At 33.3% G+C, this 72,089-nt stretch overlaps 2 protein-coding genes and 2 long non-coding RNA genes across 4 annotated transcripts in view; 1 reads left to right on the plus strand and 3 right to left on the minus strand.

Annotated features, from left to right (window-relative positions):
* Positions 1 to 1,957: 1,957 nt before the first annotated feature.
* On the minus strand, positions 1,958 to 6,079 carry LOC127721655 (uncharacterized). Its single transcript, XR_007991378.1, has 4 exons — positions 5,909 to 6,079; positions 4,765 to 4,844; positions 2,927 to 3,038; positions 1,958 to 2,073 (listed from the first exon to the last, which is right to left on the minus strand). It is a non-coding gene; the product is annotated as an uncharacterized LOC127721655 (long non-coding RNA).
* Positions 6,080 to 15,986: 9,907 nt separating this feature from the next.
* Positions 15,987 to 29,875, plus strand: LOC127722382 (uncharacterized). Its single transcript, XM_052229260.1, has 7 exons — positions 15,987 to 16,554; positions 17,532 to 17,598; positions 21,682 to 22,222; positions 24,952 to 25,122; positions 26,916 to 27,000; positions 27,430 to 27,724; positions 29,865 to 29,875. The coding sequence occupies exons 1-7, from the start codon at positions 16,348 to 16,350 to the stop codon at positions 29,873 to 29,875; spliced, it is 1,377 nt and encodes a 458-aa protein (XP_052085220.1). The 5' UTR covers positions 15,987 to 16,347.
* Positions 29,876 to 37,165: 7,290 nt separating this feature from the next.
* On the minus strand, positions 37,166 to 38,097 carry LOC127722383 (uncharacterized). The gene has a single exon (XM_052229261.1). It carries the CDS (start codon positions 38,095 to 38,097, stop codon positions 37,333 to 37,335), a length of 765 nt encoding a protein of 254 aa, XP_052085221.1. The 3' UTR covers positions 37,166 to 37,332.
* A 31,538-nt stretch (positions 38,098 to 69,635) lies between these two features.
* LOC127721661 (uncharacterized) overlaps positions 69,636 to 72,089 on the minus strand; it is a 2,741-nt gene continuing 287 nt past the window's right edge. The window contains exons 2-3 of the long non-coding RNA XR_007991384.1: positions 71,173 to 71,220; positions 69,636 to 69,795 (exon numbers count right to left, since the gene is read on the minus strand). This is a non-coding gene — a long non-coding RNA (uncharacterized LOC127721661). The remainder of the gene's footprint in view (positions 69,796 to 71,172; positions 71,221 to 72,089) is intronic.

Consider the following 72,089-nt stretch of genomic DNA (forward strand, 5'->3'; position numbering starts at 1 on the left):
CTGTAGCACAAACTGTTTCTCTACTACACTTTATTGGAGGTTTGCCACACTGATTTTGACTTTGTTTGCTGTTTGTTATTTTGAATTTGTAAGGTATCTACAAAATAATAATAAAATAACAATGACATGTTTGTTCGTTAATATGTATTTCGAAAAGCTTTGGACATAAAGAAAAACAATATTTCCTACTAAATTCTTTCAAAGTCAATAGTTTGTTTAGGTAAGGGGAAGGTTGAGCGCTCACATACATGTTTAACCCTGCCAAATTCGTGTGTGCCTGTCCACAGTCAGGAGCCTATAGTTCAGTGGTTGTCGTTGTATAATGCTGTCATATATGCTTTTCGTTAATTGTTAAGTTATAAACTAGGCCGTTAGTTTTTTCAATTGTTTTATATTTTTTCATGGCGGGGCCTTTTTTAGCCCACTTTACGGTTGTGGGCCGTACGGTTCACTATAATTGCTTACATCCACTTCTTTTAAACTTTGGTGGATTGTTGTCTCACTAGCAATCATACTATATCACCGTATTTTTATATAAAAAAATGAATTCATTTTGTCGATAGTCATCTTCTATTCAAATGGTTATAGGACAGCTTGGATTTGCAGGCTATATATATTATTATATAAACAGAAATGTTGAGAGCAAACATTGACATGACAATTTATCAAACTATGTATCAATTCTTTCTAAATAATGTTAATAAATCATAAAAGGAATATCGACGATACATTTCAGCGAGGAAGTAGCCTTTCATATGTCATGATTAATATAGCTGATAACAAAAGTGATATTTTTTTTTCAAATTGTTTTGACTAAACATAATGTAACCAAGAGCTAAACTATAAGTACATACATGTATAATGCAAAAATGCCAAATTTGAGGGCCTATTGTATTATCATTTATATGGGTTTGAGAAATGTCTTGTGTATTTTAAGTGATGGTATTTAATAGATTTTAAATACTAGTGATAAGAGATTTCTGAGTGCAAAAATTACAGTTTACGATTGATTTCAAAGAAACTTGTGACTCGGAATAAATATTTACCAACATCTTACGTTCAAATGAGTGTTTATGGTTTCTTCGTTATAATAACAATTCCCACACTGACATAATTGATATGAGGATGTATATATTTGTCAATTGTAAATATATGTCGATGATTAAAACCGCAAATATAAGCAACAGTAGATTACCGGAGAAATCCCTTGAAAAGACAAATATAGGTAAGAAACAAAACCTGAATAAATCGCATGAACTCCAAAAGGAAGAAAACCGTGTGCGTCGACAGGGCAAGCGTCATCAGCTTTGAATGCTTCGTTATGTCGCATGAACTCTGAAAAAGAACAAAACCGTGTGCGTCGACAGGGCAAGCGTCATCGGCATTAAATGCTTCGTTATGTTGCATGAACTCCAAAAGGTACAAAACCGTGTGCGTCGACAGGGCAAGCGTCATCGGCTTTGAATGCTTCGTTATGCAAATCAAAACTTTCATGGAATTTGTCAATCTAAAACTTCGAATACATGTCGCTAGTAATTTTAGACACAGACATATCGTATAGGTCAACAAATTCGTGATGATGACTGATAAACCTTCATCATAACTTTGTTGGAAATGTTTTAGTGCTAATAAAACAGTATAATATGAACATGCACGAGTGTAACGCATCAATCGAGATATATTATATACAGAGATTATGTTACTGAAACAATATTGGAAGCTATCATTGGAAAGTTGAAGCCGTCCATCTGTGTCAGTAAAATAACATACAGTGACCGGATGAATGCAGAAAAAACCTGACGTCTGTAAATTTCGACTTAAGTCATCAAACTTCAAAAATCGATTTAATAAACTTATTGGAGTATTAATTTAATTTACCCTTCCTCTTAATTTTTGTTATTTTACTTTTTACACCTCCTTCAAATACACTGTATAATCAAATTGTACTTGCCTTACAGTGACAGTTTTTCTTGTATTCACCAGATAAACCGCCTAACAATGCCTTACTTGCATGGCTGAATTTGATCTGGAGTCCACAAAGGTTATGGCTCATTATTCCATCATACACACTAACTAAGAGAAAAATTATCGGACGTTAATGTGTTTTCACAATTACAATTTGTTGCCTATCATAAGTTGAAAATGTTAGTATAAGTAGTATTTAATCTATTACTTAAAAAAAGATTTATATAAACATACAATTAGAAAAACTTCTCATCATTATATGTTTTAACATGTATGTAATTGATTACATATGCATCGATTTACTCCCACATCCAAACGGGAATATGCAAAGACATTTTTTTAGCGTTCCTGATGAAGGAATCTGGAAAAACGCTTCGAACGCACGAATTTTTTAAATACATGTAGTTATTTTTATTTAAAATTCCTATTAACCAAATGTGAAAACCACCTTGATTCGAGATAAAGCATTTAGAAATCATGTGTTAAACATGTCTTCGAATGGCATTGAATCTTTTAAGTTGACATTTTTGCTCGTTGATCAAAGAAAACATAAGTACTTTTACACATTTTCGAGACAATTTCAATTTCATGTATTTTTGTTATATTTCTTCTGAACTTTCCAATATTTAATAGTATGTTATAAAGTTGAGTAGTGCTTTGGATTTAAAGAGTTCTATATTTGTATACTATGGACTCGTTGTTATTTGTGGGGTATCATTTTCGTGGATTTCATGTGTACAGTTAAACCACGTGTTTAAATGTACATCAAATATAAATTTTCTATTGGTTGAAAGCAAAATTTTACAAAACCTTGAAATTAAAATTCTTTGAAAACATAAATTTTCCTCAATCGACTAAAATAAATGAACCTAATTGGCCAGAAATTATCCTCCACCTTTCAAAGCAAAATATATGAACGTATCCTTTTTTCTCAAAATGTTATTCATTTGTTACTGTATACCTGTAAGAATATATTCGGATCCAGTTTTGAATACTACTGGACCACATGCCGCACTGTCCTTTGGTGTCCATAGCGTAGATTTGTTGGACAGTCTATTGTATTCATCTTCACCCTTAACATTTTAAAATAAAAATGTTGAAAAGATCATTAAATTTCGAGAACATACTTAAATTCAATTAGGAATCACAAGTCAATGAAAAATAGAAAAAGACGAATTTATGATATACGTTGTGTCAGTTCATGCATAAAGGTGGAGGTTTGCACGTCAATCAAATGTACGTCGGTGTGGATGCAAAATATACAAATCAGATATGCTAAAGCTGGGAAATATAAAAATGGACATACAACATAACCAACATTTTTTAGGTCCCTTTTGCAAAGAGCGTATTCTTTTTGTTCTTTTTTGGTCCTCTATCCTCTCCAACTTCGTACTTTATTTGGCTTTTTTTTTAACTTTTTTGATCGAGCGTCACTAGTGGTGAGACGAAACTCTTGTCTGGCGTACATAACTTGAATCCTTGCATATTTCATGAGTTTATTTAAGAGCAATTTACAATGCTAATTTATTAAATTGTAAGTTAAACGATATGGAAATTAATACTTGGTAAATGTAAAGAGTCAAAAGAGTTGATATTTATTGAATGATTATGGTATTACTATTTAAGATTAAAGTCATCCATAACATCACAATGTGAAAAAGTGTAAAAACACTACTTCATGTATATAATATTGTTCATTAATTGAGTTGATATTTGCTATGTAATATTGTTATCAGTTGCTGTCTATCATATTTGTTTTCGGGTACTGCTTTCATTTATATCATGCCATTTGTTATTTTTTTTTCTTTTAAGGTGGTACCTAACACTACAGGGAGATAACTCTGTAAAAATCAACTTAACGTTTTAATCACGTTGTATTATTAAGGAAATACTAAGCTTCTCAATGATCAAAATTAGTGTTTGTCAAACTGCTATATAACCAGTGAAATTTTTCTGATAAAGTGGTTGGTTCAAATTATTTGAATGTTTTATATTTCTGTCAAAGGGTCAAAGTAAACATTCTGTCAAAATTTTAGGAATATTAAACGAGCCAAATTAATATTAGTCAAGGTGTTGGGTACCACCTTAAATTTTGATATGGGTTTCATTCATTATTGAAGACCGTACGATGACCTATAGTTGCTTAATTCCACTTATTTAGAGTCTACTTGATCGTTGTTTCATTGGCACGTCTCATTATCTTATATCAATATGCGTCGTACTCTTCAATTCGGTGTTGTGTATCGCATGTGCTACAAACCTGGGTAATTAAATTATTTATTTATGATCGGTATGTACGATGGAACTCTTGAGATGTAATGGAAATTGATTGAGCAACAAAAATTACTTCAAAAATATATGAATAGAAAGTCTAACAATACATTGAGAAAAACAATGATGCAAAGTGTTAAATGACTTCTTATGTATTACATGATGTGGAATGTTAATCAGAGCTTCATATCATTCAAAGCCCTACTTGAATAGTTTCTTTGTTAAAAATAATAAAGTTTAAAAATAGATGAATTCTGAAACATCAAAAATATTTTCCGAGAAACAAATCTGAAGTTTTCTGCAGCCTGCAGAGACAATTTGATATATAAGCAAGTTTTAACGCACATGAATCAGAGCCTCACATATGGTGTTGAATACCGTGTGTTGTCTTTTTGATCTTTGAACTGTTTTTTCTTTTGTTATAAGAATATGATATCTCTTTCATTTATATTCATATATCCCTTTTTTTAATTGGTTTATTACGCTTTCCTTGAAGACAATTATTTTGAAAAAAAAAATCATACTTACATCATAAAATTTTATTATAGATATTTCATAATAAGTATATGTATGGTCTGATGTAGAGGATTCAATTCTAGCTTTCACGACTGAAAAAAACATTGAAATACGGTTTATAAGTAATCAATAAAATTGAGAATGGAAACGGGGAATGTGTCAAAGAAACAATTACCCGACCAAAGAGCACAAAACAACCCTAGGACACCAATGGGCCTTCAACACATCGAGAACATCCCACACTCAGAGGCGGGCTTCAGCTGGCCCTTAAACAAAAATGTTTACTAGTTCAGCGGAAATGGACGTCACACTAAACAATAAATACACACTAAATAATAGTTGACTTTTAAACATTATTTGAGATGCGTCGGATAGAAATCTACCTTATACAAATGAATATCAATACATCTGTTAACTTATGTCGGGTTGAAAACAAAGTCTGTAACTGTTTGAAAATTGGAGCGATATAAGAACCCTACAAAACAGACCAACATTCATCTTTTATTTCGTATTCGAATGTTTAAAATCAATCAAAGTCTTATACGTGTACATGTATACGTGCACTTGCATAAAGTCAATTTCTACCCGATGCAGCTCATTTATAAAAAAAAACGGCAATGGTAATTTTGATTTCAAATTCGAACTATTTAATTTTTCCATTAATATGAAGAAACAAGTGGAATTCTGAAACATAACATGAAACAATTAAGTTTCATTTAAAACAACGTCCCTGTATAACAACCATCATAGATACCAGCTTATACGTTGCTATTCAGACGCGTGAAGAATCTGAGGACTACACATTCCAACGTCATATTTCTTATGATCCCGGGTTAATGTTCAATAGCAATAAGTTAAATACAGCATATTCCAAGATAAATGCGATTTGTTAACCGATATCTGTTAAAATAAATTTGAGAAAACAGACGTAACTATAAAGCATTGTTAATCATTTAACGTGAAGAATTTGCCTTAAATAATAAAACAAAATAAGTTTATAAAAATTAATTCAAACACGAAAAGATAGATCTCCTGTTCACAAAGAAGTTATTCTACAAATTCTGTCATGTCCCACTCAAAATTAGGAGAAATAGTCTTGTTATTTTAGGTAAACATCGCTATAAAAGTTATGTAAATAAATAAATAATTAGCTTACCTAACTGTGAGTTGCAAAAAATCTGCTGTGTAAAATGTGCTGGGCATCCACACTGTTGGGACATAGAACATAAACAAATCAGAAGTACACACGATGCAATGATGACTTGCATCATTTTAAACATTAGACATAAAGTATACTTTGATAAAAAGTTTACATGTGCATGTCAGTTAGTACAGTCTTACATGTAGGTAAACACAATGCCATTAATCAAATACAAGTTAATCTACCGTCAGTCCACTTAGAAATTTAAAAATCCAGTTACACATCGAAAATATATATAGGTGTATAGTATACATAGTATACGCAATTTATAAAAAAAGTATAAAGGACAACAAGCATGCATGTTTTTCGATTATTTTAATTGTGGTTCTAAGAAAATCATCTTGGTGAAGAGTACTTAACCACATTTGGTTGAATTTTAAGTGAATAAAAACATCATGACAAAATAAAACCGCAAAACCACTCCCCTTTTGAAACACCAATGTGAGAGTTATGTCTCATCCCAGCAGAACATGCGTTTATTGGTTTTAACAAAGAAATCGCATGAGTACAAAAATATATGAGAAGAATATTGAAAAGCAACTTTGCACTTATATTAGCTCTCTGAGATTTATATATGACCGCTTATCATTCTCACCTAGATGGCAAACTAACGCTGGCCCATACCTAGAAAAAATATACACTTCATGTTCAAAATTCACTAAAAATACAAAACTTTGCTACTCTCTAAAAAACAATTGTTCATAAAATTTCGGGAACTTATACACTACTTTGTAAGATGAAAATGAACACTAGTGTAATATGGAAATTTGACAAGAAGAACCAGACACCATAGACTAATTATTTGTGAGTCATATGGCCTCCAGTCTCTGATATGTAATAAACAGTTGGTTTTTTAAAATGAAAAATGTTGACATGCCTTTGAATATTTGTCTTGTAGAATGATGAAGCATGTGTTTTCATAGACCCATTCAGTTGTGTATTTCTGATGTGTATCAACTACCTCACAGCCCTATCGTCACGTTTAACCCATTGGCTGATATAACCCTCGACTGAATCCATCAGTATTTTGAAGTTATGTTTCTTATTGATTGGTTTAGGCTCTTAATATGTTGGTCCTATGAGTAACACATTTCGCCGAAAAATGTTATTGACGCCATTTAGTTCACCAGTGATAACGTGGCGAACTGGCTATAACATGAATGACTAAGTAACACAAGTGCAATAAGTAAAACTGTGAGCTACTGCTCACTGATGATACCCCCGCCGTAATATTTCAGTAAACAGGAAGTTGTTGAGTGATGAATCTGAAAACGCATCACACAGTAAAGCTGACTTATATAAACCCTGAAACCAAATTTCAGAAATCCTTGTCAAGTAGTTCCTGAGAAAAATGTGACGAAAATTTTCAACTTGGCTATCATGTGTAAAATAATACAAGTGTTCGGTAAACAGGAAGTTGTTGAGTGATGAATCTGAAAACGCATCACACGGTGTAACGTACTCATATAAACCCTGAAACCAAATTTCAGAAATCCTTGTCAAGTAGTTCTTGGGAAAAATGCGACGAAAATTTTCAACTTGGCTATCATGTGTAAAATAATACAAGTGTTCGGTAAACAGGAAGTTGTTAAGTGATGAATCTGAAAACGCATCACACGGTGTAACTTACTCATTTAAACCCTGAAACCAAATTTCAGAAATCCTTGTCACGTAGTTCCTGAGAAAAATGCGACGAAAATGTTCAACTTGGCTATCATGTGTAAAATAGTACAAGTGTTCGGTAAACAGGAAGTTGTTGAGTGATGAATCTGAAAACGCATCACACGGTGTAACTGACTTATATAAACCCTGAAACCAAATTTCAGAAATCCTTGTCAATTAGTTCTTGAGAAAAATGCGACGAAAATTTTCAACTTGGCTATCATGTGTAAAATAATAGAAGTGTTCGGTAAACAGGCAGTTGTTGAGTGATGAATCTGAAAACGCATCACACGGTGAAAATTACTTATTTAAACCCTGAAACCAAATTTCAGAAATCCTTGTCAAGTAGTTCCTGAGAAAAAAGCGACGAAAATGTTCAACTTGGCTATCATGTTTAAAATAGTACTAGTGTTCGGTAAACAAGAATTTGTTGAGTGATAAATCTGAAAACGCATCACACGGTATAGTTGACTATTATAAACCCTGAAACCAAATTTCAGAAATCCTTGTCAAGTAGTTCCTGACAAAAATGTGACGAAAATTTTCAATTTGGCTATCATGTGTAAAATAATACAAGTGTTCGGTAAACAGGAAGTTGTTGAGTGATGAAACTGAAAACGCATCACACGGTGTAACTGACTTATATAAACCCTGAAACCAAATTTCAGAAATCCTTGTCAAGTAGTTCTTGAGAAAAATGTGACGAATATTTTCAATTTGGCTATCATGTGTAAAATAATACAAGTGTTCGGTAAACAGGAAGTTGTTGAGTGATGAATCTGAAAACGCACCACACGGTGTTACTTACTTATATAACCCTGAAACCAAATTTCAGAAATCCTTGTCAAGTAGTTCCTGAGAAAAACGCGACGAAAATATTCATGGGACGGACGGACTGACGGATGGACTGACCTGACGGAAGGACAGACAGAGGTAAAACAGTATACCCCTCTTTTTTAAAGCGGGGGTATAATCAGAAGGTTTAGAATTGAGGTCCTCAATATTTAGATCATGCATCATGCAAACACGTGTTTGCATTTGAAAATTGGTTCGGTATAGGTATAAGAAATGGGAAGGTTCAGACTGATCTTTCAAATAGGGAAATATATTCGATCGAACGGATTTATGAAAAGGAATTTGCCCAAGTTTATAAAGGAGAGTTTTCAAAATGAAGTTTTCAAAGGGGTAGTGAATACAATATCATGCAAATGCGATGAATACATAAAGGCTTTTGTATAAATGGCAGGAGGTCATTAATAGAAACATTATGTGATAAGGTGATGTATAATGACAATGAACATAACTGTGTCTACGTCGAGGTGCATAGTTACAAATAGTCATCAAATTCAACGAGCTACAGGAAGGACTAGATATAATACCTATACCAACATTTCTGTCATTGAAACCATATGGTGTCGCATTTCCTAATTCTCGAATACAGTAGTCTTCTTTAAGTCTACGGAGAGGTGTTGCAAGATGAGGATTTCAATTATAAGTCCTATGGTTTGTTTTCTAATACTGTGTGACGTCCTTCGGAATTTCATGCATTGTAAGCCACTTGGCGGTGTCCTCCGGGACAAAATGTACATCAACAGTGACATTGACCGACAGGGTGGTTGTAAATTAGGTTTATTTTTAATTGGAATCAAGGACATATCAACATGATTATAAAGAAATGAATGAACAGAACTGAGCCAATAATACATTTTTTTCCGGAAAAAAAATCAAACGTTAATCAGATGATTATTATAATCAGTTCACAATAGATTAGATCAAGGATGTAACAACCTATTTCCAACGTTATATACAGATCTAACGATAAACCAACATAAAATAACCCTACCCTTTTCGTTAACAAGCAGGGAATAGATATTGAAAAATATACTTTTACCACTGTAACACTTTCAATGCGGTACTTGTGTTTTAAAAGAGAGGAAAATACATGACCGGTACTAAATAATAGGTATAAACTGTACCACTTTAACTTTTATTATAATGTATTTTTGTTTACGACCAACAAGAATCAATTTGGAGTTTTAGTTTACATTATGGTAAGGTCCGGGGAAGGAGACTTTTTAAACTGTTGTAATCACTTTATTGTCCAATCAAAACTCTCGGCCCTCTACAACTCATAAATGTTGCAGAGGCGGATTTAGAGGGTTTTTCAGGGCCCCCCCCCCCCCCCTTTATGGAAAAATTTGGTTGATTATATAGGGAATCACTGAGGCATGACTGGAGCGGGCCCCCTCTTAAGCAGTCAGTGGGCCCTCTCTTATGAAAATTTCTGGATCCGCCACTGTGTTGCATGTGTAAATAAGTAAACATGTATGACTATAAGTAATAAAAAAAAGCCAGTCGTACCATAAAATCACAAAACAATGATAACAGGATGTTTTGATTTACTAATTGAAACTACAAATAGTTTGAAAAAGATATTTATTAATCATCGCAATTTAGCAACCTTGCCATTTGCATTGGCCGTATCCATCTCTGTCACACATGCTATCATAGCCACATGATGGTGGTGCACGTCTACACTCGTTTTGAGGTCGTGGCCATGATGGTGGATTTTCATTTTTACAGGGAATCTAAAAATAAACGAAAACAGTTTAAATACATATGCACGTTATTTTTATCTGAAATGTTATTCTTAGTGTTACCATGAATACCACAAAAATTTGATTCTCTACTTTGAATTAATTTGAAGTCAATGCCGAATCTTAATGTGAAATATGTTAAAGCGCATGTTACTCTCCTAGATGTCAGGTAAATTTATGTTGTAGTAATGCTTTGATTGCACCCTTTCTAAATTTATTAAATATAATTTTCTATAAACTAAAAATTATCCATTCATAGTATAAATCATTGGGTCAATGAACAAATCATATCAAAAGTGTCACATTCGTACTGTATAAAGATGTAGACAAAGTGATGATATGCATGTAATCACGTTTTTGGAAGGGACTGATTGTCTTATTTACGTTCCAGATGTGAATTTCTTAAACCAAGTGTGAACAATTTCTATAGACCTCAACAGTCTACGATGAACAATTTTTGTAGAACCCTTTAAGAACGCTTACCAGTTATATAAACTTATCCGTAAATATCTTAACCTATATATTTTCTATATAGGCAAATATGTTTATACCGTATATTTAAAGAACAATGTGTGTCGGTTTTCCGGCTTCATCTCAGTAAATCAAATTTAAATGTATTGCTTTCTGCTCAATGAACATTTACTACTACACAACTATTTTGTAATCGTTATTAGACAATGACGAAAAAGGGTAATAGTAAGACAAAACAATATTCATTCGAAAACATATTACAAAAAACTAATCAGGCACTTATTAACATGAAAGACAATACCATAAGATTAAGCTATACAGGTCTCTATGTTATGGCCTAGGGAAGGTTAAGCAGTGTATGTTCAACTTGTGGAATGTACATACCCTACAACCACAGTTTTCTCTATACTTTCCAGCAATACCTTCTAATAAATCTCGACTTGCACAGCTGGCAATAACCCGGAGGTAACACATGCTATTGCTCATTTTTCCATCAAAATGACTAGCTATTTTATGAAAATAAAAAAACCAAAGTAAGTGTTATGTTAGCTCCATTATCCTACATAGAAATAATTTCGTTATCATAGCTCAAAAATATGCAATAATGTCATTTGGTTGACCATTCCCTTGTCATTGCGCCTGTCAGTTCATGACAGTAAAAACAATATAGTAGGTATTGCTTTTATATATTAAAAATAAAGGTCGAGTATATTAGTAAAGTCGTATATCTAGTAAGTTTTTGATAATCTGAAGTGAAAAACGAACAACCATTTCAGAAAATATCAATTAAAAAAGTAATCTTTACTTATGTGTAGTTGTCCAAAAACATGACCTTATTGCTTTTTATTCAAAGAAAAATAGAATACAAGTACAAGCAAATACAATAAACGAATGGAAGGGTACCACCAAATAATTCATCGCTGTGTCAATACATTGTTTTCCAGAAGTTCCACTGTCCATTGTTTATTGAAAACGATTTATCAGTTTCTTAAACAAAAAAGAAAAGCACATTGTGTCAATGAAAGTTAGCCAATAAAAACTCGGCTATTCGTGTCAAGCAAAAGCGTTTCAAAAAAACAGTGGTCTTCGATATTTGTTAAGAGAAGAAATTGTAACTTATCTATTTAAACACGCACAGTGTACATTCGTAGAAGGGGTGGGTGGACTCAAATCAAAGATATCATATTCTTTAACTTCGGTCCACACCTTAACAAATTGATTGATTGATAGAGTTTAACGCCACTTTCAGCACTCTTGGCTATATCGTTGCGGCTAATTTGCATACGCCCATTTACGGAACGTATGGTGGTATACCGTTGTCCGTCCGTCCGTCTGTCCGTCGTCAACATTTCGGACAATAACTCAACTTTTAATCAACTTTTAATGAAACTTTGGTGAATGGTTTATATCTATTGACGTAATCTCCCTTTCGATTGTTTTATTAATTTAAAATTTTTCCGAGTTATGGGATTTTATTCATAAAAAGGAGGGTTTTTCCAGTTTTCTGAAAATAACTGCTTTGAGCACTTTTCATGGAACTTTTGTGACTGGTTTATATCTATTAAAATAAGTTCCCTTCAGATTTTTTTTTATATATTTTTGATATGACATTGAGTAGTTAAGGAACTTTATTCATTACAAAAGACACGAGCGTATCATGTGCTCAAGGCGCAGCTCTTTTTTGTTGACGTAACCGGAGTGCAACCATCGATCTCCAGAAGGAAAACTGGCAATCTTAGTCAGTTGAGATCAAAGTAGAACTCACATACCACGTGTGGGATTCGAATTCACAACCTAAGCCAATTAAAAGACACCTGTCCATACGTTTGACAACAACACATGGGTGACAACACTACAAGTTGTGTGTAAATTATTGTACATAAATCTACATTAATAATGTTTCCAAACTCTTTAAAGTGTTGTATCAATTCAAATTTGTTAAGTTTGATCCAGCAGTTTCGGTTCCGGTTTTCCAATTGTATTCGTATAAAGAAATATATTTATTCCAAGTTGGAGAATATTTTATGTAGAAAAGCAAAACAAAACACCAAAAAATTTAGAAGCATTAAAAGTATCTATATTTTTTTGGTTAAGCAGCAATGAATTTGGCTAAAAATTTTCATTATACCTGAAAAAAATAAGTCGATCCTATTTCAAAAACTACTGGTCCACACGCTGAGGCATGTTTTGGTGTCTGCTGTAACGTTTTATTTGACAATGTTTCACACCTCTTTACCCTGTTAAATAATTAAAATACATTGTAGTAATAGTTTTAATTATAAAACTGAAATTCATTGTTTATACTAAACTGCATCTTATGCACCTTTAATAAATAACACGTTATCAGTAAATGTGTCAAAAGAAATAATAAAGTCAAAAGTGAAATTGAATAAAGCATTTCACATATTTAAATAGTACAAATAGGTCAAACAAATCATTTTATAAATGGTACAGTTACTACTTTTTTACAGATTATTCAGAAATGGGGCAGTTACGTAGACAAAAAATGTTATAGAAATATCTGATAAAATAAAACTACACATGGCACTTGTTCTTGTATCTTCCTTCGTTTAACAAGTCATTAGAATACCTTTATAGAGATGCCCGGCGTTTGACATTTTCACTTCTTGACACCTAAGATTCGGAATTTATCTGGCAGACATAGTACTTATTTGTTATACGAATTATGACATATCTTTTTAGGGAAATTTTACTTATTCCGGAATACGAGAGATAACCCAATTTTAATCATTTCATCAATACTACAAATGCATTACAAGTTACGATATTAACAGGAAATAAATATTATGTCATTTGAATTCTTCGGAGCGTATATTTATTATTTATCTGCAAGCCGGAAACGAACATGTAAGTGTTCTGAAACTAAGGCTGAAATTTCTAAAACAAAGTTCGACTGAGGCTGTCTAAATTTTTCGGGTAAGTATCATGCAAAAAAATGTTCATTGTATTTGTCTTTCCGTAAAATTATCTGATGAAGGTTATGCGATGTACGTACCAAAATCTGAATAAGGTTTTTTTTTACCCGGATGGTCTTGAATGGTATCAACTTCCAACTTACACATTACAACATTTGATCATGTATTAAACACCATAACAGCATTCCTCATGCAAGCAAGTCCATTTCCCTTTTCCCATTTGAATCATACACGATTCGCAGCATACAAAAAACCAACAATGTAAAATGTTTGAAGCAACCAACTAAACTTTAAAAGCCAAACGACATTCATCATTCCCAGCTATAAAACCAGGTTTAAGCAACTATTTTATACATAAGGAAAGGTATGTTCCAAGTCAGGAATATGACAGTTGTTTTCCATTCGTTTGATGTGTTTGAACGTTTGAATATGCCACTTTCCGTTTTGAATTTTCCTAGGAGTTCGGTATTTTTGTTATTTTACTTTGTTTTCCCATGCACTAGACACCATTCCCAATTGCTCCATACACAATTACAACATTCACATTTACATCAATTTACTCATTTACACCATACACGTTTACATGCGTTTAGGGCTATAATACTTTCTGTCATCAAACTTAAAAATCCTTAACAAAATTTATTATTCTAAAGCCTTAAATATTGGGTACAAGAATTTTGATAAATATGTGCATCATTAAATAAATTCAATATAACTCAACAAAAGCTCACATGCTGTAGTAGATTTTATATAAGATAAGTCTAATATTTCAAACAATCTTTAAAGTTTTTATGTTTGACATTCATGATAGGCGGAAGATACCATAGGAATATTCAAACTTATAAAGCCACAACCCCATACAAAAAATCGAAAACGACAAAAGGACAAACACACGTCGACAAAACATAACAAAGAAAGCGTAAGACAGAGCAGCGAGAGCAGCGAGAGCAGCAGGAACACAACCAAAAACCGGGAGTGATATCAGGTGCTCCAAAATACCAATTATAACTTTTGATTTAATAGCCAATCTGAAAGCAAAGTTTATTAGTTGGCTGTGAAATTGAAAAGGCTAATATCTATGGTGGGTTTTTTTAACATTGTTATGGTTGCTAAATGTAATTTGGAATGTAGATAAAAATATTTACTCCAGCAGATATTTAATATCTTTTCGAAAGTGTACGTAACTGTCAGAACATAACAAATGTATTAGAGTTGTAAAAATGGTTATAACGAATGAAGCTGGTTTTGCCGGTAACAGTTGTCGGAGAAAAGATAACCAATGAACAAAAACAAAGTTACAAAGCAGATACAAAAACAACAGAAAATTTTACACTCAAACAATTTTCGGTAGAATAGTTTTTTGAATCATAAATGTCCGTTTCTTACAGAGATTAAGGTAACTTCCGACACTAAGGGAGAGAACAACGTTTTACTGATATAAGACTGGTTTACGATTTACGTCATTGTATATATCGCGTATATTACGATGTCACGGTAACAGCTTTGTTATCGTCTGGTAACGGATAAACAATACTAGTTAGTCAATATATCCGCTTTTTTCGTCATGGGTCGCATACGTAGGGAAGGAAAGTTCATCAAAAAGGATAAATTAAAGCGCTCTTTGAGAATGAATAATTTAAATAGCCTCAGTCGGGAAGACCACACTTATATTCTCACTAATAATTCGCAAGATGTAAGTTTTTGTGAGTTGGACGTTGGACAATCGGTGTCCGTTCACAGTGACCCTTCTTTTGACGAAACATGGAAAGAAGGTCGTCGGCTAGTCGAATTGCTCCACCTCGCACAGAATCTCTTCTGCAAAATGTGTAACTGTCCCTTGCAGTTAATTGACACTGTCGGCGAACGGAAGTACGGCCTTGGTAGCATTTTGTTCATACCCTGTAGTAGCTGCAGTGCTTGTAACAGTGTGGAAACGGGAAAAAGAAGTGAGACTGGTGCATTTGTAGTGAATTCAAAAGTTGCATTAGGTAAGAATTTACAAGATTCTCTCTAGATTCTGTATACTAATTTCTTTTGGGTGGAGAAGGTGTATGGTTTCATGTCTTGTATAAATGAACCTGCCCCACACCTCTCCTTCTCTTTCTTGAATTCCCCTCTGTTCTGGTCTGGGGTTTATGGGGTTTGGGATGAAAAAGTGTAATTTTCAGGGGAAGTGCTGCCCAAATTTTTTATGAATCTGGACTTAGTCATTTTTATGCATTTTTTTCAAATTTTTACCCCCCTCCCCCTTCTAGTTCAAATTAGAGGAAATAATTCCCATTTGTTGGGTTATGCCTAACCGGTTTTAAAAGGTAGTCTCCTTACGCATGCAGTTTATGGATATAACATATTTATATACTATGTATACTTTTAGTGACCATTTTGGTGAACTTTATCAAATCACACATTTCAAAACTTTTAACTGCACAAGGTGGATGAATAAAGAAAAATGACTTTTAGTATATGTTGGTATATAATTTCCTTTAGGGTATACAGTATTATTAGTGAATCATTAGTCATTTTAAGAAATTTATATGAGTCTTTGATCTATAAGTATAAATGTAGATATGGATTTACAATCATATAGATAAATTATATATAAAAAAAATATTATATTCCAAAGAAGAAAGAACTTGGAATATTTTATTGTAATCTTTAGATTTAGCATTATCTAACTTACCAATGCAGACTGTTGTTTCACATCAAGCACAAAATCAATGGTTTTAGAATGAAAATACTTGATTTTTCAGGAATGATACATGCAGGAATTGGGGCCACACATGTCAACAATTTTCTTGGTGCATTGAATGTACCTCCTGTGAATTCCTCCACCATCAAGAAAAAGGAAAATGAAATTGGGAAAAAAATATTTGAAGTTGCAAGAGAATCATGTCAATCAAATCAAAAGAAGGAACAGTTAATGAGTAATGGAAAGGTAATTTAATATTTAGGCAGATATTTTTTAAGCAATGTTTTGATAATTTTACAAAGTATATATATAAAGAACAATGAGGACTGTATATTTAATTTTGCCCTTGCTGTCAGAGAAAATTAATTAGGTTTATACATGATTCAGATCTTGGTAATAATTTTTGGTTCAGGGTCAATATTTCAAATTAGATAAATTGCTTCGCTGAGCGCAGCTTGATATGACAGCAGAGATCCAAACTTGAACAGTTGGGGCAAAATTGGATACAATATTCACACTTGATACAGGTCTGCATTGGGATGTAATTAAATATTTGACACATAACAAGTTTGTGACACAGTGTAACTGTGGTCAAGGTACTAAGAATTGGTTACAGGATCAGAATTTATATTCAATTGTTTTCTTTTGTGCAATACACTATGCTGTTGGGAATTGACTCCCCACCCCCTCCTAAATTTTTTTTAGCACCCTCTTTTTTGCCTTTTGTGCAAATTACACTATGCTGTTGTGAATTGACCCACCAAAATTTTTAACCCCCCCTTTTTTTTTAATTTCTGAAATCTGAATTGAGAAAAAAATCCCCCCCACCTTTTTTCACCTTCCCTTCCACTGTATTTGAACTTGGCTCTACATAGGATGCAACGCCTCGCTTTATACCTGGGGTTGAAGTCATAAAACTTTGCTCAGTGCTCAGAGCACACAAATCATGCTCGAAAAATGAAATCCAAGATTTTGATTGGTTAATTTTGGAGTATGAGTACAAAAAACTGACTCAAAAGTTTTATGACCGCAAGGCCTGGTTCTTAGCCATTTACAACTAACATTCATATTTCAAAACAATGTATGGTTATTCTATATTTATTATTACAAATAACAATGTTGACAGCCTAATTTTCCATTTAATTTTATATTTACTATGTTTATAGCTACAAAATAATTGAAAACAGCATGTTCTTTCATTAATTCTATTTTTTGTCATTTAGGTTGAAGCCAGTTTTGATGCAGGATGGCAAAAGCGAGGTACTGGTTGGAATTATGATAGTAATACAGGTAAATTTAAACAGTTTAGGCTTTAACTTGATTAATAAAAAAAAATGTTCCCTATACATGTAATACATCACACACACACAAGAATAAAGCAATTATGACAAGAAATGATTGTAACAGGATGCTGTTACGAAGTCTCCCAAACGAAGCCCCATAATTCGTAATTCCCAGGGTCGCCTGACATTGGGCAACGTCCAGTGAAAGTTGGTTTGTACCAGTAAAGTTATATGCATTAGTGATGCCTGGGGACTAACCTTGTATATCATTCAAATCATCTTGGCATGACAAACCAGAATATATATGGTTTAGGGGTGGGGATCTCGACCATTTACAAGATACTAGAACATTGGGGGTGGGGAGGAACCCCTGGGGACTGACCCTATACGTCATTCAAATGTTCATTACATGACGAACAGGAATATATATGGTTTAGGGGTGGGGATCTCAACCATTTACAAGATATTAGAACATTGGGGGTGGGGGGAACCCCTGGGGACTGACCGTATATGTCATTCAAATGTTCGAGACATGACAAATAGGAATATATATGGTTTAGGGGTGGGGATCTCAACCATTTTCAAGATATTAGAACTTTCTCAAATGGCAGGGGGTGGGGGTGACCCCTGGGGACTAACCCTGTATTTCATTTGATGTGCTTTATCATGACAAACCAGAATATATATGGTTTAGGGGTGGGGATCTCAACCATTTACAAGATATTAGAACTTTCTCAAATGGCAGGGGGTCGGGATGACCCCTGGGGACTAACCCTGTATATCATTCAAACCATCTTAGCATGACAAACCAGAATATATATGGTTTAGGGGTGGGGATCTTGACCACTTACAAGATATTAGAACTTTCTTAAATGGCAGGGGGTGGGGGTGACCCCTGGGGACTAACCCTGTATTTCATTTGATGTGCTTTATCATGACAAACCAGAATATATATGGTTTAGGGGTGGGGATCTCAACCATTTACAAGATATTAGAACTTTCTCAAATGGCAGGGGGTCGGGATGACCCCTGGGGACTAGCCCTGTATATCATTCAAACCATCTTAGCATGACAAACCAGAATATATATGGTTTGGGGGTGGGGATCTCGACCATTTACAAGATATTAGAACTTTCTCAAATGGCAGGGGGTCGGATTGACCCCTGGGGACTAACCCTGTATATCATTCAAACCATCTTAGCATAACAAACCAAAATATATATGGTTTAGGGGTGGGGATCTTGACCACTTACAAGGTATTAGAACTTTCTTAAATGGCAGGGGGTGGGGGTGGCCCCTGGGGACTAACCCTGTATTTCATTTAATGGGCTTTATCATTTAGAACATTTTCAATTAAAAAGATTGTGTCTATCACAAACAGTTTGCAATTTATAATCATTTGAAAATTTTAAAAAATAAAATCCCATAGGGTTCTATAGTAAAACCCTCTTTTCTTTTTGCCCCTCAAAATACCCCTTTATAAACCCCATTGCACAAACAAAACCCTGATTGCACCACTAGACATGTTAGTGTAACATATTGTGAAACCCTAAGTTAATCTGACAAGCGGTTTTGGAGAACGGGTGCGGACAAGTTCAAATTTAAAAGCGGCGGAAGAGGAAGAAAAAGAAGGAGAAGAAGAATAATAATAATAAGAAATGATTGTAACAGGATGCTGTTACGAAGTCTCCCAAACGAAGCTCCCATAATTCGTAATTCCCAGGGTCGCCTGACATTGGGCAAAGTCTAGTGAAAATTGGTTTGGTCCAGTAAAGTTATATGCATTAGTGATGCATGGGGACTAACCCTGTATATCATTCAAATCATATTGGCATGACAAACCAGAATATATATGGTTTAGGGGTGGGGATCTCGACCATTTACAAGATATTACAACTTTCTCAAATGGCAGGGGGTCGGGATGATCCCTGGGGACTAACCCTGTATATCATTGAAACCATCTTAGCATGACAAACCAGAATATATATGGTTTAGGGGTGGGGATCTTGACCACTTACAAGATATTAGAACTTTCTTAAATGGCATAGGGTGGGGGTGACCCCTGGGGACTAACCCTGTATTTCATTTGATTTGCTTTATCATGACAAACAAGAATATATATGGTTTAGGGGTGGGGATCTCGACCATTTACAAGATATTACAACTTTCTCAAATGGCAGGGGGTTGGGATGACCCCTGGGGACTAACCCTGTATATCATTCAAACCATCTTAGCATGACAAACCAGAATATATATGGTTTAGGGGTGGGGATCTTGACCACTTTCAAGACATTAGAACTTTCTTAAATGGCATGGGGTGGGGGTGACCCCTGGGGACTAACCCTGTATTTCATTTCATGTGCTTTATCATGACAAACCAGAATATATATGGTTTAGGGGTGGGGATCGCCACCATTTACAAGATATTACAACTTTCTCAAATGGCAGGGGGTCGGGATGACCCCTGGGGACTAACCCTGTATATCATTCAAACCATCTTAGCATGACAAACCAGAATATATATGGTTTAGGGGTGGGGATCTTGACCACTTACAAGATATTAGAACTTTCTTAAATGGCATGGGGTGGGGGTGACCCCTGGGGACTAACCCTGTATTTCATTTCATGTGCTTTATCATGACAAACCAGAATATATATGGTTTAGGGGTGGGGATCTCGACCATTTACAAGATATTACAACTTTCTCAAATGGCAGGGGGTCGGGATGACCCCTGGGGACTAACCCTGTATATCATTCAAACCATCTTAGCATGACAAACCAGAATATATATGGTTTCGGGGTGGGGATCTCGACCATTTACAAGATATTAGAACTTTCTCAAATGGCAGGGGGTCGGGATGACCCCTTAGGACTAACCCTGTATATCATTCAAATCATCTTAGCATGACAAACCAGAATATATCTGGTTTAGGGGTGGGGATCTTGACCACTTACAAGGTATTAGAACTTTCTTAAATGGCAGGGGGTGGGGGTGACCCCTGGGGACTAACCCTGTATTTCATTTAATGGGTTTTATCATTTAGAACATTCTCAATTAAAAAGATTGTGTCTATTACAAACGGTTTTCAATTTATAATCTTTTGAAAATTAAAAAAAATAAAATCCCATAGGGTTCTATAGTAAAACCCTCTTTTCTTTTTGCCCCTCAAAGTACCCCTTTATAAACCCCATTGCACAAACAAAACCCTGATTGCACCACTAGACATGTTAGTCTAACATATTGTGAAACCCTAAGTTAATCTGACAAGCGGTTTTGGAGAACGGGTGCGGACAAGTTCAAATTTAAAAGCGGCGGAAGAGGAAGAGGAAGAGGAAGAAGAATAATAATAATAATAAGAACTGAGCAAAAACAATAAGTCTTCCCAAACTTCGTTTGGGAGACTTAATAATAAGAACTGAGCAAAAACAATAAGTCTTCCCAAACTTCGTTTGGGAGACTTAAATATAAATTGCAATATAAACATATGTATAAAAAAATAGAAGGATATGGAGTAAATGTACATGTACATGCAACAAAATTGCAAACTATACAGAGACAAAATAAAAAAATATTATCAATAAACAGGGCTTTTTTCCTGTTCTTCATCTTGACAGTTCAGTAATGAAATATTAACCTTCAAAACTGTAATGCAACAATATCATACATATGACTATAACAGCTGTCATCACAAAGAATTCTAGAATTTGTCATAGGTTGCCCACTAAAACAATAACATATTCTTTTCCTATAAAACTACTGGGTCAATCTAATTTGTCCACAATTATCATTAGGTAAATAAAAACTAAAGGTCACATTGGAGCTTGTAAATTCTTAACATAATAATTACTTTGTGATAACTTTAGAAGCATTCGCCTATGTTCCTGGGATGCTTCACTTTGCGTTTTTTTTGTTGTAATTTTTATATTATAAGGAATCTGAATTTTATTCAGTTTTATATGAGTTAATTCATCAGAAGAAAATTTAATGGATAGATACATTCAAGTAATTGTTGATATGCAAATCATATTAGAATATTTGTAATATTGCATACATGTATCTCAAAATAATATTTTTATCGTAAATTTTAGGACATGCCAGCATGATCGGTACAATGACGGGTAAAGTCATAGACTTCTCTCATAGAAGCCGGAATTGCAAAGTCTGTGAATACCATATGGGTAGAAAAGAAACAGTCCCTTCACATGACTGCAGCAATAATTGGCAGGGTACAAGTAAAGGCATGGAACCTGATATGGCTTTAGAGATGACCCACAATCTGAAGGATAATGGATGTCCTATTCATGTTCTCCATGCTGATAATGATTCGACCACAACAGCAAGATTAAAGGTTGATTTTAAAGAACTGCAAAAGAAAGATGACCAGAACCATATCAAGAAAGGTTTTTCTAAGAAACTGTATGATTTGTCTAAAACGTTTAAGGAATTGAAACACCCAGAAGTCATACCATACCTTGTACGATGCTTTATGTATGCCATCAAAGAAAATAACAATTCCTCAGAAAACATAAAGAGTGCCTTCAGCAGATTAGTCCAACACATTTTTGGAGACCACACTTTATGTACAGATGCTGAATGGTGTACATATAAGAATGACCCAGAAAATTTTAGGTACATGTAAGACATAATAACACACCTTAAAATTGGTATGCATATGAAAATAAGAAGGCGTGGTAAGATTGCCATGCAAAGAGACAACTCAGTCTTCCTTAGGAAAATTGCAGACATTGTGTCAGCAATAATAGGTTACTGTAAATGTATACACCTTCATTAATGAGAAAAAGACTACATCTCATAAAAAAGGATCTTATGTTTGTTAAGTAATGACTATACATGTAAATACTTGATTAAATCCAATTTATGTAAAAAATGTATATATAAATGCAAATAACATAGAAAACAAAAAAATATTCACATCATTTTTTATACGACCGCAAAAAAAATTTTGTGGTTGTATATTGGTATGACGTTGGCGTCGTCGTCGTCGTCCGGCGTCGGCGTCCGAAGACACATTGGTTTTCGCACTCTAACTTTAGTTTCAGTCAATGGATCTCTATGAAATTTTACCATAAGGTTCAATACCACAAAAGGAAGGTTGGGATTGATTTTGGGGGTTATGGTACCAACAGTTAAGGAATTAGGGGCCAAAAATAAGCATTTTTGTAACTTCCAGACATAACTTGTGTGTTAGTGTATGGATCTCTCTGACATTGTACCACAAGGTTCCATATCACAAAGGGAATGCTGGGATTGATTTTGGGGGTAAATGCCTCAAAATTTTAGGAATTAGGGGCCAAAAAAGGGGCAAAAAACAAGCTTTTTTATAAGGACAAATACTTTAGTATAAAACATAATTTAAAGCAGTGTAAGGGAGATAAATCAAATACATCATTTGTATTACCTCCCTTACACTGCTTTTAAATTATGTATAAAGTAATGGTTAATGAACAATTAAGACAATTTAAAACAGTGTAAGGGAGGTAATCCACATACAACATTTTGATTACTTCCCTGACACTGCTTTTTAATTATGTTTAAAGAAATGCATATTTATAAAGGAAGACCAGTAAAAATATCTGCAAATGTTGCATCTTTTAAAAAAAAAAAATCCATATGAAAGATTTGACACCATATTTTAAATTCTATTATTAAATAGATTAAGTTAGCACTATGGTAAATTTAAATGGGTAATTATGGTTGCAAATTCCATTGGAAATTTGAATTGAGATTATGACCATATCTTGAGGGAAAGAATTTTTTTTTTTGGGGGGGGGGGGGGAGGGGAGGGTAAAAAGAAATTGTGGGGGGTCAATTTTTTCTCATTTAAGATTTCAGAAATTAAAAAGAATTATTCTTCAAATATTTTTTTTTTTTTTTCAAATTTCAAATATTGAAAAATTTCAAGAAGTAATCTTTAATTGCACAGTATGGCGCATTAGATTTGTAAAATCTTTGACCACATTTATGTTTTTGTTATGCCAAATCTGACCGTGAATTTAGATTTTTAATTTTGGGTCCAGTTTTTAAATTGGTCTACATTAAGGTCCAAAGGGTCCAAAATTAAACTTAGTTTGATTTTAACAAAAATTGAATATATGGGGTTCTTTGATATGCTGAATCTAAACATGTATTTAGATTTTTGATTTTGGGCTCAGTTTTCAAGTTGGTCCAAATTGGGGTCCAAAATTAAACTTTTTTGTTTGATTTCAACAAAAATGAATATATGGGGTTCTTTGATATGCTGAATCTAACCATGTATTAAAATTTTTTATTTGTGGGCCCCGCTATCAAATTGGTTCATATTGAGGTCAAAAGGGTCCAAAATTAAACTTTGTTTTATTTCATCAAAAATTGAATTATTGGGGTTCTTTGATATGCCAAATCTAACCGTGTATTTAAATTTTTAATTTTAAGTCCCGTTTTTTAAATTTGTCTACTTTGAGGTCCAAAGGGTCCAAAATTAAACTTAGTTTGATTTTAACAAAAATTGAATTCTTGGGGTTCTTTGATATGCTGAATCTAAACATGTGTTTAGATTTTTGATAATGGGCCCAGTTTTCAAGTTGGTCCAAGTTGGGGTCCAAAATTAAACTTTGTTTGATTTCAACAAAAATTGAATATATGGGGTTCTTTGATATGCTGAATCTAACCATGTATTTCGATTGTTTGGCCCCGTTATCAAATTGGTCCATATTGAGGTCAAAAGGGTCCAAAATTAAACTTTGTTTGATTTCATCAAAAATTGAATTCTTTGGATTCTTTGATATGCTGAATCTAACCATGTATTTAGATTTTGGATATTGGACCATAATAGGTAAATTAAAAAATTTTAAGATCCTAGACCACATTCATTCTGTGTCAGAAACCTATGCTGTGTCAAATATTTAATCACAATCCAAATTCAGAGCTGTATCAAGCTTGAATGTTGTGTCCATACTTGCCCCAACTGTTCAGGGTTCAACCTCTGCGGTCGTATCAAGCTGCGCCCAGCGGAGCATTTTATTACCACTTTTATTTAGCAATGACATTTCATATTTGCTATGTAGATTTTACATTTATAAAAGCTTAGCTTCAAGCGGGTCATATCAATCGTGTTGTGATGCCAAAAGAAAAATCTATAAATAATACTATTTAAAGTCTCTGATTGATTATATAATAAAAATTATATCAATGACAAATTTTGTTATAATTAGTAGTATAATTATGACTGAATAAATAGTCAATGATAAATCTTACAGGGTGATGGATCATATAAATATGAAACAGTACACTACAAATATATATAAAGTGCTATATATAAATATTTAAAAAATATTTCATATATTATTGTTTACTTTTAGATATAAGAGTTTGCCAAATGGTGAATCTCTCTCCAATGATGCCCTAAAAAAAGAGATATCTACTTTGATGGAGAAATATAGTACTAGAGCTGGAACATTGCAGAATATGGGATCAACACAAGGAAACGAAAATTTCAACCAGATTGTGGCAAGCAAAGCCCCAAAGTCACGGTAAATATTTGATAAAAAACTTATAACCAGACTGATTTATTTTAATATTTTTTTTCAATTATTGCTCACCTCAACAAAATGGTGAAGTGAACTTTTCTCAATTATTTTCTGTTAACTTTTTAAGATTTTAATTATATAAATCTTCTCCTCTGAATCTAAAGTTTACTTAGAACAGTTATCTTAAAAACAGCTATGAGTATATTTAAACTATTTGATCAACTTCTTATTACAGAAAATCTCTTACATCAGTGAAGAAATCGTCTGTTGACCCATTATAAGAGTTATTGCCCCTTAGTTTCAATTTTTATGACTATGTTTTATTTGAAATTTTGGCCAAGATTTGATAACAATGAGAACATTTGAAATGTAAGCACTCTATTGTGGCATGTAAGATGCATTCAATTCTATAGGGGTTGCACTTACATATTGATGAAAAGGATCATTTTTGTCTCGCCTTGATGGAGTCAAAAAGCGAGACATAGGTATGCTGTTTCCGGCGTCGGTGACGGCGGTGACGCCGTCAACAATGTATTAGTTTGTGATGAGGTCTAGTTCATGGTGAACCACTAGTGGTAGGTCAATGATATTTGGTATGCAGTTGTATTAGCATTGGCAGCACATCTCATTACCTTGGAGATTATTTAGCCCCGCCACCTCTGTCAAGGTCTATTGACTTTGAAACTTTTCACAGTTTACATGTATTAGTTTGTGATTAGGTCAATTTATGGGGAACCACTAGTGGTAGGTCAATAATATTTGGTATACAGTTGTATAAGCATTGGCATATCTCATTTCCATGGAGATTATTTGGCTCCACCCCCTTAGTCATGGTCTATAGACTTTGAAAATTTTTCTAAGTTAACATGTATTAGTTTGTGATTATGTCAGTTCAAGGGGAACCATTAGTGGTAGACCAATGTTAATTGATGTTCAGTTGTATAAGCATTAGCACATCTCATTTCCATGGAGAATATTTGGCCCCACCTCCTCAGTCATGGTCTATTTACTTTGAAACTTTTGCTTAGTTTACATGTATAAGTTTGTGATTAGATCAGTTTAAGATGAACTGCTAATGTTAAGTCAATGATATTTGGTATGCAAATTTATTGGCATTTGCAAGTATCGTTTCCATGGAGATTATATAGCCCCACCCCTGATCATGGTTCATTGACTTTTAAACTTTTACATAGTTTACAAGTTAATGTTTGTGTTTAGGTTTGTTTAAAGGGAACGACTTATAATAAGTCAATGGTATTTGGTATGCAGTTGTATTAGCATTGGCACATCTCATTCCGTGGAGATTGTTTAGCCATGTACCTTCAGTCATGGTTCATCGACTTTGAATATTTGCACAACTTACATGTTAAAGTATTGCTATTTTAATTTCAACATTTGCATTATCAAAATTACAAAAGGTGAGACATATCTCTGTGATAACAGTTTATGTTTTAACACACTAGCTTTACAGTAAAAGTTGTTTTGAGATTTCTATTGTAAGCTTGTCTTAATCTAAAAAAAAGAAGATGTGGTGTGATTGCCAATGAGACAATTCTACACAAGAGACCAAATAACACAGAAATTAACAGCTATAGGTCACCATATGGCCTTCAACAATGAGCAAAGCCCATACCGCATAGTCAGCAATAAAAGGTCCCAAAATGACAATGTAAAACAATTCAACTGAGAAAACTAATGGCCTTATTTATGTAAAAAAGATTTATGTTTTTTAACTCAATTATACATAATAACCTTGATTTAAAACCATGCTTTTATTATATATGTTTTATTTATAGGTTTTATGGTGGATCATCATCATTAAGCAATAGGTTATCTGCCTCAGTATTACAGAAGAATGAAGGCTATACATGGCTGTCAAAGGTAAATGAATAAATTAAACAAGTAATTGGAAACAAAATGGTAATAAAAAATATTTACGCAGAAAAAAATGGTCATCCCCTTTTAAATACAATCTGAAACAGGTTCTTGAATGGTAGTTAAACTGTTCATATGAAATAAACAACATGGAATAAACTAATTTTGCCATTTTTGAATGTGTCTTGCATGCATACACTTCAATGTTATGTTTCCATAGGCCATGTAAGACATTTTGGCAACATGTTTTATCAAAGTGTAAACCTAGAAAAGATACTCTTAAGGACCAATCACATTCAAGTGTGTGTTGATATGCTTATCATATAAGAATATTATGTCTACAAAAATTAATTGCATGATTTTTAGATAAAACATTTCAAATTTCTTGATGCTATACATTGTATATCCATGCTAACAAATCTTAAAATATTTCAGGTAAATGAGGCTTCTTTATTGTCTCCAGGACAACATACACTGAGAATTGGTAAAAGAATGGACAAGAAATTGAAAAGAGAAAGAGAAAGGCAAAATACCAAAGAATTTAAAAGAAGGCGTATTCAATTGAAAAAACAAAAGAAGAAATCTGAGTTTAGGTCAAAGGTAAAAGAAGGCACAACTTATGAAAACAATGCAGAAGTTAATGAATCTATGCCAGATATCCAGGAAATACCCTCACCATTAACCATAAATGAGTCTGACAACTTTGTATTTTTTGATTTGGAAACTACTGGTTTGTCAAGGAATAGTGACATAACTCAAATTGCTGCAGCCTGTGGTTCAAATACATTTCAACGTTATGTTATTCCAAGAACGGAAATTACTCAAGAAGCAAGTACGATAACTGGTATAACATTTTCACATTCTTCAAACAAAATGTATGTAAATGGAACAATAGTTGAAACATGTTCTGCTGAGCAGTCATTGCTAGATTTCATTGATTTTTTAAAACTTAATGACAGACCTATATTAGTTGGACATAATATTGCTAATTTTGATATGTTGGTGTTAGAGAATAGATTGAAGGAATTCCATTTGTTTTCAACTTTTTCTGCTTGTGCAAAAGGATTTATTGACACCTTAAAAGTTTCTAAACGTGTAATTCCAAAACATGAAGTAGAAAATTACAAGCAACAGACTCTTGTTAATGAAATTTTACAGTCGACTTACAGTGCACATAATGCAAAAGAAGATGTTCTTTCGTTGAAAAAACTTTTTGAGGTTAAGCTTCAGGAAAAATGTATCAATGAAGATGTTTACAATCTGAACTATAACCATGCAAAGATATCATTTAAACCTTTAATTGATATGAAAATTATAAATACATTGATATGTTCAAAACTGGCAAGAAGTGGAGTTCATTTGTGTCATTTAAAGATTGCAAATGCTAGAGATGAGAATGGAGTAAAAGCTATTTTGACAGAGAATCAGGTGAGCGCTAAATATGCTGGACCTATCATTCAGTTTTTGACACTACCAGAGGAGTAAACAATATTATATATGTTATGACTTGTTATGTTGCTACAAATTAGAGTTTTGATGATATATAGGTTTTTTTTTCCTATCATTTAAGGCCAACTAAAATTAATTAGTAGATTTTCATCCAGATTTTTTTTTAAAATGGGGCGGGTGGGAGGATTTTATTTTTTATTTTTTATTTCCTTTTATACCCCTTTGTGACGTGTTGTTCATATACAAGGGTAATAATTAGCTCATATCATGTATATATAAGGAATTCTACATTATTTTTCGAATTCTTGAATTAATATTTCTGATTGGCAACCACTGTTTTACATGTAATTGCCGCTTTAGAAACCTTTTTTTAGTAATACATTTTGTAGCAAAAACGTGGAGAAATGTTCTCTTTTAGACTATCTAGATCAAATTTATTTTGCTTTCTAAGCTATGATTTGTAGTGCCCATAAAATGAAGCATATGCATTTGTATGCAACATAAATATGATGAGTACAGAGTGAAATGAAAACTCTAACTGTGTTAAAAATACTAGGGTTGGTGCTTTTAAGATTCTTATGCAAGGTGCAAATTTAATTGCAATGTAAAACATGAATTGAACCAAAAAGAAGTTGTTTAATGACTCTATTGAGGGGCTTGGGACAGAGGGGTGTTTGCTGTTTGTCTACAAAAACGACAGCCTTGGGGGTTAAATCTAAGGGCTTGCTATAATACATTTTGTACATTGGCCGACTCTTTGTACTCAATATACGGTCATAAAGTTCGTGCTTGTGTAAATTACTTTATTCTAGTCATGTTTTTGTACCAATGTGTTCCACGATTCTTGCGCTTTGGATATCATTCACAGTCCAAATTTCCTGACACAAAGTCATTGTATAAATAAAAAAAATCCATGGTTTTCTAATCACTGAAATTTGTGACATAACGCGATTAACGTTCTTGGACACAACCTATAACTCGTAACCAGAATATTTCATGCCCTTCTAGTAATCAATCTATATTCTCAGAAAAAAATGTTGTCATCATTAAGCAGAAGAACATGTCGACTTGTCTTATATTACTCGAAGAAATACGAAAACCGAAATTTGAAACTGGAAGTTTTGAATGAAATGGAATTATCGGTGGTTACCGGTAACGGAAATGAACAAAATCCAGAAATCATAAATTTTCAAAAATAAAAAAAATTGGGGCGGGACGATTTCAGAGGGGCAGGCGGGGATGAAAATCTATCAATTAATTTTAATTGGCCTAATATTACTCTATTTGAAAACTATATGTTGGCATAACTTTGATAATTATCAGTGAGGTGTGAAAATTTACATTATTATTCACAGTAAAGAGGCGGGTGGCCCAAAGGAGGAAAACTGAATTTTGTATATATATTCATGTTATATGGTCAGTTTTTGTATAAATGTTACCATGGCAAGTAATATGTATGCTTCATCAAACAAAAATTGTTAATTTATGACAGGGGAAAAAAATCATGAAAGTTTTTTTATCTGTTTACATGCTTGACTCGTACTTATAAATCAATATTTGAAAGAAAAAAAATTCTATATAATCTGAATTTTCCTACGTCTTACCTGGTTGCCATGGTAACTATTGTTCCTAGAAACAAAACAACAGCTTTAATTTGATTCTCATGTCAATCTATGTTATTGTGTTTAGGTTTTTACAAAAGATATGACAATATTTGCCACACTTTGTATACATAAAATTAGAATTTTACTTCTTCTTGCCCGGTTGCCATGGTAACCGTTGTACATAAAAACAAAAAATGTCTTCTTTTTGATTCATATGTGAAACTTTATTGATATGTGTAGGTTCAACAAAAGATATCGAAACATGTGCAACACTTTGTTTACACAAATTTTGAAAAAATACAAAGAATTGCTGTTGATTACTGTGTCGGCATGGGTAACAAAAATGTTTTTCGATGAAAAAATAGTCTGGTGACCTATATTTTTTTTAATTTTTTTTCAAAGCTCATTGTTTGGATCATATTATGTCAAATTTAAAAAAAAATTCATTGGACCAATTTTTTGGAAATTTAAGAAAAATAGAAAATTTTAACAAAATCTTTGTTTTTCATTTGCACTATTGTTGACGAAATGGGGGCGGGATTTAATAAATATGTATAAAACTGCTATTATTTGTGTTTTATTTACATTTTCAACATTATTTATGTACTAAATGAAGAACAAACCTTTCAAAATACTTTCAAAGGCCTGAAAAAAATCCAGGATTTTTACTTCAGGTATGTATTCATTCACATATGTGATGTGCCAACTTTGGTGGCCGTTACCATGGAAACGAATCTGGTGACATGATATTTTTAACTAAAATTTTGATAGAGGCCATTGCATAGTATATGTATGCAAATTTAAAAAAAAATTCATTGGTGAAAAAAAAATTGCTTTATCTGTAGGGATCCACCTTAAAGAAAGGTTAATTGTATTAGTCCTTATAATCTCCACTATACTCACATGATACACATACATGTGTATGACGCAAATAAATATTTTTTTTATATACATACTTACAAAATATACGTTAGTCACAGGTATTTGGTAGTTGTTGTGCAAATCATCTGCTGCGGACGTTTCAAATTTAGCCTTTGTGACTGAAATAAAAGTAAAAGATATTATATCTTGCACGATTATGATTGTTTCGACTAAGCCACAAAACAGGGACCAAACCAAATGCAAGTATTTTACATTATTGTTTTACTTGTATGCACAAACGTCAAACTTTGTACAATAAGAAATTGTATATGCACAAACGTCAAACTTTGTACAATAAGAAATTGTATATATATTTAATGCGTTTTTAGACGGATTTTTCTCTTTATACACATCAAACATAAGTAGATATTGTTCATTACATTCGACTGAAATTGCTAGTTACAATGACCTAAAACAGATTGTGTGTTTGTGTGTGTGTAAAGTATACATATGTCAATTAACCTTTCATATCTTGTTATTTAGATTATAGAAGTTATATCTGCAATTGTGTATTTGATTCAGTAAATGATTCGAATTTCCTTTTCTGAAACTTTTTCATAGCAAAACGTAGTTTTTATATAACGAAGAAAACTACATTGGTATCAAAAAGATAAGATAAAAACAACAAAACTTTAACCAACTTATTTCAGCGCGGGAGTTCTTTAGGCATGTAGATAAATAAATTTTATTACAAATCTTCGTAGTACTATAATATAATTTTAAACGTTTTTCAATGAGTCTATCAGCAAAGTACGACAACAAAAAATAATATTACCGCCAAGTCGATGTCAACACTTAATTGGTTAACACTTCTATTATTACCTATTGGGGAGTGACAAACAATTTGCTGTGTAAACGGTTCTGGACATTGACATTGCTCGGATATTGTTTGTCACTCCCATATTGGGGTGTGACAAACAATTTGCTTTGTAAACGGTTCTGGACATTGACATTGCTCGGATATTGTAAATAAACACACCAATATAAAACACGAGTACATCATCCATGTTAGCAGTTTGTACACAACAAAGCGGGTGATCCTTTAAAAAGTAAAGCATTACAGAATTGTATATATAATATATAAGTACATCAATGCCGAAACAGCAAAAACGAATTTTATATATAATATATACGTACATCAATGCCCGAAACCAAAATTGTTAACATTAACATAGAGTTACCTTGTAACTGTTTGCAAAACATTTTTAATCAGACCATTAAATATCATTGCCGGACTGCCTTATGATATGTACTTTTATCGCTATTTTACGAATTTTTCCTTTGATCTTGCTGACTGATAATTTCCGTTCTCAGCGGAGTCGAGTGATATGAAAACGGAGTCGAGTGATGTGAAAATTGTCGCTAGAAACTAAGGGAACACGTGCAGTTGTCAAGGAAATTAACAACGTCTTCAGAGGTAAAATAGCGATAAACAGATTATCATCGGTCATCTCAACTCGATTGCTTTTCTCGCTTTCGCCGTACCGGCTCAAGCGAGAAAATCAATCTCGTTGAGATAACCAACGATAATCTATAAATACTGTATATTCAGAAATTATTGCGATGTTTTTATTATTGCGAAAAATGCGACAAGGTTATATTCGCAATGATTTAAACTCGCATTTTGAAATTTTTTAGATGAATTAAACAAGATTTTTTCTCAATATCGCAAAAATTAAAATCGCATTTTAGTCTCAAATGACAAAATCGCAATAATTTCTGAATTTACAGTAGTGCAAATGCTTATGGCAAACATGTTGAATATTATAATTTATACTGCAACTGTGCTATTTGCATAGACAAATTGCATTGATTGGGTTTTTTTTTTTGGTGCTATACTGTCACTGACTTCATATCACATTGTTTCTGACATTGATAATGTGTTTCCGTAGAGTTTTATCTATGACAACAAAAATATTCCATTTGGAACACCTGCACGAGATGGAGTAAAAAGAGAATAATCGTACTTTGTCTCGAAATATAAATTTGATTTGTCCTCGGCTCGACACAGGAAACAAAGCCTTGCGATTTTCCTGTTCCTAAGCCTTGTACAAATACATTTTATATATTAAGACAATGTACGGTTATTCTATAAAGAATATTCATTAGATACGATAGGGAATGAATCGTAAGTGATAATAGAATATAAAATATTGTTACTTTTCTTTACAGTTCGATGCATTATTTCAATCATGTAACAAACTCATTCAACTGATGCAAACATACAACAATAACTAGACGATATTTTTTTTCTCGAAAAAATAACAATGCAAATCATCGCATTCAAAATGTTTCACTTAGATATTAATCCTATCGTTTTGACATTTACACTGGAACAACTAACAGTTAGCAATCACACGGACTGATGCGATTTTTATGCTACTACCTGCAGGTATTATATTCTAATTCGCCAGCTCAAACGAATATAAATTATTTAATAAATAAAACAACACATAAATAGGATAAGTGTGCCTACAGGTGTAGCAGCCTTTAATATTATTTACATTCACAATTCTTCAAACTAAAGTCCTTCACTATAATTCAGACAAGCACACTACTAATCCAATCATATAATAGAATATACAGTAACACAATCAAAAACTATCTACAAAAGAGGAAAAATTCATATTAATATAGTGTAATATTTGTATATGCCCACGTTAACAATAACCAACTCAGAAAAGGGGTGGGTGGGTGGGTAAACATATAACGAACTGCTGCAACGTTAACTATAGGCAAACTTCGAATAACTTTATTTTCTCAAACGAACTACTTAAGTAATACTTAATCATGCTTTTCACGAATCTCGTGAGCGCATATACCCGTAAAAACCGCATTGCGGGTATATGCCATCCAATCAAATAGAACATAAACACACACCATGTGCTTGATGTAAACACACACACGTGTTTATAGTAAACAATCACTTGACCGTAACTGCGTCATGTGACCAATACCTTTAATAAATATATTTATATTCTAATTCGCCAGCTCAAACGAATATAAATTATTTAATAAATAAAACAACACATAAATAGGATAAGTGTGCCTACAGGTGAAGCAGCCTTTCGAAAGACAAAGAAAGCCAAGCAGATCTGAGCAAAGAATAAAAAAAATATATAGTATATCTATAAAAATTAAATTCCCAAACTTTTAGACACTGTCAGTTTTTCTTTAACATTTTCTCTAACATAGCCATCTTTAGCTTTATCTGAAGCCCATCTACCATGCTTCTTAAATAATCTATCATGAATGCCAGCTGATGCAGCTGCAGTAGCTCCACCTGATCTCAAGCTATGTAATCCAAATTTTGACTTATCTAAGCGATAGATTCCAGAGCTGATAATATAATTTCTCTAACTCTAGTATTTGACAAAGGTTTAAGACCTCTCAGTCTATAAGATCTAGATTTTTTACATAAATACATGGATCTAAATATATAATCTGAAGATGATGCATCTATATTGGATAATAACAAATATTTCTCCAACATACTAACAGGGCATGTTTGTGTATCTGTTCTAGCAATTAAAACTTGTGTGCCTTCTCTATAACGATCAGTTTTGCTTTTCTGTATGAGCAAAGAGACATGTGTATCAGCAAATTTTAAATCAGATCTTTTTAAATTTACCATTTCAGAAAATCTTAAAAACCCTGCGTAACTAATAAGACACATACAACAAATTATAATTTCTATACCATATTTATTAACAATTTTCTTTAAAATATCTGGCGTAATTGGTTCTTTTTTATTTACAATAATATGTCCAATCTTTCTATGAGATCCTTCTTTAACCGATATACACAACTGTGAATTACACGGATTAGAAAAGCCAGCTAGTTTGTGAGCCCAGCTTATTGAATAATATGCTTCTTCAACCTTAGCATACGAGTTAAATGTCTTTGATATGTGTATTAAGTACAATGAAACATAAAAATCTGAAGCTGGTAAAGGTTTAACATAAGAATAGTTATTACACCACTTACAGAAATTGTTAAATGCATAAGAGTATTTTCTGTTGGTATTCTCGGCTTTCGAATGGAGACAGAACTCAGGTAGGCAGTTAGATAAAGATGATAAATCTTGGTCAACTGGCTTAGGCAAGGATTTCCAGACTCCACATGAAAAAATATCTGAAAAAAAAGCATATCAAATAGAAATATAATCTACTATACTACTACTAGCTTACAATATTTTAAATGACCTTGCCAGATTTATTTTTCACACTGGCCATGTCAGGTGAGACCTTGCCTATTTAATTTGGCCTTGTCATCAGCATACGACCTTGCCATTAGATTGGCCTTGTCTTTACCATACGACCTTGCTCAACAGCCTTGTCGTAAATTCTTACATGAACTGAGCGTTCAATCTAATAGCTAAAACACTAAAAACGAATTCAGAAGATCCCAACAAGGACTTATTATTCATACCATGAATAAAAATGTTCTGATTTGGTTGAAATTCTAAAACATCAGTTACATAGGGTAGCAAATGCGAACCTTTTTTAAAAATCATTGTCCAATATGACGAGGAAGGCCACTTTGGAACTATCAAAGTGCCTCTAGCCTTACATAAAATCAAATGTTTGATTGCTCTACAGACAACGGAAATTGGAGGAACAATCCAATTTACTTCCTATTTCCAATTTTGCGTGAACGCATCAACTGCTTTAACACCTGGATTCCAGAATTTGGAATTAAATCTTGGTAATTTTTTTTATTCAAATTACTCGCAAACCTGTCCACAGTATGCGGACCCCACATATTATCTACTAATTTAAAAAATTCTTTATTTGTTCCCCAGTCTTCTATATCAATCATTTTAGAAATATAATCAGCTTTTGTATTCTTAGATCTCGGGATCCAAACAACATCTAAAGTAATATTCAATTCAGAACACAACTTAAAAATATTAATAGCTATCTCTTGTAAATGTACTTTTGCACTTCCTTTCTGAACAATGGAAACACAGTTATTATTATCTGTATGCCATTTAACACATTTATTTTTTAAACGGTTCTTAAACGACATCAAAGCCAACAACATAGCTTGAAGTTCTCTCCATGTAGAACTCTTTAGGGACTCTTGTAAAGTCCACATCTGATGAAAAATATTAGAGTCAGTATCTATCGAGTAAGCACCAGCAGCTACGTTACTAGCATCAGAATAAACAAGCACGTGAGGAAAAGAATAACCAGCTAAATGTTTTCTGTTCAATCTTTTAATGTTATTCAGCCAAAATGTGAGCTCATTAAAAACACAATCAGGACATTCCAATATTAACTTTAAATCCCACTTTACTCTGTATTCAATTGCCCAGTGTAAATAACGAGTCATTAAACTTGTTATGTTACCCATGACTGGACACATAGAAATTACCTTTCCCGTTACCTCAGCCAATTTACGTGCTGTGAAATTAGGAAAGTTATTCAAAATATCAACCAATGATGTAAGTGTATTATCAATCCGTCTATCTGATATACTAATTGAAAAATCAGACGAATCCCAAACTAAACCTAACCACTCTAAACATTGTACTGGCTCAAAAATAGATTTATCCATGTTAATTAAAAACCCTGCTTCTAACAAGGAGGTTTTCACAAAAGATGAACATTCGGAAGCTTCTTGTTTATTTTTACCCATTCCAAGTCCATCATCTAAGTAAAGTACAATATCTACGCCATTTTCTCGCCAATATTTTACAATTGGTCGTAGACATTTTGTGAATAGATATGGGGCAGATGATAGACCAAAGGCTAACACTGTAAAACAGTAAAATTTTTCGTTCCAGCAAAATCCTCAATATGTTTGTTGTTTAGTTCATACGTCATAATGAAAATATCCAGACTTAAGATCAAATTTAAATTGATAGCAATCTTTTGTGAAATAATTTAAAGCCACTTTCCAGTCCTCAAATTTTATTCTTTCTTTTTCAATAAAAACATTCAGTTCACTTAAATCTAAAATCAGACGTTTTTTGCCCGAACTTTGAACTGCAACACTTAGCGGATTTACAACAAACGGTTGAAATGGAGTTTCAATAACACATCCGATATTCAGTAATTCTGAAATTGCTTCATTTACAAATTTAGAATGGACATTTGCAGATTTGTTATTCTTAAATGACATAGATGTAGGAGTCTGCAAAAATGGAATAACGTAACCATGTTTGATAGTATTGATAACAAATTCATTTGCACCTATATGTTTCTAGAATTGTATATGCTTGCGTAAACTATATTTTACCCCTTTTGCAACAGATGAAATATCAATATTATCAAAATATTTAGCATGTGACAGAAACAGTTCAAACTGTCCGTAAAGATTGCTTTCATCTAAAAAAGTAGTATTAAAATACTTATCATTAACTCTGTTGCCTTGATGTCCCTGGGACAGCTGGTTTTGTACTGAAAAGGGTGCACTGAGTTCGCCAGTGACCAAGCTGGTTGCAGTTGTAACAGATGTCATGAGATGAGGGTTCCCTCCGTCTGCTGGTCCGAAAGGGCGGCTGTTGATAATTGTTTTGTCGAACATTATGTTGATTGGACATTGGAGCAGGAGGAGCAGAAACAGTAGCTGTAACGGTTCTATAAGGATGAGGTCTTTTCTTTTCCTTGATACTCCTAATGGCACGGCTTTCTGCAGAACGAATGCGTTTCTCGTCTTCTGAGTCGGAGGCAAGGTCGTCACTCTCATATTCGCGGACGGTTTTCCAGCCTGCGGGAGATTTGTCTGCAATGCGGATGAGTTTATTACGCTTCTTAACTTTGAGGATAGCACCAGATACCAATTTAAGACATGCTGCATCTTCATCAGGAATACGCTTCTGAAGCTTAACAAGGTCGGCCATAATTTCACAATTGAAATTGACCTGTATCTGGTTACCCTCACCTTTAAGTTTAACTGACACTTCTTGCTTGAGTTTGGTAGCAAAGTTCTCATTGCCAACGGCCAAGTCTTTGTGAAGAGTAGCGATCTTCCCGTCAAGATTGGTTTTAAACAGCGAGAATGTATCCACCAAGTCGTTATTACCAGTATGATGTGCAGAACTACCATCAGGCAACGAATGTACACTAGGACCAGGCAAAGATTCATGGTCAGAATCTAGAAGTTTCTCGGAGTCAGACATACCACAATAACGAACTGCTGCTACGTTAACTATAGGCAAACTTCGAATAACTTTATTTTCTCAAACAAACTTCTTAAATAATACTTAATCATGCTTTTCACGAATCTCATGAGCGCATATACCCGTAAAAACCGCATTGCGGGTATATGCCATCCAATCAAATAGAACATAAACACACACCATGTGCTTGATGTAAACACACACACGTGTTTATAGTAAAAATTCACTTGACCGTAACTACGTCATGTGACCAATACCTTTAATAAATATATTTAACAACGCCACAGGTTTTCGAAGAATGTCTTTCACGTAGCAGAACCAAACAGTTAAATATTTTAAAATGTTTTACTAGTATTCATTTTCATAAAATCTCCATAACAAATGCTTATAGTATGTAAAAGAAATCCATTTTAGCAATATCTTGTTCGCCTCATTACGCACAGAGTTAGAAGCGAACGAACATGAATATATAATACGCAAATGAACATGATGAATGAATGCCAAAAAAAGATGATACTTAAGTCTATACAACTGATTTATTACAAAACACCAAGTACCCTCAAAATCCTAAGCTTATAAGGCAATGTTTTTAAACGTTTAGAATTACTAAGAGGTAAATCTAAAGCTAAGTAAAACCACTTTTGCCTAAACGGATAACACCATTAAAGTTTTTAGCAAATTAAAAGCTGGCTTCGCAGTAACAGTGAAACTACTTTGAAAAGTTTTTTTGTTTAAATACTAAGACTGCCTCCAACAAAAAACTGTACAAATGACATAAATCATTAGAATCAAAGCAGTCCTAATAACCTAATTACTGTTAAATACTATTTCAAAAAAACTATCTTGATGTGACTAGCAATAGTGGAGCAAGAAATACTGACCCGAACTGAGAATATTAGTTTACTTACATTAGTTGATGGAGCAAGTGTTGCTCAACCTTCTTGTGTAACGCTTTGCTTTTGTTGTTTTTTTTTTATCTTTGGTTTCCTATTTGGCTATTGCGTTGACAGTTGGTATTTTACTTTTGATTCTTAATATAACCTATGGAATCCTTCTTTTATCATAATTTTCTTTTTTCATCATAATATTTTATTACTATCTACTTTTTTATATGAAATATTTTAAAAAATGCGTCAAGAACAAAGCTATGCTATCTTAAACTTCGCTTCCAATTATACGACTTCATCTTTATTTGATTGTTATTGACAAAAACAGTAGAATTTAAGAATAAACCCAAAAGTGAACAGATAAGTCTGCAAATTGACTGTAAAACTGAACATGACCTTTTAATTCATTGTTAAGTCTTTTAAGACATGTTCAAATCAAAATGACCGTTTCAGTTAGTATTGATTTAGAAGTGTTCACATCAGTCAGTGAACGGTTCACTCGACATCAACATCTTTATCCAGTTACAATGTACCATTCATATCAATTTCTAAATAAAGTTCTCGTTTCTCAATATAACACAGTTGACAATCTACTTACTTGTAGTAAGTTAAAGTTCAGTAGAAGAAAGGTTATTACCATTAGCTTTACAGTGATTCTCATAATGCCATTAACTCAAAAGTTTGACGACAGACAAAATATTAAGACATCAACACGGTCAATGTCAGTGAACAACAAACTCTTGGTCAAAACCCTAATTGCATACAATATGATAGTTCACCTCTTACTGAGAAAATGAAATAAGCTTCCAAATAAATTTGACCACAAAAGCCCTCAAAACAGAAACTCAACCTACATTGTATATGTACCGTACACGAAATATTTAACTGTATACAAGGGACGGATATCATCATGCACAATAATACCGTATCAAAACATATTTTGCTCAACTGATTTTAAAGTTTGCTCTTCTATTGTGCTTTTACGCCACTGCCTGGAGTGATGCTTGAACGCTTGAATACATGTTTAACCCCGCAATATTATGTAGGTGTCTGTCCCAAGTCAGGAGCCTGTAATAAGTGGATTTTGTTGGTCGCTGGCTATCAAAATTGTTTTTAGTTTATAATTGTCTACATAAGCACTTAGGGCTGTTTTCTTGTTTGAATTGTTTGACATTTTGTCCTGTTGGAGGCTGTAATAGATTAATATGCGGTATGGGTTTTGCTCATTGTTGAAGGTAGCACGGTGACTTAAAGCTGTTTACATTTATGTCATTTCGTCTGTGGTGGATAGTTGTCTCATTGGCAAGCCGACCACATCTCATTATTTTAAATAACCAATGTTTTTTTATTATTTATTTCAAAATAGATTTTTAATAATATACGAAACATTTATATCTTTTTGATACGGAAGTAGATCGGAACTTCATGATCCAACGAACCAGAGAAGGACGTTATGTATACTGAAACCTGCTTTGCTCACCTGACATGTGGGCATGTAGTTGATACGATGCAACAAGATTATTTCGGCTGAATGGAAATTGTTAGGACCTAAATCTTGTCTTACTAAGCATTGCTGGTTGACCCTGTTGACAGAGTTCATAATCATCAATTATAGTTTTCAAAGTGTTTGGCAAATATGACAAAAATGGTTAATAATTCCTATAAAAAGTCGACTTGCTATTATGCACTATTTGACTTATTTGTGAATTTCATCTTGCTGACCTTTTTTGCTCCTTACTTAATATAATGACACAATATCATTAGCTCAACTGGCCCAAAAGTAGCCAGTCAACACTGAGGTTGTGAGTTCGAACACCGCTCGTGCGGGTGCACTCGACTCCAATCTTAATTGACTAGGATTGTCAGTTTTCCTATCGAAGGTCCGTGGTTTTCTCCGGGCACTCCGTCTTTCTCCACAAATAAAAACTGGCCGCCACGAAACAGCCAAAAAGCGGTGCTTAAGAGTGGCGTTAAAACACCAAAAATCAGATCAAATCAAGTCCTGGCCTAAAAGGGCCATGTGAGCTTTTCTCATCACTTGGCGTCCGTCGTCGTCCGTTGACTTTAACAAAAATCTTCTCTGAAACTACTGAGCCAATAACAAACTTGGCCTAAATCATCCTTAGGATATCTAGTTTTAAAAATGTATTCGACTACCCCGCCCATCAACCAAGATGACCGCCATGGCTAAAAATAGAACATGGGGGGGGGGGGGGGTAAAATGCAGTTTTTGGCTTATATCTCTGAAACTAAAGCATTTAGAGCAAATCTGACATGGGGTAAAAATGTTCTTCAGGTCAAATCTATCTGCCCTGAAATTTTCATACGCATTAGACAACCCGTTTGTTGGGTTGCTGCCCCTCAATTGGTAATTTTAAGGAAATTTTTCAGTTTTGGGTTATTATCTTTAATATTATTATAGATGAAGATAAACTGTTAACAGCAAAATTGTTCAACAAAGTAACATCTACAAATAAGTCACATGACCAAAATTGTCAATTGACCCCATAAAGAGGTATTGCCCTTTAAAGTCATTTTTTTCACAATTTTTCATAAATTTCGTAATCTTTTACAAAAATCTTCTCCTCTGAAACTACTGATACAGATTTAACCAAACTTGGCCATAATCATCCTTAGTGTATCTTGTTTTAAAAATGTGTCCGATGGCCCCGCCTGCCAACCAACATGGCAGACATGGCTAAAAATAGAACATAGAGGTAAAATGCAAGTTTTGTCTATTATTTTGAAAACTGTTATGAACAGAAAAAATCTGATAAGAGCAAAAATGTTCAGAATATTGAGCTATACCAATTGTCGCTGGTGTTATAAAAATGACTGATTGTATATACATTGTACAAGGCTGAATTCAAAATTACCTGGTTTGGTTGTTCAAACGAGGCCAATTAACATTGTCAATACTTGATTGTTGATCACTCTGATTATCTGTCCAAGTATAAATCTATGCTAACAAGAAAATGCATATGAGCATATAGAAAGTACTTGAAAAGTGTCAAATTGTTTGAGATCTTAGGTAGTTTCTATCCTGGCTCAAGACCACAATTATAAATGACCCCGCTTTTCGTTGTCCACGAATATAGTTCCTCTTAATTAGAGTGTATTTTTTCTTATTTTTTTTCTTTCCCTTCCTCATTCCTTTCTTAGTTTGTTTTTTGTTTTTTTGTTGGAAATGAAAGATGAGAGGTGAAATAAACTTTTGGAAGTTGTATTTTAACTGATTTTGATATGCAAAGAGTGATTAGGTCAAGTGCAAAAAGGTCATATTTACAGTTTTCGGGACATCTCTTGACTTGTCCATAGGGGTATGGATGTTTATTGGCTAAATTTGTAAGAGTGATTGGTTCAATCTTTCTGAGTTTTGGATATATTCAGTGGCATAGCTAGACTTATAATGATCTGCACGCAGAAGTTGCCGAGCGAAGCGAGGCAAAAAATGTCGCCGAGCAGAGCGAGGCGAAAAACAATTTTGGACCCTTTTTTTACAGAAAATGAATCTTTTTTCGATCTAAGATGGTTAATTTTGAAGTGAAGTATGCACAGTTGAGTGTTTTGCTATACTAGTATATCAAATAAAAGACCTAAAACTGACTAAAAAATTCTAAAAACTTTGCAACGCTCGCCAATTTATTATGCTTCAAAGAAAGAAAGAGCTAGAGAACTGGATCATCTCATGACATATATGTTAACATACGAAAACAAAGCAATTCAAACAATCAATTTTTAATTTGGGTATATATGAATGTGACGTTCGTATGTAAGACCGTATGTAAGACTGAAGTTAACAACCGAGGTCTTTTAGGAGAGTAACATTTTCATTTGCCTAGCATTGTTAAACGTGTCAATAACTTTTTTAGTGTCAATGTCAAAATCAGAATGAACGTGCAGCAGTGCAAGTGAAGAAAGTCTTTTTTGTCCCATGGTCGATATCAGATATGATTTTACGCGTTTCAGAGCGCAGAAAGAGTGTTCAGCAGTAGAGGTTGAGGGTGGCATGGTGAGAAGTATTTGCAGAATACAGAATATATTTGGGCAAAGTTCTTTCGGCGTCATCTTCAATGTTGCACAGAGATGGTCTGGTTTCTTAGATGGATAAATATCCCATTGCGCAACCCACCTTTTAATTTAAACTGGTCCGCCGTTCCATCTATAGCTTCGCACCGAAGGAACGGGTTGGAGCCATTGTCACATTGGCATTAATTGGACGAGTCTTACAAATTCAACGATTCGCTAATAAAATAGACCAATTATAGTGATAGGAAATTGACCTCAATTGTTAATACTGCGATGCCGCAAAATAAACAAGTATCTGTTAATTAACCCCATGGCGGTAGCGCAGATAAATGACCAACGAGCGTGTTATCATGTTCTTGACAAAATGAGCCGGTATCTTTCATTCCCTTAACAACTCAGTAGGGTTATAAATGTGCTAATTTTTCGTTTGATTCCCTATCAGTATAATACATAATAAACATAGGACATGATGCACTAGTCTCGTCGAATTATTAAATCCCGTGGTCAGAATTCTGACCACGGGATTTAGGCCGTACCTGTTGTCAGTGTAGCGATAAATGAACACAACAGGGGTCCAGTTTACTTTTAATTTTGAGAAGAAACTGATCTTCTGATTGAAGATCGGACTCGTAGGCGCGAAATATGCGAATTTGATGGTCCCGATTCAAACTTTTCAGATTGTTTGGAAGAAGCATCTGGGCAAGAAAACGTTCTTCCGAATTGACAAGACGATCTCGTAGTTCATTTAGTAGATGGTCTAAAAATTGTATATACCGATGTACGCACAACAAAACTGAACTGATAGAAAACACGGAAACCTTTCTGACAAATTTAAACACCTATATATATAAAGTTACAGTCAATCGCACTCTTTCTTTTTTTGACTGCTATGATTTTTTAATTATGGTTTTTTTGGGGGCCATTTCGTTTGTGCACGCAAGTGCGTCGTTGCGTCAATGGTAGCTACGCCACTGATATTTTTGGACTAGTACTATACATTACGCACACAAAAGATTTGACAAAAAGGCATTGTGCAATTTTTTTAATGAGACAAAACGTTATAAAGAACTAATAGAAGAATTTAATAGTGGTCTGTGGCCTAAGAGGTGCATTTCAGGAAATATTGAATTTGCACTTTGACAACTTCCCTTAATGATCTATTTGTATTGATTTGTCGAACTACATGAGAATAAATGATTTACACTTTTATTTGATAGAAATTTTGTTAAAAAGTGACATTTCAGCTTAAATGCCCAAAATTGAAATTTTTTCAGTTGTTTCAATATTTTTACAAAAGTAGCATGCATACTTTCTCTCTGACAGGTTTTTCTATTTGTGTTTGTGGTATTTAGTTCAACGAGGCTCATAAAATTTAGGGGATAGAAACAATAGTATCGTGTTTAAATCAAGACAAACAATAGTCACTACATGGTGTCACTTCTTCCCTTATAGAGGGGCGTAAGGGGGGGGGGGTATCTGCACGGAAGGACGCGAAATAAAATTGCCATTTCACGATGAACGATCAATTAAAAATTTCTTGCACGTTGATCTTTTTACCGATTTCACGAAACACGGTGAATAACGAACCTTTTTCACGGCTGCACGTGAAATAAAAATGGCAAAACACGTTGCACGAAAATAACCCTTTACCACCCTCCTTATACAATGTACAGAATAATGTACCATTGTAAGATCTTATAACACATTTCTTCTTTTTTGGTGTGGAATTAAAGCAAAGGACATAACATGCTTCTATTTTACTTGTGTTTCATGCAAGCATTTGGTGGGTTGAGAGGGGTTTACTGTTATAATCTTAAGCATTTGTCTGAAATATTGGACAGATTTCTCCGGCCTGCAGGTGAAAAGAAAACTATTTTGGGCAAGATAAAAAAATTACAGTACAGGGCCTTTAGCTGTGTGTCTGTTGTTAACTGTGAAATCGAAAGAGGATACCAAGTAAAGTGGTAATTTATAACCATAAATCAAATAAAACGAGAATAGTCAAAAGATAAAAGAAGAAAATGACAATAACTAAACATTACACAGATAACTAAAAATTGTGCCAAACGAACCCCCAAAATAAATGGATGAACTCAGGTACCGTGGAATGGTAAACAGTTCCTGCTCAACATGCATGTGGCAACCTAGGTTTTAGTATAATTGAAAAGTAAGTAAGTAAAATTTGATTTGATTCGCCATATTGACAAACATGTGAACATAAGCTCTGGTGATCATGCTGGTAATGTAGCACTGGCTTTTATTTTTGTAGAATCTTGTAGAGTATGCAATTTAAAATCACGGAGGCAGTAGGCCAACTTTTAGGATATTTCCCAATAAATAATTACAAAAGGACTTGTGGTTGTTAACTAAACGTCTGTCAAATTAGTAAAATTTCAATTTCACTTAAATGATTACATATATTTGTCCAAGATTAATTGATTGTTCATGTTTAACGCCACTATCAACAATATTGGTTATTTCGTGGCGGTAAGTTTTCATTGGTGAAGGAAGCTGGAGCCGGAGAACCATTGACCTTTGGCAGGAAAACTTACAGTCCTTTAGTCAATTCTGTGACCAAGAGTATTCCTATGTGTATTATTTTATTTATTAATTACACTCTAGCATTTTAATTCTACTCTGATTACAGTAATCCTCTTTTGTCCATTTTTCCCCCTCCCCCCCCCTCCCCCCCCCCCCCTTCTGAATCCCACATCACAAAAGCATGTCACCCCTCAGCAGAGCTATATATTTATTACTAAAATTGAGAATGGAAATGGGGAATGTGTCAAAGAGACAACAACCCGAAAAAAACAAAACCAGCAGAAAACAGCCGACGGCCACCAATGGGTCTTCTACACAGCGATAAAATCCCGCACCCGAAGGCGGGCTTTAGCTGGCCTTTAAACAAAATGTGTACTAGTTCAATGAAATTGGACGTCACACTAAACTCCAAAACATATAAATGAACTAAAATTAAAAACATACAAGACTAACAAAGGCCAGAGGCTCCTGACTTTGGACAGGCGCAAAAATGCGGCGGGGTTAAACATGTTTCTCAACCCTGCCCCTATACCTCTAGCCAATGTAGAATAAACAAACACACAGTAGTACGCACAGTAAAACTCAGTTTAAAAGAAGTCCGAGTCCGATGTCAGAATAGGTAACTTTAAAAAAACTAAGCAAAATAACAATGATACATAAATTAACTGAATTAAATAAAGCAACAATTGAATAAACATATTATTTTTCACAGTAAATATGAGGGTCTGCATGGATGGGGGTTCCTTTACATCTTTATTCTTTGATTTTCAGACCGTTTTTCTCTATTCTTTATTTATTTTTCAACAGAGACATATAATATTATATGTCTCTGGTTTCAACTTCGTTCTTTATTCTCAATGCTTTATAATTAATCACCCCATTATTCTCTATGATTCTTTATTCTATATTTCTATATTTTTGCTTTTTCACTCTCTTTTCTTTTTTATGTCCTTTATTCTGCACTTTTTTGGGTCATTATTCTCTGTCCTTTGATCCCAATCCTGATTCCAGACCCTCATATACGTAAATGTACGAAAGCTCGGCACGTCGAATACGAAAACCCGGAAATCTTTTCACCGTTACCGTTTATATACTTCTTCTTTCCTCTATATCTTCCTCCAATAGTTGGAGTACACCAACCTTACTGAATTAAGGTTGGTTAATCCTTATAAAAATTATTAAGTGAATACCTAACTATTTGAAAATAAAATTATGTACAATTAAATCCCTGCACAGATAATAATAATAACTTCTATGTACATTAAAAATGGGTCACAGTTTAAAATTCATTAATAAAATTTAAAAAAAAAAAAAAAGTTTTGAATATTATTTACAGGGCATGCATTATAGTAAAAAATCTTAACATTCACTAAACAATGTTACTTAAAGGTAAAAAATAACGAGTTTTCAGCTTCCTGCCTGCTACATGCTGGAGCTACTACATCTGTCTATGAGCACTACTAGGCGATATAAAATCAATAAATCATGCATATAAGCTTATATGTCCTAAGCGATCTAATTATGCATAGCCATTATCTATCTGTTATATATATATATATATATATATATATGACGCTACTGGGTATTAAAGCTACCGGTAAACATGTACATTTATTCCAACTATAGGTATAGCGCGGCACAACAACACTGACCAGTAATCTAATATTTCATAGATTTTCTCAGCATTTAATTTTACGTAAAGGATTGATAGGTTTAGCGCGGAACACCCACACTGACCTAGTTGTTCTGTCCAAAAACCTTTATGATGACTTTAGATTAAAGATAAACGTTGTTTCAGTTGTTTCATTTTACGGAGTTAAAGAAATCAATTGAAGGTATAGCGCGGAACAGCCATATTAACTTAATGAAGATTTAATCATTTAGATTTTCGCAGCATTTAATTCTGTGTAAAAGATTGATGTTAGGTTTAGCGCGGAACACCAACACTGGCCTAGTTGTACTGTCGAAAAAGCATTAATGATTATTCCTTAGATTGGAGAAAAAAGCCATATTTTATTTTATGGAATTGAAGATAGTTGTTTTAGGTATAGCGCGGTACAACCACACTGACCTTATGAAAACTAGACATTAAGAGAAGACACTCTTTTTAGATGGAGTCTATTACATAAGTTCCTGCTTAATTTTTCTATTGAATTAAGAAAAAGGTCATCATGAGGGAGAATATTGTTTAGAGCCAGTTGCTGACAATCCAAAATTAGTTGGGCAAAACAAGTTCTCTCGTGAAAGTTGGAACTCCAGTTTCCTAGCCCAATTTTACTGATGGTAATTCTTTTGATAACATTTAGAAATTCTCTGCGTATGCCTTCCAGAACGGGACAGCGAGTGGGGAAATGGACGATATCTTCTTCTTCCAATTGACAAATTGGGCAAGTTGCATCAAGGTTAATATTTGAGAAACGAGCTTTCTGTGATTGAAATATATATGTCCCTGTGCATAGCCTTGCTTTTATTGTTGCTTTCCTGAGTTCTCCAATATTTGGTGGTAGACTATTCCAGATAGTATGAGGTTTTCCAATGTCTAAATTAGGGATACAGAGAAATTTTAGTGTTGTTTTGCTATTGGCGTCCCTTTGAAGATTCACTTTCCAGTAGTTGTTTATTGCTTCTCTTGCCTTGCATTTCCATGATAACTTTGATGGCAATTGATCTTTCAGATAAGTCCATGGAGGAAGATTATACATGTATAAAAGATCTTCTACTCTGTTAAGGAAAGTTCGTTCATGTGTTTGCAGAACATATTGCCTCTCTAGAGCCTTTTTTAGATTCTCTTTATTAGATGAAAAGATGGCGTGGAACAGGCTAAGAACTCTTTTGTGAATTTCTGCCTCTATGGGGAGCGCACCCAAGAGTAAGTATACTGCTGAAATTGCTGTCCGTGAGGGAAGAGCTTGTATTTGTCTCAAAAAATTCACGTGGAAATCTCTTAGAAACTTAATGTCCCCATTATTTAGTGGCAGAACTTCCAGGCTGTAAAGTAGCCTTGGTAGAACGTCTACTCTGTATATCATATAAGAAGTTTTAGGGTTTAATCCGTTTTTACCATGTACTCCAACGTTCATAAGAGAATAGGCTGTCCTTCTGGCTAAGCTAATTCTGTCCTGGATGTTTGTTTTATTTTGGTCCTTAATTGCTCTTATGATACCCAGATGTGTACCTTGATTAGCTGATGGCATGTTTTTATCATCGAGTTTGAATTGAACTTCACACTTCGTTGTTTTTGAGTTACTATATTTATTAATTGTAACGCTTTTGGTTGGATGGATCTTGTATTTATGTTTGTCTGAGTATCGTTTAGATGTATTTAGCATAGATTGCATTTCTTCTTCAGTTGATGACAATAGTAACTTTTCATTGCATATAAGATAGTAAACATCAACAGAAGTTAACCAATCAAATTCCTCTCCCCCCTTTTTTTCCCTGTTTGGCCAAAAAAAAATATATGTCTGTTTACGGTTACCCGACCGACCCTACTTTTGAGCGCCGACCCTAAGTCATTTTATTTCTGTCGTAAAGTGAAAAATTAACTGAACTCGTGTCAAAAGTGAAGTAAGTGTTGCCTATAATATAAATTAATTGCCTGATACATCCCAATGTTCAAAATCGTGAATATGACAGCTGTTTTAAGGAAGTTCGCGACTCGTGTGATGAAATAAACACTTTGCCGCCATTTTTTCCAATCAATAACAAAGGGAAATAATTCATTCATTAAAAATATGGGTAAACTCGGCCCATGATTAACTCGGACCAGGACAAGACGAAATCGCATTGACTCTCATGTAAAAAAAAAATAAATGAAAAAATAAAATAAAATGGAAATACCGACCTACCTACCCTATTTTTTTAAAGTATGTAACCTTAAACAGACATATATTTTGTTTGGCCTTACATTTTTATGCAGTTAAGCTGCCTTATGCGATCACCCTAGATTTGTGTTCTTCCCAATAATTGCTGAAATACGTGCCATTGTTATTATCTAGCTGGCTATTATGTTATTTATAACTAATTGGACATTTTTTTTATACTTTTATTTCTGGAATACAAAATATATGACCAGAAAAACCTTAAATGATCGTCGAACTACCCAAAACTTTTGAAGTTGCACATAGGAAGTAGTGCTCAGTAGAAATCCGTACGTAGTTTATTATCCCCTGTGCTTTTGGCTACGATGTCAAAGTACAATTGTATGAAATATTTCATCGCCGAAAATCGGTAATTACAAGTCGTTTATATTTCTCAAATAGCAAAATGCGCAGGAATATTGTTCATGTACAACAAATCTCTATGATAGAGGAAATAAAGTTATATAAGTGGGCGGTAATTTTTAACTTATCTTGTCAAATAAGGTTGTTGTTATTTTATAAATGAAACGAGGTCATGAAACAGTTGCGGAAATCGACGTTGATGGGATGTTTTAAGTAATGTGGACAACTTTCATCTGAAGATTTGTTTGTTACTTCAAACTTATCTAAATTATTGCACTCCCTGTTTGAAGAACGAAAGAAACTGCTAGAAAATATCAATGTAATGTGAAAAAATAGAAAAATATAAAAAGAAATCGATCAGGATATGACTTAGGGTCGGCGCTCAAAAGTAGGGTCGGTCGGGTAACCGTAAACAGACATACATTTTTTTTTTGGCCAAACAGGGAAAAAAAGGGGGGAGAGGAATTTGATTGGTTAACTTCTGTTGATGTTTACTATCTTATATGCAATGAAAAGTTATGTTGTATTTTCATTGTAGTACTGGAAAGGATAAAACTTTACTCATGCCAAGTATTTCTTTATTCAAAACGTCAAATAAATTCTACACATTTTTTTCAAAAATGCCAATTAAACAAAGGCTAATTGGGGAAAGCAATTTTATGTTAAATTTTCACTGTAGTACTGGGCAGGATAAAACTTTACTCATGCCAAGTATTTCTTTATTAAAAACAATGATAAATTCTGCACAATTTAAAAAAAAAGTCAATTAAACAGAGACTTAATAGGGGAAAAAGTTAAAAAAAAAATGTGGTACTACCCCCTCAAACCAGTCTTCCAATAATGAATTACAACTTTTCCTAAAGTAGCCATATTTTTTTCTATAAAATAACTAAGTTTGCTATTTTATAAAAAAAAATACCATTTTTCAGTTAGGGGAATTACGTAATAAAGTAATTTTCAAAATTACCTTTACAAATTATGTTGAAAAGGAGGCTATTCTAAATATTACTTCTATATATCATGTATAAGTAACTTTTGTTAATATTATTTTTATAGGTGTCCATTCATACAGGTTTTACTAGCTTTAACAGATTTTCACAGACATCAGGTTATTTTCCCATGAAATATAAAACTTATCCTCCTGAAACACTAATTGCCATTCTGACGCCACACTTCTGGGTCAAAGATTGGTTTCTTGGAACTATCAAAATATCATTTTCCTTGAAAATCTTTAAGGTAGACAGATATAAATAGATGAAACCTTGTGATTTAATTAAGACTTGAAGTTATTTATTATTTGTAACCTAAAACAATTACATATAGGTTCCTTAAATAATTGTAAGTACTAAGGTTTTCAAAGATGTATAAAATAACTTATAAAAGTAATACTTTTGTCATTATTTTTAAAGTAACATTTTATCTCTATACTCATCTCAAATTTGATAAATTCTTCATTCTTTTTAATAAAATGATATAAAAATTAAAAAAAAAACATTTAGTCCATGCTTCTATTGACATTTAAAATAATTATTGAGTTATTAAATAATTTCTAAAAACAAACAGTACCTATATAAGTAACTAACAAAACAACTTGTTTAGTAACGTCCCTGACTTTTGATTGTGTCTTGATTACTTTTATGTAGCATATTGTATAGTTTAAACTATATTTAAATTATATTATCTAATTATAAAATTTGAGTATTTTTTTATTATTAAAAAAGATTGATTATTAAATATAATAAGAAAATATCTTAATGAATTTTACTTTATGTGGAGACTTGACATTTCTTTCCAAGCATTACACAGTACTATTGAAGAATTTCTTATCTATTTTATAGATTTGTAAAATCATACAAGTTGTATTTGAATAGACCTGATGTTTACACAGGTGTTAATTGAGCTTCCTCTATAATGCTTTACTTTCCTTTTTATAGAAGTGCTATAGATTTGATTGACATCTTAATGGATCATGATAACTAGATATCATTGAGATGGGAGCCATCTCTGTGGACCCCACTGTGAATAATGTTTGGTAAAAAATTTGTATCTTTATCATTGTACATGGGGTTGTTAACTGAAACCGAAGTTTATGACCTTGACCTTTGACCTAGGAAGTTGTACATAAATTATGACACACCCTCTGGTGTTGGTTTATATACATGTCAAGTATGAACTTTGAAATCATAACGGTTCTCAAGACATAGAGCGGACACGATCTTTACCATAGAACATGGGGTTGTCAACTAAAACCAAAGTTTTTTACCTTGACCTTTGACCTAGGAAGTTGAACATACATTATGACACACCATCTGGTGTTGGTTTATATACTTGTCAAGTATAAACTTTGAAATCATAACGGTTCTCAAGATATAGAGCGGACACTATCTTTACCATAGGACATGGGGTTGTCAACTAAAACCAAAGTTTTTGACCTTGACCTTTAACATAGGAAGTTGTACATAAATTATGACACACCCTCTGGTGTTGGTTTATATACATGTTAAGTATAAACTTTGAAATCATAACGGTTCTCAAGATATAGAGCGGACACGATCTTTACCATAGGACATGGGGTTGTCAACTAAAACCCAATATTGTTACCTTGACCTTTGACCTAGGAAGTTGAACATACATTATGACGCACCCTCTGGTGTTGGTTTATATACATGTCAAGTATAAACTTTGAAATCATAACTGTTCTCAAGATATAGAGCGGACACTATCTTTACCATAGGACATGGGGTTGTCAACTCAAACCAAAATTTTTGACCTTGACCTTTGACCTAGGAGATTGTACATACATTATGACACACTCTCTGGTGTTGGTTAATATACATGTCAAGTATAAACTTTGAAATCCTTACAGTTCTCTGGATATAGAGCAGACACAATTTGTTAAGGACGGACAGACGGACATAACATAAACAGTATCCACAAAACATTTTCTCAATACTTTCTTGTTGATATCATATATAAAATATTTTGCCAGTACAAAGTAGAATTTTTTTTTGTTATAAAGTTTTTAGTCCACTGAATCTTAAAAACATTTACTTTTTGTGGAGACTTGATATTTCTTTCCAAGCATTAGAAAGTACTATTGAAGAATTTTTTATCTATTTTATAGTTTTGTAAAATCATCCTAGTTGTATTTGAATAGACCAGATGTTTACACAGGTGTTAATTGAGCCTCCTCTATAATGCTTTTCTTTCCTTTTTATAGAAGTGCTAAAGATTTGATTGTCATCTTAATGGATCATGATAATTATTGTCACATAAAAACTGCTGAATAGAGCCTACTTAATTGGAGCATGCTCGGAGCTTCATCGTAAGAATAAATCTATGATCCCTAAATGCAATTATTCCCCCCTCCATAATTTCTAAAGCAGACAGTATATAGTTTTAGGGCAGTCTGTTGTCGGATCTGATCCTTTAATTGTCCAAGTGACCACCTTTTATATATATGAAAATGCTCCTGAATCCCTTGACAGAATTTTGTGAAATTTTCATTGAATCATACTGACATGATGTACTTTTAATAGCATATCTTTTTTCTTTTCTTTATCTGAGTTTTTTTTAAACGCCCGTTTACGGGACGTATTGTGGTATACTGTTGTCCGTCAGTCCGTCGTCAACATGTCGTACACTAACTCAAAAACGCTTTAACCAATTTGCATCAAACTTTGGTGAATTGTTTATATCTATATCGATTTTTATAAATTTTAGATTTGACGTTTCCGAGTTATGGGGTTTTATTCTTTAAAAAAGGGGGATTTTCCAGTTTTCGGACAATAACTTAAAAATGCTTTGAGCGGTTTTCTAGAAACTTTGGTGAATTGTTTATATCTATTGACGTTAGCTCCATTTCGATTTTTATAAATTTTAGGTTTTACTTTTCTGGGTTATGGGATTTTATTCATAAACAAGGGGTGTTTTCCAGTTTGCAGACAATAACTCAAAAGTGCTTTGAACAGTTTTCATTAAACTTTGGTGACTGTTTTATAATCTATTAAAATAACCTCCCTTTAGTTTTTAATAAATTTCTGATATGACATTGAGGAGTTATGAACTTTTTTCTTTGAAAAAGCGACGGGTGTATCATGCTCTCATGGTGCAGCTCTTTATTGGTGTTTACTTTTTGATGACATGGACTTTGTTATATCTGCACACTAGAATATACATTTGTATTTTTTTTTTCTGCATAAACCCCTAATAAAAGTAAATCATTATCTATTGAAACTCAGGGACTTTTTTTTAAGATTATTTTTAAGGTTTTCTTAACGAAAGCATGGACTTTTTTATTGATTCATTTGGGGGAAGGGGATACCCATTTTGAATATACAACTCCTCCTAAACCCCTTATTACAATTTACTGAAACTTTCTCACAATCTTTACCATATATATATAATTCTATCATGCACCTTTTAAGTTCTGTTTTGTTAGTTTGTCCATTTTGTTTGGGGTACTCTTTATGTATTTGCAACTTCTCTTAAACACCTTATTACAATCTGAACTGTATAATTCTATTTAACATTTTCAAATTTGTTTTTTGATCAGAATACTTTTTGTCTCTCCTTCGACGAAAGTCGCAGTATTTCGTCGCAGTATGCGAAACATAGCCATCGGTATAACTATCCAGTGGTGGCGATGTAAACTATTTGTATATAGCTTTATATTTCAGAAGGTAGAAGACCTGGATGCTTCATATCTTGTATGCAGATACAAACTGTACCTTATGTTATGAAGTTTCAGACTGTCATATGTCCATTGTACTTGACCTCATATTCATGGTTCAGCGACTGCTTGGAAAAAAAATATAGTTTTTTGTCATGTGAATTTCTCACTTATTATGATTAATAGGATAACTATGTTTGTTATATATAAGTTCCTTGCAACGTCTACATGTCTGTCAGACAGGGTTCACCTGACGGTGACCTCGACCTCACTTCATGGTTCAGTGATCATCGCAGTATGCGAAACATAGCCATAGGTATAACTATCCAGTGGCGGCGATGTAAACTATTTGTATATAGCTTTATATTTCAGAAGGTAGAAGACCTGGATGCTTCATATCTTGTATGCAGATACAAACTGTACCTTATGTTATGAAGTTTCAGACTGTCATATGTCCATTGTACTTGACCTCATATTCATGGTTCAGCGACTGCTTGGAAAAAAAATATAGTTTTTTGTCATGTGAATTTCTCACTTATTATGATTAATAGGATAACTATGTTTGTTATATATAAGTTCCTTGCAACGTCTACATGTCTGTCAGACAGGGTTCACCTGACGGTGACCTCGACCTCACTTCATGGTTCAGTGATCATCGCAGTATGCGAAACATAGCCATAGGTATAACTATCCAGTGGCGGCGATGTAAACTATTTGTATATAGCTTTATATTTCAGAAGGTAGAAGACCTCGATACTTCATATCTTGTATGCAGATACAAACTGTACCTTATGTTATGAAGTTTCAGTCTGTCATATGTCCATTGTCCTTGACCTCATTTTCATGGTTCAGCGACTGCTTGGAAAAAAAATATAGTTTTTTGTCATGTGAATTTCTCACTTATTATGATAAATAGGATAACTATGTTTGTTATAAATGGGTTCCTTGCAACGTCTACATGTCTGTCAGACAGGGTTCACCTGACGGTGACCTCGACCTCACTTCATGGATCAGTGATCAAAGTCAAAGTTATGTGATTAGGTCCATTTCTCAAATACTATAAGCAGTAGGTCAACTATATGTGGTGAATGGAATGATTGTAATGGGTACATGTCAGTCTGGCAGGTTTCATCTGACCTTGACCTCAGTTTCATGATTCATTGGTCAATGTTAAGTTTTTGTGTTTTGGTCTGTTTTTCAAGTTCTTATATCTTGTAAATGGTCGAGATCCCCATCCTTAACCATATATCTTCCTGTTCGTCATGTCTCGAACATTTTAATGAGGTATACGGTCAGTCCCCAGGGGTTCCCCCACCCCCAATGTTCTAATATCTTGTAAATGGTCGAGATCCCCACCCCTTAACCATATGTATGCCTGTTCATCATGCCAAGATGATTTAAATGATATACAGGGTTAGTCCCCAGGCATCACTAATGCATATAACTTAACTGGACCAAACCAATTTTCACTGGACTTTGCCCAATGTCAGGCGACCCTGGGAATTACGAATTATGGGAGCTTCGTTTGGGAGACTTCGTAACAGCATCCTGTTACAATCATTTCTTGTTGAAGTTAAATTTATATTATTTATAAATATTTTATTTCAGTTTACATTCACAGTGAAGAATAACCAATACAGGACAAAGAAGACTAGCCCACAGTCATGGGAAATATTACAAAAAAACAATATTTTGATTAATGAAGAAGACATTTATTTTGACATTCATGTACTGGGAAAACTGAAGAAAATCAAAAATGTGAAAAAAATCGAAGATTATATTTTGGTGTTTGTACTAAGAAAGTTTAAAGAAAACAGTATCAAAAACTGTAATAAGGAAACTATACACCATTTACAATCACTCTTGAGATTAATTACTGTTAAAATATAATTCAAAGATCCTATGAAAGTAAGGAGATTTGGTTGAATTGCCAATGAAACAACTATCCACTAGAGTTCAAATGATGTGATAGTAAGCAATTGTAGGTCACTATATGTCCTCCAACAATGACAAAAAACCCATACTGTATAGTGAGCTATAAAAAGGCATGAAAAATTGTGAAACAATTCAAAGAGAAAACTAACAGCCTAATATTTAACAATTTAATATTTAAAAACAACATATGACAGACATGAACCAAAGACAAGCACTGAAATACTTGCGATTATGGTTTATCTACTCTTGAATATTCATGTAGACAGTATTTTAAATGGATTTTAAATCAGAATTATCATCAATATTTACCTTGTTTAACAACAATTCACTGTACGTCAGAAAGTTCTATACCAGAATCCTATTATGTGTATTGCATCAGAAACAAATTTTAGATAGAACACTGGGAGACAATAAGGATATGCCGATGAAAATTTTCATCACATAAAAAAAATGTATAGCATTTTATTCCATCAAAAGTTCCAGCAATACAACAGTGACATAAAAATCAAACCGTACAGGTATTTTTTATACAAAATTTCACAATATATTTGTTTTTCAAATGAAAATAGAAGTTGCCAAAAGTTGTCAAAACATTAACAAAAAGAACTAATCAAAACCAGATAATAAAAAAAAAATAAATAATTCACAACATAGTTTTACCACGACTACATATGATAATCATGTGTATTGTTTAAAGCATGATTTTCATGTGTAAATCTATTTCACATATTTCGCACGTAGCTCTATACGCATAATTTTCGCACGATTTTCATGCATGGCACATTTACTAGTGTAGGTCACACTGGTGCATGCAAGAGGAACGCTGAGCAATCGTTAGATGCGTGTTGCATCAGTTTGGAGTACGTCGAAATGCAAAGGTATACGCTTGGTGAATGCTACAACTTCAAGAAATTTTTTTATGCAGCATAAACATTTTTATCTAGCTCTAGCGTTTGTCAAGTGTATACCTGTTCGCTACACGCACGTAATACGTACGTTACAAGCGCGTCTAAAAATGCTACAGATAAGTTTGAGACCCGTTAAGGGCACGTTGTATATGCCCCAAGATAGATCGACTTTTACTTAGATGTAGGCGTGGAGTTTTGCAACATATGCCTGGCGTAGTTACAGCGCTCCGTGAACGTATAAAAAGCACCCATGGCGTATCAAAAACGTATTCTGACATTAAACGAAACTTGCTCTGACATTTATAGTGGCACATGTCCTTGAATTTGCATATTCAAGTGCATGTATAAAATGGTATAAAAAGTTGGGCAGTGTTCAGTTTGGCACTTGCTATAATGGATTGCCTGAGAGTCAGGAGGGTATATCTTCTAGCCGTGGCTCTACAACAAATTCACTTGTTTTCAAATACTAATAAAACTGTTATATTGTAATGTTTACGTTAATTTTTCAAAATAAAATATTGTTTACATGTAGACCAAATTCACCTTAACATGCACAAATACTTACAAGGCATTTAACATACGTCGCTTCTTTTTCTGTGTACTACAGGACTTTAGATATTATATCAAGTGGTTTCGTTAATGACGTTCATAAAATTCAAAATCATTCGAAACCCCTAATATGTTTTCAATCCATGGCAGGACAACTGTTTTGTTTTCACTTGTTCTCATTTCTGTTACTACTTTGACCTTCTAAATGTTGTAATTCGAGCCCTACTTATAAGTTTTGTCTAGACGAAACCCATGTATGGCGTATCAAATTGTAATCCTTGTTTCTTTAATTTATAACCCTTACTGAAAAATCAGCCTTCTGGCGAACTGTTGCGGCAGATCTGCCACAAACACTGAGGTAAGGTTGCTGCAGATAGTTTGCGGCAACTTCACCGCGACTTTTTACCATGCAAAGGAAGGTTGCGGCAGACTTGCCGCAAAGTTTTATAGCCTTATATAGTTTGTGGTGAACTTCTTGCGACTATTTGTGGTGAACCTCTGGCAAACTTTGATAGCCTTATATAGTTTGCGGTGAACGTCTGGCAAATCAAATGCTTATGACACATGTACCCTATGACTACCTTCATGTTAACTCTTTTTCAAAACTGTCCGTCTCATTCAAAACATGCACATATGGATCAAAATTTAAATTATATTAATTATTATGACCAATAATTGTTATTTACCTGCTCACCTGCTAATCAAAATTTCATTTGTAAAGAAATGTGAAAGAGAGAAATATAAATTGTGACCACACACAAAAAAAAACAGTATAGGTGCATGTATATCTATTTATTTACACAGTGCAGAATTCAGAATGAGCTGTTTAATTTCTTAACAGATACATAATAAAATATTATTATGTATGAAAAAAATCAAGAACATTTATACCATGTATACCCTATTAAGCATAAAAGTGTATCTAAAATATTAATCAAATGTGATTTAACAATAAAGCAAAGCATTACAAATTATTTGAGCATAAGAAGACTATTCGATCCTGCTAAACATCATTTTATAAACCAATATTATGCACGAGTTCCCATGAGAAGCGCATGCGCAGATAGAGGTCACTGCGTTAGCAGATTTTAAGAGGTTAACACGTGGAAATTTTGAAAACTTATTATTGAAAGTTTTGATTCTATTCTTTTTTAATTGGGTTAATTATTATGTTCAATGGATGAACAGTGATCAGCAACGTTTGCTGTTATAGGTCCTTGAACATTATTAGACTGACGACTGCGGTCGAGGTCGTTCTTGTGACCACAGTGTGACTGTCTAAATGTCCGACCGTAATTGCGGATGAAAAGGAAGAACATTCCAAAATGGAAAGACATTCTTCAAATGACAGTAGATTGCTTCATTTTTATGAAGTAAATCAACAACAGTGCAACACTGATAAAGCTTCCAATGATGAAATAGTTTATGAAGCTAGACTTGAAAATGTAGACAATTTGTCCATAGGGGCGGAGCTCCATTGTCACATGTGTCAATCAACCAAACACCGGATGTTGACAAACAATGTCCGGATATGTATCAACTGCTGATACAGACACAATTACTTACGCAAGCTTTGTTGAACAACCAAAGAACTGACACACCAGTGCAGAAAAAGACACATGGCAAACGTACATGTACTGTCACTGCCGGTGATGACGTACATGTAAGACCGTCAAGTTCCAAAAAACAAAGATGTGAAAGTGGTCACGGACAGGAATCACGAGTACAATCTGAGTCTTTAGCACAAGATTACGTAAAAGAACTAGAAGAACTGTGTCAGTCTCAAGACCACAAACAGAACCAAAGGGAAACAAGCCCTTATTCTGATGTATCGAGTGAAGATGAGTCAGAAAGCTCAAATTCAGACATTGAACTTGACGAACAAAAACAACCAGAAGTTCACAGTCACACTCCAAGTACTCATACTTCTAATACAAAGAATGACACTATGTCTGTTATTGAAGATATGAAAGGCTTCATGGTAACTGAAGAGAAAGCTGGTCCAAAAATAAATGATGAACTGGCATCTGTTGTCAATGATGGCTTGAGAAAGAAGGCCAAGCAAAATAAAGTTGATGAGCTAACCAAAAAGAATGCAAAGCCAGAAAATGTACACAGTTTGACAGTCCCAAAAATTAATTTGGGTGAGTGTATATATATAATGCAAATATGAAATTATACACATGATACATGTACATGTTTAAACAAAATTAAAATTCAATTTATTTGAAAAAATATACATATATACACGTAAATTGTATTTTAAAAATTTATTCAAACCAATATAAATTAGTTGATTGCGGTAGGCACAATTTATCAAATTGTAGAATTATAAAAATTTCAGGAATTCATTTCTCTTTCAGGTATATGGTCACAGATGTCAGTACCTAACAGAATGAATGACGTTAAACTTCAAAAAATTCAAAACTTATTGGGTAAAGCAGCGTGTCTTATGCTTTACTTAATGGACTTGTTTCTGTCTAAATCACAAACTAATGATGGACTGTCTAGAGAAGAAGTACAGTCTGCAACGCAACTTTGTAAAGACGCATATCAGATGACACAAGTGACTTATGCAGACATAACTTTCAGAAGAAGAGCTTTGATACAAGCTGAAATTCAACCCAAATATAAAGCTTTGTGCAAGGATGATGTTCCAGTAACTGATTTTCTCTTTGGAAATGACATCAAAGATAAAGTCAAAGAAATGGATGCTGAATATATAGTAGGAAAGAAACTGGGCAAAACCAATTTTAAAATTGGAAAGAAATCACACGATGACAAGAAAACTTTTAAGAAACCATATGTACATGTACCAAAACGTCATTTTGACAAAGCATCAAACAAGAAAGATGTTTTAGGGAAACCAACTTACAAAAGGAAAAAGTTCAAAAAGAAGCTCCAAGAGCAGGACAAGAAGTTCCTATAAAATTGCCAAAGCAAAATAGTTTGCCTGTGAGTACTTCAGTTCAACAATTGAATACACAATTTACCTTTATAAACACACCAGACAATTTCATTGGTGGGAAAGTGATAAAATTCCAAGAGAATTCGATGAGTTTAACTTCAGATAACTGGGTTTTAGATGTTGTAAAAGGGTATCAAATTGAGTTCAACAAATTCCATCACAAAACAAGGAACCAAATATGTTACAATTTTATACAGATGAAACAAATATGGTGCAGTTAGAAATAGATAAATTTTTACACAAACAAATTATAAAACCAGTGACATATATTAAAAATCAATATGTTTCAAATATTTTTATAAGACCAAAAAAGGATGGTACATGTAGAGTGATTTTAAATTTAAAAGTTCTCAACAATGATATCGAAAAACACCATTTTAAAATGAAGACATTAAAGTCAGCAATACAATGTGTGTCAAAAAACTGCTGGTTTGCTTCTATTGATTTGAAAGACGCATATTATTCTATTTCTATTGATCACAAATACCGAAAAATATTTGCGGTTCTATTGGAATGATCAGGTGTATGAGTGTACATGTTTGCCTAATGGGCTGACAACTGCGCCAAGGATATTTACAAAAGTTTTAAAAGTGCCATTTTCACATCTAAGAAAAATTGGACACAAAAATGTAGCTTACATTGACGATAGTCTTTTGATCAGTGATAGTTATTCACAATGTACAATTAATATTTCTGATACATTCACCTTATTAGATAAATTAGGCTTTACTATTCACCCAGTCAAATCTGTATTTGAACCAACACAAATAATTACATTTTTAGGATTTGTGTTGAATTCCATAACAATGACAAACTAAAAAAGCGCAAGCAATAAAACTTTTATGCTGTAAATATGTTAAAAACAGACAAATGTCAATCAGGTATCTTTTGCTCCTCTTTTGTTTCAAGCGTTGCTGTCCAAATTCCAAATATCTTTTTATTTTAAATATTGTAAAGGAATATTGAAGATATTAAATTTCTTGCTTTATTTACAAAATAAATTATCTGTAACCGCTAGCAAAAACGATATCATTTAAACGATATCATGCGTTCATTTAATTCAACCATCTCCATCAAATACGTAGACCAGGAAAACATCGACCAACGAGTAATAGCAATGTCAACAAAACCTGTTTGAGTTTCTTGTCATTGAGAACAAAAGTAAGAAGGCAAAATAAAAAAAAGTTGAGCAACAAAAAAGATTTGAATTATTATTAATCCGTAAAAGTACCAAAATCTGGTTAAGATCATATATTCCTTTGAGTACAACAAATTTAGTAAACACTTTTAACATTCCAGAACAGTAAATTTACAGCACTTCAATGATATTTAAAGTGAACAGCGGCATGTTAAATAAGATACTGATGAATGTAAATCGTAAACTTTCGATTTTTTAATAATTCATAAAGTGTTTTCTTAAAAGAAACCGTTGAAAAAAAGAACAAATATATGATACAAGTAAAACATGCTTTACAAAAAGTAACATTTAAGAGACAACGTTCATAACATCTAAATCTGGCAGAGTTGACCTTTAGATATGGCAATTCTTTAGGTCCTTTTTGGTCATATAGCTCTTTAACTGTTTCGGTTCTTATACATCCTTGGCTTTCAAATATTCGGCTTTGAGCGTTCCTGTTGAAGGTAAATCCAGAAAGGCGCTTCGGATGCATGAAATTTGTAGCGTCTTGTTATCAATATCTAATATACATATTAAAATAAACTAAAGAAAACTTAGGGAATTGTATGAACTATGGATCTAAGCGTCTACTCCTCATCACCTATTATGTAAATCAAAACTCAGTTGAAATACAACGATAGTGAATATGAAATGATTAATGATCAGGCGAATATTCTTAGTATTTTAAGGTTTGAGTTGTGACTTATGAAATAAAGCATATCTTACATCTACAGATATTTGTATATTTTCCAGCAAAAGCTTCTAACTGAGTGCTCATTGCACTAGAAGCAACAAGTTGGGAGTCTACAAACGTTATGTTCCATTATGTCATCATATAAAGAGACTATAAATTGTATAAATTAACAAACTCAGTGATGACTCAGTCATTATCATATACATAGTACACATATTGAACCAGTCATGTCGTTATAATAACCTTTGTCTCGTAATCAAAACAAATACATTTATAAATCAAAAGATCACCTACCGGACATTGCACATGTATATGAAATACGGATAACAGTAATCTGTATTTGTGTCTTGGAAACTGGTTTGAAAAAGTTCTGTTTTCAAATAATGAACACAGTAGTTATTGTCCTTAAATGGATTTTTTTTTACATATTTTAGCGTTATTATAAAAAGAAGATGTGGTATGATTGCCAATGAAACAACTCTCCACAAAAGACCAAATGACACAGAAATTAACAACTAAAGGTCACCGTACGGCCTTCATCAATGAGCAAAGCCCATACCGCATAGAAAGCTATAAAAGGCCCCGAAATGACAAATGTAAAACAATTCAAACGAGAAAATTAACGGCCTACTTTATGTACAAAATAATGAACGAAAAGCAAATACGTTACACAGCAACAAACAGCAACCACTGAATTACAGGCTCCTGACATGGAACAGGCACATACAGAATGTGGTGGGGTTAAACAAGTTTGAAGGCGCCAACCTTCCCCTAACCAGGGACAGTGGTGTAACAGTACGACATAAAAACAAACTATAAAAATCAGTTGAAAAAAGCTTAACTCATCAGATGGATACAAATAGAAATACATATAACAAAAACACAGAGTGAACGTTAAAATATCAATCAGAACACATCCAACATCCAATTGATTTAGTGTAAAGACGTCAAAAACAGCCAGAGAAAAACATGACCTTGTGCAATGCCAAGATACAGGTATCGACAGTTGTAGAGCCATGAATGTGCATATGTATATAAAAATAATATTAAGTCTGATTTTAATAAAATTGAGAATGGAAATAGGGAATGTGTCAAAGAGACGACAACCCGACCATAGAGCAGACAACAGCCGAAGGCCACCAATGGGTCTTCAATGCAGCGAGAAACCCCCGCACCCGGAGGCGTCCTTCAGCTGGTCCCTAAACAAATATGTATACTAGTTCAGTGGACGCCATATTAAACTCCAAATTATACACAGGAAACTAAAATTAAAAATGATACAAGACTAACAAAGCCCAGAGGATCCTGACTTGGGACAAGCGCAATAATTTACTTATAACAAAATTAATATTAATACTAATACAAACAATATTCAAAAAACTATATCACATTGTTGAATTGGTAACCTTTTAGAATAAGTTTATTTAAAGGATCGATAAGTTTACCATTGGCCGTTTCTAAATTTCCGGGCTCGTTAAACAACATTTCCGTAGAAATGAGGAAGTGCTATCCCGTTTGAAAATTTCAAAACCAAATCTGTTTATCTATGGAAGAATTTACTAAAGGTTTTAAGTAATTTGTGGTAACGAAATCCCTGACTTTATGATTTTATATTTGGTCTGCAGCTTGATCATGGTGATTTGTAGCGTGCTAGCAATCTGCAGCGCAGCCACTTCCTATTTGCTGTTAGTTTGTAATTTTACAACCCTTATAGTACGAGTACAATTTTTGTCATTTTGTTTTTTTGGTTTCTATTGAAGGGACTGATTTTAGATTTGGTTTTCAATTTGATAATGTTAATTTGTGGCGTATTAACATTTTTTTACATCTGCCTTGCAGCTTCTCATTATTTGCCAATAGCTAAAAACTGTAAAACATTCATTGTACAAGGAAAATTTTCATCACAGTTTTCTTGACGACAATGACCTCAAGGAATGATCAGTTATGCTTCAGTATGCATGCTACTTCAATCATTTGCACGCAGCGACACAGAACCCGACACGGTATTGGTCTTGTTAATAAAAGTAAGATCAAAATATTTTTATTAACGTACAATCATTGAAGTAATGAAATACCCCTGAATCATATGATGATTTTTTTTTTTTATCTAAATGGTTCAGGTTCAGCAGAAGCGTTTCATTTTCATGGTTTTCATGTATTAGATTACACGAGGTGTATCTTATTTTCACCAATATATTATATATATTATGCAAATGGATACATGTCAATAATTTAGGAAGGGGATCTTTCAGCAGTTGGACCTTATTTTATGAGGAACATTATAAATGCAGGAAATGCAATGAAATTAAATGGCATCTTTGTAGAAATGTAGAAAATGCATCTAACACAAATAAAAAAAACAAGACAAGAATTCATTCTAATATTTTTATAAAGAGCTAAAAGAAAGTTATGCAAACAGTGTTCTTTGACAAATTAAAATCAAGTGAAGAAAACAATAAAAACCTTTTGTACAGTAAAATGGAGACAAAATGTTAAATAGACAAATATAGTCTTAAAAATAATTTTAAAATAGAAAGACATTAATTTAAAATGCCAGTAAAGTGAACATTTATTGGAAATGGAAGATAGATTTTTCAAAGAGAAACTAGAACTTTTCAACATTGAAATATAAATGAAGTAAAAAATGTATAAGAAGAGTTTCTTAGCGAAATTAATTAGACTTTACGTTAACAGCTTGAACATGAAACAGATACTAGGTATTTAGGATTCACAGAAGCATCTTTAAGAGAAAGATTACACTGTGTTACCTAAAATCATCATTTAACATTCTGAATAGATTGCAGCTTGCTGTTCCGTTCTATAATAAGTAGTTATAAGAAGTAAGCACTGATGAGGGTGGCGTCTATATTTTAATTTTTATTAAATTAGTTTCAACATTTGTGTTGTTAAGTTTTTATAATATGTTATCAACACCTTTGTTCATAACTGTGCATTTATGAACAAATATTGTAAATAATCTATAATTCTTTGGATTTCTCGTTTAATTTGTTTAACATTTTGTCATCTTTGTAAATGTTTAGAAGTATAATAGATTATAATTGAAAATATTTGTTGCTAAATTAAAACATCAAACAATTCGTTTTAAGCATTGGTTGGTATTTTAAACAAGTGAAACTGCGAGCTACTGCTCACTGATGATACCCTCGCCGCAAGTGGATAATTTTAATAGTGTAAAAATATGTAAGTGTTCGGTAAACACGAAGTTGTTGACTGATGAATCTGAAAACGCATCACACGGTATAGCTGACTTATATAAACCTTGAAACCAAATTTCAGAAATCCTTATGGTGTAGTTCCTGAGAAAAATGCGACGAAAAAATATCCATGGGACGGACAGACGGATGGATGGACGGACAGATGGACGTACGGACAGACAGAGGTAAAACAGTTTACTCCCACGTTTTTAAAGCGGGGGTATAATAACCTGGTAAGTCAATTTGTTTGAAAATTTAAAACAGTGTATAAACATGAAGAGGCGTTAAACATTGGTCTGATTTTCTACAACGGCATTAAAAAAGAAAAATAGGTATGCCTAGATTCCTGTCGTGTAACCGATAACGCTTGAAATCCGGCAAAATGCTATTGTGATTTGGTGAAATCTAAAAGTTTTCAAACTGGACATCAAACGGAAACCACATCTCTGCGTCGTCGAAAAGTTCAAATAACGGTATATAAATTCGTCCAGTTTCACAGCATATTCTTTTTGGTCTAATTTTTCTAAAATTTTCTAAGCTTTTTTTTATTTCATTTTTCTAACACAGACAAATTAAAGAAAATTGTTTACAAAGTATCTTTTTATACGTTTCTTACTATGTACTAATTTGCAATTTACTGCAAGTATTTTTCCACAGGCCTATTTAATATAATACGTGTCTCAAAATTATGCTTGAAGAAATAAAAATATAATTTAAATTACAAATAAACATCTGTTTTGTTTCTTGCAGTTGAAGTAAATTATAATTAGATATAAGAAGATGTGGTATGAGTGCCAATGAGACAACTCTCCATCTAAGTAAAAATTTATAAAAGTAAACCTTTATAGGTCAAAGTACGGTCTTCAACACGGAGCCTTGGCTCACATCGAACAGTAAGCTATAAAGGGCCCCAAAAATTACTAGTGTAAAACCATTCAAACGGGAAAACCTAACGGTCTAATCTATATAAAAAACGAGAAACACTTATGAATCACATCAACAAACGACAACTACTGAACATCAGATTCCTATAAACATGAAATACCAGGATTTAGTGTTAAAAGGTAACAATATGAATGCAGTTCAGTTAGTCTTAAACAACAATAATGGAGTTACCTACAAGACAAAATGCTCTTTTAATTGAGTCTGACATCAATAATAATCCGGCTACACTTTGGTAAGTAAACAGTGCTTTAAGTTTATGGTGGTCTATATGTTAATTGTTTCTTTATTTCTATTGTCTTCTTTTTTCATAAAAAGAAAATATCAACAACAAAACGACAAATCTACAGAAATAAGCAAAAAAAGGAAACTATGCCCAGGTTGCGGAGATTTATTTGTGCCGAGATAATTTGAAACTCATAAACTGAAAAATGTTCACGAAAAAAGTGGTTATATGTACAATCAAACTAAACTGAAACTAGGGATCATGCATCTGTACAGGTCCTATATGACGTAGAATCATCAGACAGGAATGAGAAATAAGGACTGAAAATAGAACATAATTTAAGTACAGTAACAAAGAGGCATTGGATTGAACATAACCTAACGGAATCTGATGACGACGAAGACGAGGAATTGTGGTCCGATATCAGTTTATCAGACATCGACGGCGATTTCATTCTTGCGATAGAAAGAGGTGATAATTAAGGAAAATACGACTCAAATACTGATGTTTGATCAACAGATTGCGTTACTTTGTCAATGGTTGTGTATATTTTCTAAGTTCCTGGCAATCTATAAATGTTTTACCAGACTCCGTTTTAGCGAACATGCTTTTTTACGTACGATTTTTTTTTGTCTTTTTACGGCAAAAAACGTCTTCCCTTTAAGCACTACTACAGTGTTCCCACACACTATTAACAAACTGTACAAAAACCTGTGATTGAAAAAAGATAACTTTTCGAAATATGTCATTTGTAGAAAATGTTTCGCTTTCTTCAAATATGAGGACTGCGTAAAAATTATTGAAGGTGAAAATCAATCGGCGACATGAACTAACGTTGTAATTCCAAATCACACTCAGATAGCGAGACGAAGACCATGTGGAGAAATTATTCTTAAGCTTGTGAAATTATCTCGGACGAATCAACATGTTTGTATCCGTTTAAAACTTACTGTTACAAATCGATTGAACAATCATTGGAAAAACTATCAGGAGTACCTGATTTTGAACGTAAATGCGAAAAATGGAGGGAACGAAGACAGGAGACGGGTATTATGACAGATGTCCTCGATGTGAAAATTTGGAAAGAATTTCATTTATCTGACAAAAAGAATTTAACGGCATTATGTTAAACCTTAATGTAAAGTTACAGTAAATGGGCTATGTCTTAGATTTTCTCAAAAGTTGGCATACACCTTTGGATCGATGACCTTTTAACTGAAAATCGGAAAAAATGCCTTCATCTCTTTCATTTTCTGAAATATTACCGATTGAATTATTTCAAAATAGTTGAACATTTTTATAAAAAGCATATCCAATCGTCGAAAAACGTCCTTAAATTTATCTTAAAATCATCAAATTTCCAATTTTTAAATCATTATGTTTTTCTTTAAAAACTATATGCCGGTGATACACAAATTTCCATTTTAATGATGTAAAATAATGATAGGGTCACAAACTTCGTTTTAACGGTCTACATTAATCAAAGTGGTGTACTGGGTGAAAACATACCACAAAACGTCGAAATTATCGTAGCGTCATCGCGTTGTAGGCCGTTAAACGTCGATTTTGATGTTTTCCACTTCCAACAAGGTAACAGATTGGTAAATACACCAAAAACACCCAAAATTTAGTCGGTGATCAAATGATTATTTTACGAAAATTTATGCATCAACAACATATAGTTTTTAAAGAAAAATCTATGCATTAAAAATATCTAAAAACATATTTATGAACGATTTTAGTCGATGTTATGCGCTTCCTATACACATGCTGACCTATTTTGAAAGAACTCAATCTGCCATATTTCAGAAAATAAAAGAGATAAAGGCCTTTTTTGTCGATTTTCAGATATTATTCAACGAGCCAATGTTGTATGTAAACTTTTACCAAAATCTGTGACATAGCCCATTTACTGTTCCTTGACCTTAACTTGAGTTAGCACTGTGAACATGTCAGGTACTCTTGCTGGTGTAATGTATGATGCTGTTTTAAATTTGCCAAGAAAGGAAAGATTTAACTAAAAAAATGTTATTGGGGAATCATTCCGGATATTGGCGGTGAAGCACCACTTCAGACTTTTGTTGCTCTCCTAGGCCTGGTTGACGAATTAAAATATGAAAGTCCAGAAATTTAACTCGCCTATTATTCATGCTCGTGTGTGTAGGTTGCAATGTGCCAGCAACAAGAAAACTCGGACATACTGTTAATTTGGCAGAGATGTTTTCGGATGCATTAGGAGAAAGAAACTGCTGGACTTGATACCGAAAACTGGATACCCAGGGACGTTCAACATGAAAGAAATATGTTACAAATTTAGGCGATACAAACAAGGGCAGACAGAAAGAGAGAGAACATAGACAGGAAATATTGAATGAATAGTTAATTTTCAATATCCGACTGTTTTTTTAATTTCATATTTGCTGGCAATGGAAAACAACTCATACGTAGAAAAAATTATTTGACAGTGATGTATATTAATTGCGTAAATCACTGAATAATATCTATACTTATCCGCTTGTTGCATTGAGGCATATATGTAAGAATTATAACTCGACAATATTCCTCGTTAGTTCTTAAAAATATTTATTCAATCATTATATAGTTTAACAATACACACACTTGTATCTACGTGTTCGGATTTTTCGGCGGTGGTGGCGGTGGCGGCTGTGGTGGTGGTGGGGAAACAAGATTTCCATAATCTCCTCGAAATGGATTCTTTGATGCACCTCCTTCTACAACGAAGGAAGAATTGATATTACAAATATTATTGTCCCTGAAATAAAACAATTTATGTGTAAAATCAAATCTAAAAATCCTACATACATTAAATGTTAGTGCTAGAGATTGGTGTTCGGAGTTAAGTGGCATATGTGACAAGCATATAGGGACGAGGACATATTGAGGTCTGATATATTTATATAAGACCGACACGCTGAGTCAGATAGTTTAAAACGTAACAGTATGCAGAACGACTTGGATATATAATTCATACTCAGATTTCTCCGAACCGACAAGTCTTTACTTTTACTCCCGAATTGCGCGAACGTAGGGATGCAAACCACTTATCCTTGCCCGTACTTGATTGTAATTATAAAAGTAATAATGCAATAGTTCATTAGCTGGTCAAAGCAGACGCGCTTGTCTAAGTTGATTACACTACATATAAATTAACTTCTTTAGCAATCCTCACGCAAATGTCAGTCAAAATTCCCAAAGACAAATTGCTGAAATTGAAAACAATTATTTCAAACTTGATAGGTGAAAAAAGAACAACGTTACGTGTTCTCCGGTCTTTCACAGGCATTCTGAATTTAAGTTACAGAATTATCCCTACAGGTAAGGCATTCAACAGACTTTTCTATGATGCAATATCAGAAGTATCAAAATATAAAAAAAATAATAAATTAAATGTGGTTGTTAACACTAAAATAAAAAAAAATAATTGGAATGGAAAGGCTTAACAAACCAGTGCATTCAAGGTAGCTAATTACGCCACATATTTTAGATAAATTTATTTCATATATTAATGCAATATTGAAAACTTAAAAAAAATGTTTCTAAAATATTGCTTCTGATTATGAGAGATGCTATGTGTATGTTTAAAAAAAATGTTAGATGGTTTAACAAAGTCGTTCTTGCCTAAAAAACGTAAACCTCAAACGTTGTCATAATACTTACTAACTTTAAAAATGTAAATTCGTTGAATGAAGAAAAGAAATCATTTCCACATTGAATACTGTCTTTTCTACATAAAATATAAAAACTTTTTTTTCGTAAACTTAAATGAATGTTTGATGGTTCGTTTGTATTCTATAAAATCACATAAACCACAGAGTGTACCCTATTGTAGACCATTCCGAGAACTAGACGACAGAATGTTAGATTACTTTCTTTCGCCTTCATGACATTTGTTGCAGGCAAGACAAGAATATGACTATTCGATTATGATTGACGATCCCAAAATTATACTAGTTATTTTTGAATTAACAAAGCAGTTTTCTTAGATTAAAAAGAAAGTAAACTGTGGATTTAACCCTCTCAACAAAATCTCGTCGCCCAGTCACAATAGACGTTACAAACAAATTGCATTTGCATTAAACAGTACTTACTACCATTTTCGTCTTTTGTAGTGAAAGACTGTTTTCCCTCACTTTCATCTACAAAACAATAATGTTGAAATAAACAATCATTCCCATATGAACCAGCAGTGCCCTTATCTGCCTACTTTTTCCTTGATTCATATGATGCAGACGGTATACATGAGGTTCTTATGAAGAATGATTGATTAATTGATTGATTGATTGATTGATTGATTGATTGATTATTGGTTGCTTTAGGGCATACGATACAGTTTTGATCCCACGGTGAGTTTTAGGAAAATTTGCATACATAGATATAAGAAGATGTGGTATTAGTGCCAATGAGTCAACTCTCCATCCAAGTCAAAATTTATAAAAGTAAACCATTATAGGTCAAAGTATGGTATTCAACACGGAGCCTTGGCTCACACAGAACAGCAAGCTATAAAGGGCCCAAAAAATTACTAGCGTAAAACCATTCAAACGGGAAAACCAATATCTATATATCTATATAAAAACGAGAAACGAGAAACACTTATGAACCACATCAACAAACGACAACTACTGAACATCAGATTCCTGACTTAGGACAGATGCAAACAATTGCATCGTGTTTAAACGTTTTAATGGTACCAAACCTTCACCCTTATCTGAAACAATAGTGTAACATCACAACATAGAAAGACACACTATAAAATATCAATTGAGATGTCTTAACTCAATAAAAAAAAAACAAATTAACACCAGTGAACATACACTGAACAAATAAATTTCATCTAAGCTATTTTTTTACCTAGTCAATTCAAATATGTAAAAAAAATATACCTTCATGTGCTATTTTAAGAGATAAATGGGGTCAAAATTTCAGACAATTACTCAAAATTTCGTTTTGTTTTTTTCTTTACATTTCTATCCTTGGGATAGACATCCCTAACTTTGTTGAATCA

Source organism: Mytilus californianus, unplaced genomic scaffold, assembly GCF_021869535.1.
Source record: "Mytilus californianus isolate M0D057914Y unplaced genomic scaffold, xbMytCali1.0.p SCAF_12, whole genome shotgun sequence".
NCBI classification, from domain to species: Eukaryota; Metazoa; Mollusca; class Bivalvia; order Mytilida; family Mytilidae; genus Mytilus; species Mytilus californianus.

Coding starts and splice junctions, on each gene's coding strand:
- LOC127722383 (XM_052229261.1), bottom strand. CDS start 38,097: ATGTCTGACTCCGAGAAACTTCTAGATTCTGACCATGAATCTTTGCCT.
- LOC127722382 (XM_052229260.1), top strand. CDS start 16,348: ATGAAAATACTTGATTTTTCAGGAATGATACATGCAGGAATTGGGGCC. Junction 17,599..21,681: donor GAATTATGATAGTAATACAG/GTAAATTTAAAC, acceptor CGTAAATTTTAG/GACATGCCAGCATGATCGGT. Junction 25,123..26,915: donor AGCAAAGCCCCAAAGTCACG/GTAAATATTTGA, acceptor TTTTATTTATAG/GTTTTATGGTGGATCATCAT.